Source organism: Cyprinus carpio, chromosome B3, assembly GCF_018340385.1.
Source record: "Cyprinus carpio isolate SPL01 chromosome B3, ASM1834038v1, whole genome shotgun sequence".
Lineage (NCBI taxonomy): Eukaryota > Metazoa > Chordata > Actinopteri > Cypriniformes > Cyprinidae > Cyprinus > Cyprinus carpio.
In genome coordinates, this window is record NC_056599.1 from 25,594,662 (window position 1) to 25,666,750 (window position 72,089).

At 36.4% G+C, this 72,089-nt stretch overlaps 2 protein-coding genes, 1 long non-coding RNA gene and 1 pseudogene across 6 annotated transcripts; 3 read left to right on the top strand and 1 right to left on the bottom strand.

Annotated features, from left to right (window-relative positions):
* Window positions 1-458: 458 nt before the first annotated feature.
* Window positions 459-10,568, top strand: LOC109056506 (RAB40c, member RAS oncogene family). Of its 4 annotated transcripts, none has more exons than XM_042720413.1 (11): window positions 459-551; window positions 1,740-2,449; window positions 2,538-2,669; window positions 4,672-4,792; window positions 5,469-5,595; window positions 7,377-7,530; window positions 8,074-8,185; window positions 8,264-8,344; window positions 9,121-9,235; window positions 9,453-9,514; window positions 9,741-10,568. In XM_042720413.1, exons 2-11 carry the CDS (start codon window positions 1,773-1,775, stop codon window positions 9,891-9,893), a joined length of 1,734 nt encoding a protein of 577 aa, XP_042576347.1. In that variant the 5' UTR covers window positions 459-551; window positions 1,740-1,772; the 3' UTR covers window positions 9,894-10,568. The 4 variants fall into 4 exon arrangements, with proteins under 4 accessions (XP_042576347.1, XP_042576345.1, XP_042576346.1 ...); XM_042720411.1 differs by lacking the exon at window positions 459-551 and adding an exon at window positions 1,147-1,661; XM_042720412.1 differs by lacking the exon at window positions 459-551 and adding an exon at window positions 1,147-1,617.
* Window positions 10,569-13,285: 2,717 nt separating this feature from the next.
* On the top strand, window positions 13,286-29,268 carry LOC122133848 (ras-related protein Rab-40C-like). Its single transcript, XM_019073704.2, has 6 exons — window positions 13,286-14,492; window positions 21,055-21,115; window positions 24,365-24,425; window positions 24,743-24,820; window positions 26,968-27,190; window positions 28,388-29,268. Exons 1-6 carry the CDS (start codon window positions 14,351-14,353, stop codon window positions 28,660-28,662), a joined length of 840 nt encoding a protein of 279 aa, XP_018929249.1. The 5' UTR covers window positions 13,286-14,350; the 3' UTR covers window positions 28,663-29,268.
* A 3,294-nt stretch (window positions 29,269-32,562) lies between these two features.
* Window positions 32,563-37,058, bottom strand: LOC109053693 (annotated as a pseudogene).
* Window positions 37,059-40,009: 2,951 nt separating this feature from the next.
* LOC122136882 lies at window positions 40,010-43,524 on the top strand. The gene is made up of 3 exons (XR_006154375.1): window positions 40,010-40,262; window positions 42,516-42,584; window positions 43,319-43,524. It is a non-coding gene; the product is annotated as an uncharacterized LOC122136882 (long non-coding RNA).
* Window positions 43,525-72,089: the final 28,565 nt, after the last annotated feature.

Sequence of the window (72,089 nt, forward strand, 5' to 3'; positions counted from 1 at the left end):
TATTACAAAAATCGTATTAGTAATTAGTTACACTAGTAACTGTAAAAAGTAATATTATTAGTTGCTAGAAACTAGTTACTGCCCAACACTGGTTAACACATAATTTGAGATTGAGAAAAGGCTAGTAATGTTGCTAATAATATCTAGTGACCAGTGTAGATGGATTTGGGCTGTTTTATTGTATTTATTTTTTTCCAACATACTTTTCTCATTTGTCAAGGATCATTAAACGTTTTAGTGCAGATGGTATTATATGAAGTTTAATAAGCTCTGCACAGCTTTGAAAAAGAGGTGAAAAAAAGACAATTTAGATTTGCAGAGTGACTTAAATAAATGTTCTTCCACAGCTCATGTTCACATCTGCTTGAGTTCCCTCTTGAAATTCAAGTCTTATCATGTGTGAAGCTGTTATCAGGAAAGAAAGGCTGATTGTTTAGAGGACCCTTTTTTGTCTTGAATGTTAAGATAGCTAACGTTTCATTTAGGTTAAGTCCCATTCAGACGCGTTCACTGGTCGGCAGTTACTGTGACTCTTCTGGCTTTTAAACAAGGCAAGTTTGTTTAGCACATTTCTTAATGGTAATAAGTGCTTTAAATGAAATCTTTTAAAAAATCATAACAGATATCTAAGAAAAAATGGATGAAAAGAGGGGGGAGTAGATAGGTATGGATAGATGAGTTGGTTGATAGAGGTCAGTAGGAATGAGTTATCTTTCATTAAGTAGATATGTTTTAGTCTGGATTTATGTGCTGTTGAGTCTGTTGTAGTGCATCTGATCTCTTCTGGAAGCTGACTTGTTTTGAGTAAAACCTTTGTTTTTCTTACTGACTTGCTCCTAATGATCCTAATGGTCTGTTAGGTTTAGGCCTGTAAAACAAAGCCGATAGCATGCAAAGGAAAACTTGTGTTTAAGTACGAGATCAACACAAAATTATAATGCTTTGCAGAAAGAAAAATAACTCACCAAAATGCCATGATTATGAATGATTAATCGCCTTTGCTACAAAATTCATATGAGCATTGAGCAATATTGATCTCTTCATATAATGTATGGATATATTTTTTGTTTACTTCTGGGTTAAACCTGCTGTTGTGAAATAAAGTCGAAGAACTGTACTAGGTTATTATTTATGTCGGAACTGAAAAAGTCCCTTGAGTTGACCCGACGGAATTTCAGTGACGGACTAATATCAACAATACTGTTTACTTCTCTGGTAAACCGGTTTTTAGTTCGTTTAGCAGCAGTCACAACCGGACTGTTATCTCGGCTGCTGTTTTCTCATGATTTAGTGTAACGTTGAACATTGTTAATTTGTTGGGAGCATGCCAGCGTTGGTTATCGCACATAGTAGAGTTGACTTGCACGATGTCGGTTACAAGATAAGAGCAACTTCTCAGAAGTCCTCGCCCTTTAAATCACACAAGGTAACTTTGCGAGTACTTAACTACTAATTACAACATAGAGTAGCATGTCGCTGCATTTGGTCACGGCAGAAGTGCGAATTAAATCGATATGAGTTTTGCCCGGAGCGCGTGGTTTCATAGAAACGACCCAAATTCGTGTTCAGTTCATTTGAAGGGCACGAGTACTACAGATCTGTCCTCGCTAGCAAACTGTATGTTTATTTTTGACTTGACAACTCAGAACTTTCCATTATAGGTACTATATATATATATGCATATTAAAATGCATGTGTTATTGTTCCCATCCCTTCAATAGTGCTTTTTGCCTATACAGGAGTGTATCTTTTGGACTTTATAACACACCACCATGGTGCTGAAGATCTTCTTTCCCCAGTGCTGTAACACTGCCGACAGCGGCCTGCTGGTGGGGCGCTGGATCCCAGGTCACAATTCTGCTGTGGTGCTGGCCGTCATTCACTACCCCTTCATACCGGGTCAGGTGAAGAAGTACTTGAGCGAGCTGCAGAGCCAGACTCAGGTGGATCTGACCGTCCTGGGCTCCTGGAGTATGCCCAAAGAAGGCCAAGAAGGAATGGACAGCTTCCTAAAAGACCTGAGTACCATTTTTCCTCAGGAATGTTGGCTGCAGTTGAGCCGTGAGATTGGCAAAAGAGGCTTTACTTGTCAGGTGGTCCAAAACAATGGGAGACTTCTACAGGAGCAGAAGAACGGCGATGATAAGATCGTCCTCATTCATTACGACCAGAGGAAGGTTATGCTGTCCCAGCTTCACCCGGTGCAGGATGTCGGCCAGAAGTCTGATGTTGAGGCCTCGGAGCTGGGTTTGGTCTTCCAGACAGTTGCTCAAAGTCAGCCTCTCTTTCTCCTGGACAAATATGACGACGGGCCTCTCAAACTCTCCCACTGGCAGTCTGAAGGCAGGGAGGCTAGTATTATTGCAGAGCTTCTAAAACAAGCATCTGTTCCGGTCTGCATCTTCCTGACATGGCTGCTGTCTCTGTGGCACTGGTTGTGCAGCTTCAGGTGAGTTGATGTGTCTCAGCTTGAACCTGTTGTCGAGACTGAAGAGTGATGATGAAAATTCATACTCGGATCTTTTGGTATTTTACAGGATTTTACATTTGCGTCCAGTGCTGTTCATCTCAAGCAAGCTGTCCACCTGTGTTCAGTCGGGATACAGAGCAGTTCATTTCAAGACTGTTTTCTCTCCCAAAAAAGCTGCTACACACATGGAATTCATGAGGTACAGTACTTGGGTCACTGATATACAAGAGCATCATTGATAACAAAAATCGGGTTTAAAATACATGTGCCAACTTCTTAGAAATGTACTCTTTGAATTCATGTTGGTTTCATATGGTTTTGAAAAATACTTAAAGACAAAATTGTTCTGTTTGCTGTGGAGTCAAGAAATCTGTAAATATGATTAAAAGATGAATATGAGACAAAACTACAGAATGTCTCATTTTATTATTGGGTGATTCAACACATAGATGTTTTACCAGCTAAGAAGATCAGCACTTTTAGAGTTTCATCTCCCTGTTTGTTTTGGTTTTAAGTATTGGAACAGTTGCCTCACAGGTCTTTCTAAGTGTTCAGGCTGTGTCCTGTTGCATTAATTCTTCAGATATTGAAAGCAGGGAATGTGTCGTATCAGTTATATCCATTGCTTCTGCATTCTAAGTCTTGCATTCGATGATGACACACACAAACCAGGATGAAGACGAGGAAGCCGACTCTGAAAGAAAAGCAAGCAATTTGAGTGAGTGAAAGTGAAGTGAAGGCTAAAAGAAGAGAGGAAGTCAATTAGAACTATAGGAAACACAAAGGGCATGGAGAAATCAAGAGTTTGGAAACTACCGGCGACATCAGCAACCAACGACGACCTGATCGACTGAGAAAAACAACAGTAGTTGATGGCAGACAAATCATAAAAGCTGTGAAAATGAACCCTAAAATACATGTCTGTAAAATCTCCAACAACCTTCAGAAAGCTGGAGTGATGCTCTGACAATCTACAGTCCACAGGAGAATTTGACACAGAATTACAGAAGCTACAGCAAGATGCAAACCTCTGATCAGCACCAAAAATAGAAAGATTCTTCACAAATTTGAGCCAGTAGAGTTTTGGAAGTTGATGGACAGATGAGACAAAGATTAATCTTTATCTAAGTGATTGGAAAGCAAAAGTGTGGAGGAAAAAGGGAACTGCAAATGATCCTAAGCATACAACCTCATCTGTAAAGCTTGGTGGAGGTGGTGTCATGGCATGGGCATGCATGGCTGTCTCTAGAACAGCACCCTCTTAATTTTAATGATGACTTAATGTATGATGACAGTAGCAGAATGAATTTGGAAGGGTACAAAATCATCTTGGCTACCAATATTCAAGAAAAAATGCCACCAAACTCATTAGAAAGCACTTCATATTGGATCAGGACAATGACCCAAAACACCCTCTCCGTTCAGTCAAGGACTTTATCAGGGCAAAGAAATGTAAAGTCTTAGATTGCCCAAATCAATCTCCAGATTTAAATCTGATTGAACATGAATTTCATCAGCTGAAGAGGAGACTAAAGACAGAAACGCCCCAAAACAAGCAACAGTTGGAATTGGCTGCATTAAAGGCTGGGAAAAGCATTTCAAAGCATAAGACCAAGAGTCTGGTGATGTCTGTGGGTTGCAGACTCACTGCTCTGATTGCATGCAAAGGATCTGCAACTAAATATTAGCTTTTAATCTTTTACATCTGCCTTAAATTCTGCTGTTCCAATACTTATGCTCACATCAAATAGTGGGATGAACTCTAAAAGTGCTGTCCTTTTTATTTGGTAAAACATGTATGTGTCGAAAGACCTAATAATAAAATGTGACATTCTGTAGTTTTGTCGCATATTCATCTTTTAATCATATTTGCAAATGTCTTGAATCCACAGCAGAGAAAGCAATTTTGTCTTTACTGTTCCAATACTTATGGAGGGCACTGTACATATATATATTTAGAACAATTATCATGTGTTATTAATTGCTAAATATCATTACACTAGCCTTGACTTGTCAAAAAAAAAGGGTAAAAAAAATCTGATATTAATTTTTTCTTATTAGTTTACAGTTTACATTTACACAGTAAATATGTAACCTATTATTTAAAAAAAACTGAGCATTGTGTCATTGATCCATCATGTTGCTCCTGTGTTATTTAATAAATCATATTCTTACACCCTTCTTTTTTTGATCCTCTGCAGAAAAGCAAACATTTTTGTGTCTTTCCTTGTGGACATAGCCCTTGGTTTGCTGCTTATCTCATGGCTTTATAGGGAGAATCGTATCAGCAAATTAGCAGATACTTTGGTACCTGTGGCTGATGTAAGTATGACACATATTACATCACATTTATGGAAAAGTTTGGAATCAGTAAGATTTTTTTAAATGTTGATATTTTTGAAAGTCTTGTATGCTTGATAAAGCTGCATTTATTTGATGAAATGTCTGCATTTATTAACTGTCATTTGTAATAATTTTACTTGCTGAATAAAAATATTAATTTCTTTCAAAATAGAAAAGTCTTTCTAATCCCAAAGATTTAAAGGGTAGTTTCAAGATTATTTTTTTTTATTTCAAGATTTTTATTCGTCACATACACGATTATATAGAGCATATATAACCAGCAGTGAAATGTGAGTCAGGTCCGCTCCATGGACAGTGCTATTATTAAACTCAACACAGATGAAAAATATACATAAATATAGGTATGAAAGAATGAAATAAAAGTAAACAATAAAAATATAAGAATAAAATATAAAAAAAGATGTATACTGTAGAATTAAATATAGAATAGAACATAATGTGCATGAAAGTATACTGTAGTCTTAAATATTAGGATACACAGGAATGTGCAAGATGCGAATGTGCAAACAGGTAGTGACACTGTCAGTGTGAGGTAGAGAATGATGAATATCTTACTAATTAAGTAAATATTGGTAGTGTGTGTATATAAATGTGTAGACAGATGTCTTTCTGAAAATCTTGGGTTATCTCGCAGCGTGTGGCTAAAGAGCTGCAGGAGCTGTTAGAATGGCTGATGGGAGCTCCTGCTGGACTGAAGATGAACAGAGCTCTCGACCAGGTGCTGGGGAGATTCTTTCTCTACCACATTCATCTGTGGATCAGTAAGTAGATGTTCAGTTCAAGCATTCTCATAGTGTTACATTTACATTTATCATTATCCAAAGCGACTTACAAATGAGGACAACAGAAGCAATCAAAAACAACAAAAGAGCAATGAAACGCAAGTACTATAACAAGTCTCAGTAAGCTTACCGTAGTACGCGAAGCAACTTTTTTTTTTAAATTATATCATAAATAGAAAAGGATAGAATAGAAAAAGAATAGAGCAAGCTAGTGTTAGAGGCCTTTTTTTCTTTTGTTAATTGTATAATAAATAAAAAGAAAAGAAATGGATAGAATGAAAAAAGAATAGAGAAGTTAGTGTTAGTTTTTTTTTAAGAAAGCAGGCAGTTAGTTAAATGAATAGAGTGCAAGTCTAAAAGGGGCAAGTTTTTTTTAAATAATAGAATTAGAATAGAGAATGCTATATAGTTAGAGGGTCAAATAAAGATAGAAGAGATGTGATTTTAGCAGATTCTTGAAGATGGCTAAGGACTCAGCTGCTCGGATAGAGTTGGGCAGGTCATTCCACCAGGAGGGAACATTTAATTTAAGAGTCTGTGAGAGTGACCTTTCTGCCGTGTTCTTGATTAATTGTAAAGGGTTTATTTTCTGGCAGGTGGGAATTGTGATGGTCCAGCCTGAACAGAACAAGAGCTTGAACAAGGAGTTGTGCAGCATGTTCCGAAAGAAAGGGCCTGATCTTCTTTATGTTGAATTGAGAAGATATGATTGAAATGGTCGTTTTTGAAGTGTGGTCTGAGAAAGTCAGCTGATCATCAACCATAACTAGGGCCTGATCTTCTTTATGTTGAATAAAGCAAATCTGCATGCCTAGCTGGATGGTGAAATTGTGATGAAGCGATGGGTTTCACAAGCAGTTCTCTCTTGGCAAGGTTGAGTTGAAGGTGATGGTTCTTCATCCAGCAAGAAATATCTGTTAGAAAAGCTGAGATGTGAGCAGCTATCGTCAGATCATCAGGATGGAATGAGAGTAGAGTTGAGTGTCATCAGCATAGCAGTGATTTGAAAAGGGATTTTTGTAGCATGTTCCGAATGGTGGTGCCTTGTATTCTTGGTGTTGGTCCAAGAATTGAGCCCTGAGGCACCCCAGTAGTTAGATGTTGCGACTTGGACACCTCACCTCTCCAAGATACTTTGAAGGACCTATCTGATAGGTAAGACTCAAACCACTGGAGTGCGGTTCCTGAGATGCCCTTTGCCAGTAGGGCAAGATAAGTATTGAAAATTTGGAATCCGCTCTTGCCAGTCTTAGGGCTTCAACAACTGAGAGCAAGGCAGTCTTGGTTGAATATCCACTTCTGAAGCCAGACTGGTTGCTGTCCAGGAGGTTGTTCTGCGTGAGAGAGGCAGAGACTTGGTTGAACACAGCACGTTCAAGTGTTTTGTAATGAAAGGAAGAAGGGAAACCGGTCTGTAGTTCTCTGAAAGAGATGGGTTAAGGGTGGGTTTTTTAAGTAGTGGGGTTATACGAGCCTGTTTTATTTGTAAAGGGATAAACTTTATGTAGGTGTGTTGTGTTGTTGGTTTGAGTGAGTGCAGATGAAAACTGTTGGAGAAATGGCTTGAAGGAGATGAGATGGAATAGGATCAAGTGGACAAGTAGTAGGATGATTAAAAAGGATGAGTTTGGAGACTTTTGCCTCAGAGAGTGAAGAGAAGGATGTGAACGAGTGTATGTTTGCTGGTAAGATGTGCTTAATGCTTAGTGTTCCATGCTTAATGAATGAATCACATCTGTGTTTTGTGATTGCGTCCGCAGGTTACATCCACCTGATGTCTCCTTTCATTGAGAGGATCCTGTGGTATGTTGGACTCTCAGGCTGCTTGGGATTGACCTTTGCTCTCTCCATATTGTCCGACATTGTGGCCCTCCTCACTTTCCACATCTACTGTTTTTATGTGTATGGGGCAAGGTGAGGTTTGGTTTTGTTGTAACTTACTGTCATATTTCTGCACTTCCAGTAGAGGGCAGTGTCAACCTTATATTTGCACCTCTTAAAGGGACAGTTCACGCAGAAATAAATATTCTGTACTCACTCACTTTACTTTGTCATTCCAAACCTGTATGACATTTTCTGTTTTTTTCAAAATGACCAATGTCCAGGCTGCTGTTTAACATATTATACAAGTGGATAGGAACCAAGGACCACCAAGGTCACCATTCCCTTTCATTGTATGAAATAAAAGTCAATTTTATGTTCCATTCTAGAAAGAACGTTACACAGGTTGGGAAAGACATGAGTGAACATAAACCATGACAGAATTTCAGGTGTACTATCTCTTTAAGGTTCTATCTTAGATCTTTCTGGGCAGTTACTTGTCATTTATATTTACAGTCCTGCATCTTTTATTTACACATTAATCTTGAAACAAAATTCCAGGGCTTTTAATCTTTTCTGAGAACTGCAGTACAGTTTCTTTGTTTGTGAAGTGTACTTTCCTATCTCTGCTGTCAGACTCTACTGTCTGAAGATCTATGGTCTCTCCTCCCTGTGGCGGCTCTTCAGGGGGAAGAAATGGAATGTATTGAGGCAGAGGGTTGACTCGTGCTCATACGACCTGGACCAGGTACATTTGCTGCACAACTGCCAGCTATTTAGCACATCCCAACAGAACACATCTGACACTGCTCTGTTTCCTTTGCAGCTGTTCATTGGCACTTTGCTCTTTACGATTCTGCTGTTCCTGCTTCCCACCACTGCCCTGTATTACCTCGTCTTTACCCTGGTGAGTCTATTTTCATACATTTTCCGTCTCACATTTTTTTAAATGTTACGTCAGTCCAGAAGTCAGCTGCATTTCTCTGTGTCTATATGTGACCCTGGACCTCAAAACCAGTCACAAGGGTCAATTTAAAATGGGAAAGCTGAGTAAAAGAAAGCTGGAAGCTGAATAAATAAGCTTTCCATTGATGTATGGTTAGTTAGGATAGGACAATATTTGAAAATCTGGAATCAGAGGGTCCAAAAATGAATTTGGTCATTATGAAAATTATTAAATCGTTATCTGTTAATTATCTGTTTTAGCTCTTAACTCTTGATGATTTTATTGCTTGCAATGGCCTATATAGTACTGTTCAAAGGTTTAGGGTCCATGTGAATGTTTTTTGTTGTTGTTGTTTTTTTAATAGTTAAGTATATAAAAGTCTTTTATACTTACCATCACTGCATATATTGGATCAAAAATGCAATAAAAACTGGAATATTGCAAAATATTATTACAATTAAAAATAACTGTTTTCTAATGTAATATATTTTAACATGTAATATATTAATGTGATGGCAAAGCTGAATTTTCAGCAGTCATTACAGTGTCACATGATCGTTTAGAAATCGTTCTAATATGCTGATTTGCAAGAAACGTTTCTTATTATAAAGAGTTGTGCTGCATGATACTATTGTGGAAAACATAATGCTGTTTTTTAAAGATTAAAGATTCATAAAAATCATAAATATTTGAATTTATATATTGATAACATAAGTATCTTTTTTCTGTGTTTCTAGCTGCGGCTGGTGATGGTGCTGTTTCAGGGAGTGATTCATCTTAGTGTGGACTTCATCAACTCCTTACCCCTGTTTGCCATCGGCCTACGTATCTGCAGACCATACAGACTGGCAGGTGAGCCATAATCTATCACATTGAAGAAATCAATAAAAAATACATAATTAGTTTTGTAACTTTCTCTTCTTATGTAACATTTGATGATAGAGATGAAACTATGAATGTACTTCTAGGCCATGTACTGCAGTCATATACTGACCTTCTGGGAAAACCGCTTGCTTTATTATGTGTTTATACAACTGATAAGCACTTTATAACTCTCTTTGTATTCCAGAGGGCGTTAAATTCAAGGTGCTTTGTCAGGAGCCAGGAACTCCTCTTCACCTGATGATGGAGGTAGGTTGATTGTTGCTAAAACAGCCTGTCGTCCCATAGTTTATTTATGCTTGGGTTTCATTTGTGGTTTGGGTTTGACCTGTTGATTTTGTGGGATGGATATGAAGGTTATTGAATAGCTTTGTTTGGCTCACTGTGCAGTGCAAACACTGGACATTCTTTACTTGTCTCTGTACCAGATGAGCAAACATGAATGAAAAATGTATTTTCTTTTCTCCAACTTCAGATCAACCCACTGAAATGTAGCTCTGTACTTCAGTGTTACCGGACGCCCACTTATAGCTGTTACCCTAAGGATTCCTGGGCCGCATTGTGCAAGAAGCTGTTTGTAGGAGAACTCATTTACCCCTGGAAGCAGAAGACTGCCAAGACCGACTAACTGTGGGACCTGCAGCCAGACACATGAACACTGGGAGAAAGTTGCTCTATTGGTCAGACTCCAGTGACGCTCAAAATAGTCTTACTTAGGTTTTTAACAGAAGTAGATATTCCTTCACTGTAGATTAAAATCATGATCTTTCCTTTTCCAAACACACTGTGATTATTTTTTGTATTTATTTTAAAGCTTCTACTTTTTATAACACTGAAGATGTACCATTTAAAAAAAAAAAAAAAAAAAAAAAGAGTATTACTTACAGTATATTATAACTTTGATATTTAAAACTCATTCTCATTCACAACCATAATTTAATGATATTATTTCAACTGGAAGTGACACTGTTGACGTCTCCTCAGTTTTTTTGCTGCCTCTCACGATGGGCAGATAGAAAGGGAATGACTGGTAAAAGTGATATACAGTTATGAGTGTAATCTATCTGACTAATGTGTACTGGCTCTGCATGTTGAATTTAATACAGATTAGTGTAAATTATTTGACCATGAACCACTTGTTATGTCAGTGTTGCCAAATTGTTGTTTTGTAGCTTTTAATATAAATGATTTAATAAAATCAAGATCTTCATAAAAGCAGTTGATCATGATATAAATATGCATTTGTGCTGTTCATTTTCAAACTCTAAATGTACCTCAATAAAGTTCATTTAATACCTTTTTGTAGATTGCAGTATAATTGTGCATCTTAGATCATATGATTGATGTTTGGACTATAAACAGTTGCTATTTTCTGAGACGTGCTAGTGTATAACTAGTCTTGCATCTTTTGTTTTGGAGAACAGCCTGTGAAGAATGTGCTCCAACTGGACTGAGAGCATAACACAGCAACGACAGGCTTCTGACTATTCAACCAAAATACAAAACACATGAAAAACATCTGAGCTGGGGATTCACCTTCATGTTTTTTAAGGCCAAGATACTCTTGTGTATATCTGACACAAAGATGGGTAGTTGAAAACGCAAATATATATGTTATTCCTAGCATAGCTATAACTCCAACTCTCTTTCTGTCTCTATATTATTTTTTTTTTTTTACAATACATTTTATTAAACTGATCAAAAGTAAAGACTTCCATAGTGTTACAAAAATTTATATTTCAAGTAAATGCTGTTTTTTTTATTAATCAAAGAATCATGAAAACGTGCATCATTCTTTCCACATAAATATTAAGATATGAAATGTTTCTTGAGCAGCAAATCAGCATATTAGTATGAATTCTGAAGGATCATGTGACACTGAAGACTGGAGTAATGATGCTGAAAATTCAGCTTTGATCACAGGAATAAAATACATTTTAAAATATATTCAAATGAAAAAAAATATTTATTTAAAATTGTAATAATATTTTACATTCTACTGTACTTGAGTGTTTTTACTGAGACTTCTTCCAAAAACATAAAAAAAACTGTTTAATAAGTATTGCATAACATATAATTTATTAGTAGTGTGTCTGTGTTTTACAGTGTATATAGTCAGTTTATAGTAATTTATTGGAAGTTCTCTATATATGACTGTAAAAATGGAAATTGACAGAATTCTATTCAAAACAGATGTCTCGTATCTCATCCTAGGAGAACAAGCGCTATTATGTATGTGTTGAGGGAGAGCGTTTATGTTTTTTAATGGCTGGGATAGAAGATGAAGCAGGGTCCAGATGTCCCCTTGTCTCCCCTGAGACCCTTGTGTAGCTGTAATCTCGATGGGCAGACACAAAGACTTCATACAGCAATTTGCATTTTAATCTATTCAGGGGGAGGGGAATTATCTTCTTTTGATCCCTGAAAGTGCAGAGACCTCTGGCTTGTCCCCAACACACGAACCCTCCTGCATCTGCCACAAAACCAGCAACCTGTAATATAAGTACTGGAAACAGAAGGTGAAAACAAGACATTTTTTAAAGATATATTTAAAGGCATAGTTCACCCAAAAATCATTATTTTCTCACATTATGTATGCAAGATATTGGGTACTGACAGCCTCAGTCACCATTCACTTTCACAGCATGCAAAAAAAAAATAGAATTAGTACCAACTGTCCCTCAGCTTACATAATTATAAAAAAGATTTGTTGGTTGGACATATACATAACCTGTCTTTATATACACACAAATGAATTCAGACAGACAGTAGCAGGTGGGTTGTGCTGTGTGTACTGAATGGCTGTGTCTCAAAACGTAGCATGCTACCTACCTAGGCAAGCCATATTCAAAGGTTTGAAACATTTATACAAAACACAACTAAAGATTTTTCTTAATGCTCATTAATGTCTGGTTAAATGTTTATATCATTTATTTATTTTATGTATTATTTATGTAAGTATTATCTAACTTTATTAGATAATATTACATAATTTTCTCAGAACAATTTATCCTTAGAAGGGTTGTGGGTATTTTGTCAAAATATTTAAATTATACTTTATATTAAATTATTTACATTGTTGTTTTTTTACTTATTTATTTATTGTTAATTTACTGTATATCACAATATTTTAATTATACTTTATAGATTATATAAACATTTTAATTATTCTTTATATTAAATTATTAACATTGTTTATATCACAATATTTGCATTGTGTATATCACAATATTTTAATTATACTTATATACTGTATTTATTTATTATAATTTAATTATATTAGTTTATATTACTTTTATATAAATATTTTAATTATTCTTTCAAAATAGTTTAAATAAAAATATTTTAATTATTTTTTTTCAAAATAGTTTAAATAAAAATATTTTACTTATGTTTTATGTTTTATATGTTTTATATTAAATACTTTATTTGCTTTATTAGCTTGATTAGTGTCACCCTGTTTTATTTATTTGTTTGTTTTTGTCCCTGTTTGTGATTTTTTTTATTGTGTGTATCGATATTGATTTAAGCAAAAATAACTACAGTAGGCTACTATGATGTTCAAAACTGTTGTCTAGGTAGGCACCTCTCTGGGTTTGTACAGCCTGTGTGTGTGTGTGTGTGTGTGTGTGTGTGTGTGTGTACTTGTTTATGCTACATTGTGGGGACCAAATGTCCCCACCCCACAAGGATAGTAAAACCTGAAAAAAAAAAAAATACATTTTGGGGCCTGCTGTCCCCACAAGGGGGAAAAAAAATATAAAAAATAGTAAATGATGCTTATCTGAAAGTGTAACGATGCAAACAGGTTTTCTGTAAGGGATATGGTTTGGGTTGGGTTGGGGATAGAAAATACCGATTTGTCAGTATGAAAACAATAGAAGTCAATAGAACAATATGGAAAGTCCCCACAATTTACAGAAACAAACGTGTGTGTTTGTGTGTGTGTGTGAGTTTGTGTGTGTGTGTGTGTGTGTGTGTGTTTGTGTGTGTGTGTGAGTTTGTGTGTGTGTGTGTGTGTAGGGGAGGTACAGTCAGTCAGAGCGCAGAGGTGAAAGCTCAGCGGGACAGTGTGTATGTGTGTGATCTCTCCTCTGTGAGAGAACATGGGACAAATTTGGATATCCGAGAGCATTTACAGCACAAGCAATAATATCCAGCGGCTCGGATTATCGTTTAATAATCCCTCACCTTCCGCCTGATAACGCGCACAGATCCCGAGACGAGATGCGTGAACCTTCATCAATCTTTGTTACTCAGAGGAAAACAGAAAAGGAGCCATGACGCGGACGCGCTAGCATCGGCTGCTCGAGCTAAATCAAGCGCGACTGTGCGTATCCTTCTTAACTTCGTCAGCCTAACGTTTCTTTCTCACATTTCAACAGGGATATCTTGTAATCGTGAGGAGTTTATGCTGGACTGGGGAATTATGGTGTAAAATCAATGTTATGCGCCTGTTGTTGACTCGCTAGGCTCACAGCTAGTAGCGTTAGCCGATGCTGTGTTACTACATCTCAACAACGGATCTTCTTAATTGGGGTTTAATTAGTTTTACGATAACAAATATACATTCTTACTAGTAATTTTGTCTTAACCGCGCAGGTGGTTACTAGATAAAATTGTAATGAGATTATTTCTTTGTGTTGACAGCTTGGCAGGCGCATGCTAACAATGCACTAGCTCGATAGCTCAATAGCTTTTCTGTCAAAGCAATAACTTGCCATGATGAGGTAAATGTTTTTTTACGCATCTTCTTTTCATTTTGTATAATTAACGATGATTTGAGCTCGTGTGAAGAAATGTAAACAACCTAGCTGTTCAGTTAGCCCGCCATTGAAGCAGCTGTACACTGATATTATTATAAGACTGGAAGAGTGAATACGACTGGACATTTTAAAGACTAAACACTTCTGGGTCTGGACTGGAAGGGAGGGGAATGGTTTGATTTGGCCTCGCACCCTTTGAAAGATAGACCTGACACAAGAGCCTCGTAGACCCCCAGAGCTCTGGAGGAATCGGAGAGGGACACACAGTTGTCTCCAGTTCTTTGCTCTGACTCTGGCTCTGGCTCTCATGTGAGCAGTCATGGGCACCCAGGGCAGCCCTGTGAAGAGCTACGACTACCTGCTCAAGTTCCTCCTGGTGGGAGATAGCGATGTGGGGAAAGGAGAGATCCTGGACAGCCTTCAAGATGGATCTGCTGAGTCTCCATATGCCTACAGCAGCGGTGAGTTTAGTCAACACTTCCCACACATCTTCACACAGACTGCGAGTAACACATCCTTCAGCCAGAGGAATTTTTCACTCTGTGAGCCATTCATATAACTGTGATTTAAACAGGTTTACCAACTAACATGGTCCATATTGTTCTTTTGAATATGGCGGGTCATTCTGCAGGTGCCATATTGTTGCTGACAGTGACGTACAGGAGGTGGAAACACAGTTTATTATCATCTTAATCTTTTGCAGGATTGTGTAATGTTCACTTTTGCCCGTTTAGATTGTTATACAAAAGCTGCACGTTTTTCTGCTCAGTGGTTGTATGACATACACTTCATGTTAATTAAAAGAGATCCGATAATTGGTTTGAACAATATATATTTTTTTATTTTTAAACATTATTAACCAATTTTAGTTTAATTGGTTATTAGTCCACAAATAAGTGGCACGGTGAAGTTTTTTAATTACTAGCCATTCATTTTCATGCTATGATTTATGCAAATCAACTTTGCATAAATATATCACAAATAAATCCGATATTATTAGTAATAAAATATTTATGTATATGATTGTTGTAATACAACGCTCAGTAAGTTATTATTGTGTAAAACGTATTAAATCATTAAAATCAGTTCCACATTTTGCATATTGGACACTTAAACATATAATAGTTGGATAACCCATATTGTTTTTTAATGACTGATAAATGCCCAATAACCGATACAGTGTCCTGCTTGAGAAAAAATGACTGTTATTTAAAGAGTTGAGTAATTATCCAGTTATGATTATTATAATACATACAGTTGCTGCACAGCTGAATGCTGTTATTAGGTGCTCCCTTATTCAAATGGTACCTTTTTTTTCTTTAGGTAACTTCTTAACTTAAAAAGTGTGAGATGAATATTGGTCAAACCCGTTATTATCAGTAGCTGTCTGTAGTTCTAAGACACTATCAAAAATCATATATGTATTAGTATTGGTCATAAAGTCAATATTGATTGACTTAAGTATTACTCAATCTTTTCTGTATTAGTCAAGATTGTACGAGATGTTTTTGGTGAGTGTTCCAGTGCAGTGCAGTAATCCCCCTCAGGGTACAAGACACACAAGTAAATATAACTAAGAGAAGTGTGTTTGTTTGTCTGTTTTCTTTGAACATGTCAGTACAACACACTGTCAAGACCGGTTAAGCACAAGCTTCTTTTGATTTGATTTACTTCACAGCTTTCTGTTTACTGTAATGAGATCATCCACACTCTGTCATTAGGCTGAAGCCAGTGAGGTGATAGACCAATTAAAGACCGATATGCTTTTCATATCCAAATGAGCCTCGTGTGTGCAGGCAAACAGGAGCTGGGTTGCTCTTGTTCTGTCCCTTTTCATACATATAGGCTGCTGTTTATCTTGTCGGTTGAAGCTATTAGGGAACAGTGTGTGTTTTTTGGGTGTGAGAGATCTCAGTGATGGCTCTTCTCTGAGATCTCCTCGGGGAGCTTGCTGGTCCAGCTTCAAACGAGTTGCCTTGTACCATCACTCAGAATCAACACAGATGGCTCCACGATCTGTCCGTGGTTTCGGCGATGGTGAATTACCCTGCAGGCATATATATTTCCCTGAGGGAGATGCCATCCTGACGTGCTCAGATTGCTTAAATGTTGAAAGGCTTTTTTAAAAATGAATTATACATGGGGTGTGTAGAGGAATTGGCAGTGTGCAAGGTGGAATATTAAAGCTTGATGAATAGAAAAGCTTCCTTTTTTGGTTAAAATTTAAAAATTTTCATACTGATTTTAGATTTTTTTTAAGGGAGGACATGTGGTTGGTGTTAAGGATCTAGAATGGCAACCCCAAAGGTCATGGGCATTTAACCCCGGTTTGCCTCAAGGGGACTGTCTCTATAATAAGTGTACTGTAGCTTACTTTAGATAAACGCATCTGCTAGATTACACATTTCATTTTTAATTTCTTGGGTTCAGAGAAGCCTTATGCAGTAGATTTAGATTGTGCAGTTTGTATTCATATAAATTGGGTCTTTGGTTGTTTGCGCTGGCTTTGAGTGGACATCTGTAAATATTTAGAGTCTAAAGTTGCAGATGCAGACATCTCGTTTGGCTGCTAGTGATCGGCAGACGGATTTGGCACAGACAAGCACAGCGGTAACAACATGACCAGAGAGTGTTTTCCCTTTAGACAGTACTTTTCCTTTCCTTATTTATCTGTTCTGTTCTGATTGAGTCACTGACTGTGAGGAAACAGCATTGCAAGTGAAATAAATGTAAAATGCAACAAACTATATAATTGTGTATTGTTAGGACAGCATAATAAATGAGCGCGTTGACCTTTAAAAAGGAGGAGATGTATATACATTCCCATATCCTCTTTGCTTTGTTTGGTTAATTATTGCTGGCAGGACCATGAAACATTTTAGTCATCAAAGAGACAATTAGAAACTGGAATTTACATTTTTCCATTTCAGCTTATGTCATGTTGATCATTTAGTATATTAATGGCATTTTGCTCACCTGGTTAAATAAAGGTTAAAAAAAAAGAAAATGTATATATATTAAAATGTAATTTATTTCTATTATAATATTAACATATATTGATTAGGAGTTTAAGTAAAATTTTTATTATTAATGTTGAAAACATTAAAGATCAAAAGAACAATTCTTATTTGAAATCTAAATATTTTGTAACAAACCTTGCAGCTAAACCTTATTCTGATTGTGTTATTTTGAGCAAAACCTTCAAACCCTCAAAAAGACTTCATGACTCTGCTCTCATTGTGTGTAATTTTTAGTGAAAAGCGAGCATCCACAGTTCTTCTCCTTCTGATGACTGATAAAGTGCTGATCAGATATGGAAGTCAGAGTCATGTTGTATGCTGTTTAAACACACACACATGCTCATGTTGAAATGCATGGTCTTAGTGAAACCAGCTTTTCTACCTTTCTCCGCCTCAGGCATGTTTGTTTCATTGCTATCATGTGCTTGAAGTCTTTGAAATTTCCCTCAAAATCAGACGCACCCTGTTCTAGCTCACCAGCGTAGCTCGGCACATTGCAATTTACAGCATCTAAATATGTCATAAATAAACCCAACAATGAGACACAAACACATGCTCTGAAAGCAAAGGCCTCCTGCTATGAATAGAATCCAACGTCGCTACATTCTCCAGTTGAAAGCATTTTTTGTTTCCTCTGTCCGTTGATGATAGGCTATTTAAATCAAATTTAACATGCCCACACATGTCCCTGTCCACTTGGTCCCTCTCAGGTGTCCTCAGGTCCTGCTGGATCTTCCTTAAAGCTAGTCTCCTCAGGATGTCTTTGCTCAACATAGCTGGAAAGTCTTGGCCTGCGGCCCGAGCTGGAACCTGAGATGATAATTACACCGTACTGCCCTTGTCGGGCTGCGTAGCCAAGCCATCTGCCCATACAATTACCCAGAACGAAGGAGGAGGGATGCTCCTTTGGCCTGATGTGTTGCCATGCTTAAGAGCAAAGCATTTGCAGAATGGAGAGCAGCAGGAAATCAGCCCCAGTGGTTCTTTTTAAGTGCGAGCCATTTTCCCTCTTGTTACATTCTCTTGTAGATGTTTAATAATGGAGGACTGCAGAAGTCTATGGGCTCAGAAGCAGCTGACATTCGTTTGTCGGGAGATCTTATGCTGCATGTGTAGCTTAGCTTGAGAGGAGACCCTCCTTCAGACATGTTCTGTTTCAGAGTCATCAAAGCTTTATGAAGTACCTTAAAAAATATAGCGCCCCATCCTTTCCATTCCTTTTCTCTATTTAAAGTTTTTGCTGTAAGGCTGCATGATTAATCAAAATAGTGAACGACTGTAAAACCACATCTTGACTTCTGTTGCCAAAATAAAAACCGTTGTACATTTGAAAAATTAAGAAATTAAGATTTTACTGTAATTTACTGTTGTAATGTAACAGGAAATTATTTATTGTTGTTATGGCAGTGTCGCATATTGTAATTTTATTTTACAGTACTATTGTTATTATTTTATTTCATGCTGTAAAGCTGCACAGTTAATGGAAATAAAGTTGAAATTCTGTTAAGAAAAGAGAAGCTTTAAGGGCTCCTTGCTAGGCTTGCTGCGATAGTCGTTGTTGACGGTGATAACGTTGTTAAGCCGAAACACTGGTTACGTCACTTGCCCACTGCGGCACGGCCCCCCACCATCATTTAGATTTTTTTATAGTAATACAATTTTTTTAGTTCAGTTAGAGAACAGACACTACAATTAAAACTGAACGCAGCTGCTCAATGCAGCATGCTGAACGACAGTTTCACAGCACAGATCAGATTTCATTTATCACGTGAGTCGAGCTGACTGACAAGAATGGTGGAAGATTTAGTTTCGAAACAAAATGCAAAAGTGCCTGTTTGGCAATATTTTGGATTTTGAAAAGCCTGTTGACTTTTGCCATTTATCTAGGGTAATTTTAGAAGGTTATTTTTAAACAATTGTTTCTTATTTGTTTGGTTCCACAATGTTTGCTGATTTTTACTTTATTGTGTAATTTATTGTTTTTTATTTGTTTTGTATGCCGTGCCTCCTAGCTTTCTTATTCGTTTTGCTAATAAACATTCTACATTTCTTTTTTATTTGGTTCCACAGTGAGAAATTGCAATAGTAATACATTGCTTTAATTTTAATTTAGTAACAACATTCTAAGCACACTGATTTTCAATCGTTATTTTTATGATAACTTTTGTGATTAGTTTTCTTCCCTAATTCATGCAGCCCTACTGTTTCCCCTCTTTTATGACTTTGCAGGAAGCAAACAGCAGATATCAAAATGGAATAGACAACAGAAGAGTGCGACTTTGGTTTTGCCTCTAATCAGAGAGGAACAAAGTTGATTTCCTTTTTAGAACCGATGTACCAGAGGAAGCAATGGCCAAATAAACTTTCCACACTATTACTTGCTCAGTAACATTTTTAAGAATTTTTACAAGGCATGTGACAATGTGATACGTGCATCTTCCCAAATTAGTAATGATAATAATTTATAAATCTGCTGCTGTCAACAAAAAGCACTGAGGACTTCCTGTGGGTTTCCGTCAAAATAAAAGCTCCATCAACATTTATAAATGTTAGTATTGTAATTTTACTGTTGTTCTGTTAAATAAAATTAAAAAGTAAGACAATAATAATGATAATAAGTACAACAGCTCTATTAATAAATTTATTATAACATTCACACATGGTGTTCAAATTGGGATCGTAATATTTTCTAATGTTTTAAAAGAATTCCCTTCTGCTCAGCAAGGCTGCATTTATTTGCATGCCTGATTCAAGAAGGGGGTCTCAAAAATGGCCACAAAATATTATTTTACTAACTCATTCATTTTAAATTAAATTGTGCTTTGCTGGTATAATGTCTGCTAGAATGTTAAAAAATGTTCAGTGTTAAATAAGTATTTTTAAATGGCTGTTTTGTATTAGTGTACAATGTTTAAAAATAATAATTTATTCCATGTAGTGTCCCTTTTATTCATTTAACAATTATATATAATATTGAAGGCATCCAAGTTATTTGACATATTTTGATTTTTTTTTTTTTTTTTTAAAGTAACGCAATAGTTACTTTCCCTGGTAATTTGTTTATTTTATAATGATGTAACTCAGTTACTATTTGTGAGAAGTAACTAGTAACTATAACAAAACTTTTTTTTTTTTAAAGTAACTGGCCCAACACTACTATTGCACTACAATGCTGCCTCTGCCACCTTATGACAATAGATTTACACTTCGAATTAGGCAGTCTGTCATCAATGACAGTAGCTCAATGGAAAAGGATGGAAAATGCCCTTCATTGTGTTTGCACTAATAAATGCTGCTGCCTGCCAGTTGCAATCACCAGTAAAACGTTGTTCCATATTTTTTTCTATATCGTCATGAATATAATTATCACAAATGTTCTTGAAATATTGTGATATAATTTAGAGGTTATATCGGCCACCCTCAGTGCAAAAAGATGATTGACTGAGACAAGTGCTTTTGGCATGGTGAATATTACAGGCACTGGCCTGTATGAAAAGAGACGCAGTGAGCCTTTGTTAGAGACAGAGCCGTCTATTAAAATGCAAAAGAGGCTTGAATGCTGACCTGCTGCGAAGCGCCCGAAAATGCAGATATTGCCATTCAGTTGATGGAGCCCGTACTGTGTTCATTTTTTGGTTTTATGAATGATAAATGTAGATAAGCAGTCAAGGTAATCGCCTTATGGGAAGCGTTCTGGACACATTTCAGCTATGATAGCATTAGGAAACAGCAGATTGGTTGCAGCTGTCAAGCTTTCTACTGAATGTGCACAGTCACTATCAAGATGGTCATTTCAGCTTTAGTGCTTTCTAATGAAAGGAAGAGTTGGCTGAGAATTAAATTAGGTAGTACACCAAATGCAATCATGCTGACAGCCGAAGCTTTTCGAGTTCCCGATCCTGTCTAGAGTATTTTCTTTTCAGTAGACAACCTTGTGTGATGTCTGATGGCAGACAGACAGGTACTTGTTTTATCTAAGTGTTCTCTGTCTCTCATTCTGCAGGAATCGACTACAAGACTACCACGATCCTGTTGGATGGGCGGAGGGTGAAACTAGAGCTTTGGTAAGTGGATCACAACTGCCGTTTTGTTGTTCCCCTCAAGACAGAACAGTGCCTTTCTTCTTTCAGACGAATCCAGTTGGAGTTATTTTAAAAATGGGCTTTGATCTTTCAAGCTGTTTACTGGCACTCAGCAGGTGTTGCAGTGCATCAGTCCAAAAGATTTTAAATAAAAACTGCCCAACCATAAAAAAAAAGTGAGAATCGATGCGCCAACAGATGTACGAGGAAGCAGCTCCGGGAGGAATTACCAAGCAGTGCTTCATTTTGTTGAGTCTTTGCTGTAAAAAGGTCGCATTAGCAATTAAAGAAAAACACTTAAGCAAAGCATGGTCAGGCCAAAGTGTCTAAATAATTTTTTGACTCCAAAATTTTTATTAGGTTTACTCATAGTCCACTGTATGAATAATTTTTGTGTATAATACGGTACAGTTTACTTTATTTTGCAATCCTCACTTACCAAGTTGTGTGTGTGTGTATGTATGTATAAATGTACATTAAACACATAATTGCAAGAGCTCATAAATCATCAAGTAAATATTCCATTAAGGACGCTAAGAAATCTCGAGCATCGAGCCCACTTTCTGTTATACATCCATAAAAGCATTTAGCCACTTCCCCAGAGAGAAAGAAAAGTTTCCTAATCAGGGAGGCATCGGAGTGTAAGACAGCAGAATTACACATTATGAAGACAAACAACAAGCTCATTAGCGTTAACACGCAGTGTGGTAAGAGCCTGAGGAGCAATTCTCCAAACCCTTGAGGAAATTCCCAGGTCTGCTGTAATGTGCTGGGCTATATAATGTAATGCTTTATAGTAATTGGGCTTCTTACTGCATAGTCTCTCCACAGGGCTTTAATCTCAACCTACATCTATCTTTGCTAATGCACGTTTCAGAGATCCCAGGTATTTCTGATGAGTGATGTGATGTGACTGTGGAAGTGCAGCACTAAACAGCTTTTCCAAGAGTGGGTTCAGCCCCACTAGTGTTGCTTTCGTCAACGAAAATTATGACTAAATATCGTCGTCAACGAACCTTTATCATGTGACCCAAACGAGACGAAACGAAATGTTATAACATTTTTTCTCCTCGTTTAGTCGTATTATTATTATTTTGCAGTATTTCTGTTTCCTGTGTCTCACTGCGCAGACGCGACCGACGTCACTTCCTCAAGTCCCACTCGCGGCATTATATAGAAGATGACAACAAACAAAGTTAAGCGGGATTTATACTTTCGCCTGACTCCGCTGACTACGAGCACACCTTCCCAAACAGACAAGGCTTTTATACTTGTCACGTTCACCATTGTACTATTCTTTGAAACGACAGGGGAGCGACGAGGAGTAATTGTCCTCTAAAACCGTCGGGAATCACCGGTGAGAAGAAGTCATTTGCCAGTATGGCCAGTACAAGTCTTGTGATGAATGAGTTGATGAATTAATCATTTCTTTATGTTCAAACTTAAAACAATCTTAAACTATTGGCTGTATTACGCATCAAACACAAGACAACTTTAAGCACATAGTGTATAATTAATATCTAAATGAATTCTAATTCTATTTTATACAATAAAAATAAAACGTACTTCAAATAAGAAGCCTTGGACAATTTATGCAATAAAAAAGCATTTTCCGTCAAAAAAGCACCTGATGTTTGAACACATTAAACTGCTTCTGTTTCACACAAACACCGACACAGATGTGCATGTTAGGCTAGAATCGCCCTGAACTCGTGCATGTTCTGATGCGGAGCTATGCGGAAAGTTACAAAAAATGCTGTGCACTCCGCCACGCGAATAGTTCGCGCACACTCAAAGCGAACTTCCAGCAACACTGCGATGATGTCATATTTTCCATGCTCACTCAAACGAAATTGCGGACGCGTCGAGTATAAATCAGCCTTGACACAGAGAAAGGGACCGATGGCCGGCCAGCCGGGGTTCGTCTTTGGGAGAAAAATAAACAGATTATTATTATTTTTTTTTTTTTATTTTATTTTTTTATTTAAGTTTATGTGTGTGTACTTCTAACATGTTTGGTTGGTAAAATAAATGTTGATAATTCAAATCAGAGCATCTTCCGTGTCTGGAATGGATGTATTCTTGAGTCTATAAGGTAACAATAATATAATAAGATAACCTTGTTTGAAATGGGTTTGGCTAAAAGAAAATTTTGGTTTCGTCTATACTTCTAGGTACTTGTACTATATTGACTTGGTTAAATAGAATTGCATTACTAAAAAGAGACTAAAATACCATTTTCATTGACTAAAACTAGACTAAATGTCATCAGTTTTTGTCGACTAAAACAGACTAGATCAGTTTTTAGTCGACTAAAAAATAGACTAAAAAAAAGAGTATGAACGTGACTAAAACTAATAAAAACTAAAATGACAGCTTCACACAAAGACTAGACTAAGACTAAAATTAAAACAGGCCGCCAAAAACAACACTAAGCCCCACAACTTCAAAAATGCAGCTCCCATTTGGACTTTTTTTATGCAGATTTATTTAACACTTTCCAGCCCATTACAGCCAGATTAACTGTGTGAGAAACTTCTCACTGATAGAGAGTGTAGGCAGCTGGAAAGGTTATTTGGGTGCGGATGTGCCACAGTGGAAAACTCGTTTTTCTAGCCTGTGACGCCAACACAAGTGCCTGAGTCATCTTGTATTTGGGTTAACTCTAAACTCAGCGTCCATTGTCGATTTCAAACACATAGCTTTGTTCCAAAATATAGTGAGCTGCCTATCCATTTACTGCCTACATGGGCTGCTGCCTTTTAAGGGAGGATTGTAACAGAAATAGAACCTCTTAAGCGACTGATTTGGAACGCTTTTCATAGGCAGCAACTCTCAGTGCTACATATTTAGTGCTGAAGCATGGAGCATTTGTTTGATGTTAGCTTGTTAAGTTTATGCAATGCTCCTAAAAGCATAGGAAATGTATAGCACACAAATAATGTATTTTTATTTAAGATTTTCTCATATTAAGTTTGTCACAGTGCATTCAGGTATTCCCTTCTTTGCTAAGGAATGAATTGTGGCTTATTCTTAAAAGGCAGCATAATTCTGATGCCCACCTTTTGGAACAGCTTTCACATTATAAATTCACTTATGGTGCCTTAAAATGCTATGAAAGATGCTCACAGTGTTTTGAAACAAAGCTCATGTGTCAAGCTGAACTGATGTAGTATTTACCGGCTGTTTGCTCTGTGATTTTTGTCCTGACATGTCTCTGTTTGCTTCCAGGGACACTTCGGGACAAGGCAGGTTCTGCACCATTTTCCGGTCGTACTCCAGGGGAGCACAGGTAAAAGCACTTTTAGTGTTCGAGTTTCACCATTTGTTCTCACTCTGAGGATTGACGTTGTACTAAGTGCTTTGCTGAAGGCAAAAATGGAGATACATGACATACTGTTTTCATAACCTGCTTGGATATACCAATATATTTATATAGTTTGGTTCAAAAGTCTGAGTACAAAAAGAAAAAAAAATCACTAGTGGGCTTGGAGTGTATTGAAATGGTTTTGTGTAGTGCAGTTCATGTCCTGTAAGTGCTGGTAACTTCCCTCTTCACTGCATGAACAGGATACCGGCTAACAATACATGTTTGTTTGTCCTCTACAGGGGATCCTGTTGGTGTATGATATCACCAACCGCTGGTCGTTTGATGGGATAGACCGCTGGATCAGGGAGATTGACGAGGTAACACTAAGCTGATCCTTATGATAACAGGAAGTGAGATCACTAATATACATATAGTCCTGTGGGCTATAAGTTTGAGACGGTTAGATAGATCTCCCTGGTTTACTGCATGTATGTGTATTTTTAAAAGAATATTGTTCAGTATTACAGCTAGTTGAACCCAGACTCATAGCATACAGTGTCACTGTTACTCTCCTCTCCTTTCCTTTCCTCCCCCGTTCCTGTTGATATCCAGAGAGGATGTCCTCTCTTACTACAGCCCCATTGCTTTTAGGCTACTCTGTTACGGTCTCTTCCTTCCTTCCGTGTTTGAGAATTGTGTGTTCTTGTGTATATTTAAGTGGATATGTGTGGCTATCTGTGCTTAGAGAGTGTGTGTTTGTTGCATGGCTGAAGATTTCTTCACACAAAGAGCTGCAGAAAGCACAAACCGCACATATGAAGGAAAGAGGGAGTGTGTTGTATTAGTTGGCAGCAGAGACTTAAACTTGAGGACTTTTGACCTGCTTTGGTAAATATTAGAATACTTGAGGCTCTGCTTTGACTTTGCTGCATTTACTCGAGTCAGACTTAAGCTGATGATTCACAGTGAGTCATTTCATTACAGAATGAGCTTTGACCTTGCTGAGTTTCAGAAAGGTGCATGGTGCAGTGCTTTGCTCAGTGAGCTTCCAATTAGTGTAAGGAGGAACCTTTTAAGGTCTCCTGCAGTCAGTTAATAAACATTTTGTTATCTAAGGTTGAGACATTTTAGGTTTATAGTAGTGCTGTCAAACGATTAATCGCATCCAAAATAAAAGTTTTTGTTTGCATAATATATGTGTGTACTGTGTATATTTATTATGTATTTATAAATACACACACATACAGTACATATTTTTGTGTGTGTTTTGTTTTTTTTTATTGTGTATGTTTATTTATATTCATATAATTTATATTATATATAAATATTTTTAATATATAAATAAAAAAACTTTTTTCTTAAATATATAAATGCATGTGTGTGCATTTATATATACATAATAAATATAAACAGTACACTCATATATGTTATTTTGGATGCGGTTAATCATTTGACAGCACTAGTTTATAGTTTATAGTGAAATTATTACTTTTTAAAATAGTCATTTCCTATTTTAATTTATTTTTAACATGTCATTTATTCCTGTGATGGTAAAGCTACTCAAAAAAAAAAGAAGCTCTTCAGTGTCACATGATCTGTCAGAAGTCATTCTAATACACTGATTTACTGCTCAAGAAAGATTTCATATTATTATCAATGTTGAAAATAGCTGTGCTGCTTCATATTTTTGTGGAAACTTTGAGGATTCTTAGAAAGTTCAGATGATAGAACGTTCAAATGAACAGCATTGAAATGAAATGGAAATCCTTTGTAACATTATACACTGACATCTTTGATCATTTTAATGCATCCTTGCTGAATAAAAGTATCAAAGGGATAGTTCACCCAAAAATGAAAATTTTATGTTTATCCGCTTACCCCCAGGGCATCCAAGATGTAGGTGACTTTGTTTCTTCAGTAGAACACAAATAAAGATTTTTTACTCAAACCGTTGTAGTCTATTAGTCTTATAATGGCAGTCAATGGGCTCCACGGATTTGAGAGTAAAAAAAAAACATACACAGACAAAACCAAATTAAGCCCTGCGGCTCATGAAGATACATTGAGGTCTTAAGACACGAAACCATCGGTTTGTGCAAGAAACTTACACAGATTACATTGAACTGTGTTATTAAATTATTAGTGTTTTTAATGATTAAAGGAATGAGCTTAATTATTGTATATCTGATATCAACTAATAACTGATATGATCTGTCTTTCAGAGCATTATTTCACATTCAAGATTTGAAGAATAAGATTTGAGACCTGACTGTGATTTTATTTGAACCCACTTGCGGCTGCTCAGCAGAGCTCCTAGAGATTGCTGAGTGCTCTTTTCTCTGTGGACTGGAGAAAGGCACAGATATGACAGGCCTCATTGAATAAATAAATGAGACAGGCCAGCTGTGACACTGTTTGAGATTCAGTCAGCCTGACAGGACTGTGTATCTCCCTCTTTCTCATCTCTCCGGTCCTCCCATCCCCCTTTTGTAACCCACTTTCTTGTCTCTTTGTCTTTCCTCAGCACGCACCTGGTGTACCCCGTATTCTTGTGGGTAACCGGCTACACCTGGCGTTCAAGCGACAGGTCCCCACAGAACAGGCACGGGCGTATGCAGAAAAGAACGGCATGACGTTTTTCGAAGTGAGCCCTCTCTGCAACTTCAACGTCATCGAGTCGTTTACAGAGCTGTCGCGCATCGTGCTGATGAGGCATGGCATGGAGAAGTTCTGGAGGCCCAACAGAGGTGAGTCTTCCTCAAGCGTGTGTTCTTTAATACACCAACATCTCTTTAAAAAAAGGTCCATTCTTTCTGCTATTTTAGATGGTAATCCCACAAACACAGTGGAAATCTTTGGTTTCAGGCTTCTGGGTGATGTAGGAAGACTGGCATGATCAGCATAACTTTCCATTAGCATAGAAAACCACACTGTATGTCGTCCAGAGCCGCGTAATTAGAGGCAGAAGGCTTTCAGTGAAGCACTTCTTTCTCTGTCTGTTTCCACTATTATGTGGGATTTTCCCATGAGACCTCGCAGTGCCTCAGACGAGCTGTTTAGCAGAAGCAGCGTCCTGCAGTTCTGAGAACGGGAAGAGCTTTTAACATGCCTTTCAAAATGGCAGTGATTTACACTCTGTATTGCTCTCCTAGGCTGTTCATGCAGGAGCAGAAAAGATTCTGTTCTGTTCAAAGGTTTGGGGTCTGTAAGAGTTTGTTTTTTGAAAGAAATGTATACTTGTATTCAGCAATGGCAATTTAAATTGATCAGACGTTTCAGATATTTATAACAGAAGTTACAGAATATCAGTTACAGAAGATTTCTATTGCAAATAAATGTTGTTTTTTTTTTTAGCTTTCTGTTCAAAGAACCCACAAGTTATTAAGCAACACAACTTTTTATAATTGATAATAATATGAGTGTAAGATATTTCTTTCAAAAACAACAAACAGTATTGACCCCAAACTTTTGATTTATATTATATTTTATTATATTATATCATATTATATTATCATTTCATTATATTGTTGAAGGCTTGCTAACAGCACCATGTGGTTTTTTTGCTAAACATACCAAATGTCCTTCCCAGAGGTATTTCCTTGTAGATCACATTCTAACACAGTTAACTAATATATCCCATGTCAGGCTTCCCATGTGAATCTCATTTGCATTCAACTCCATCTGAATAGAAATACAGGCAGCGTGTTAACATCTGCTGAGGGAGTGTTGAATAATTTAAAACATTCTCATTACGTTTGTAAAGAGAATAAATAATGATCTCAGCATGCAGATGCATGGAGGCAGCTACTGTTGAATCCCTGGAGCATCACATGCTTATTTCTTTAGTTTTTATGGTTCGATTATATAACCATTCAGTTTGGTTCTGATCGCCTTTGCCTTGTAACTCAAGTGTGTGTGTGTGTTCTGTTTTTGTTTCATTGCAGTTTTCAGTCTGCAGGACTTGTGCTGCCGTGCCATTGTGTCCTGCACCCCTGTGCACCTAATCGATAAGCTGCCGCTTCCTGTGGCCATCAAGAGCCATCTGAAGTCATTCTCCATGGCGAACGGCATGAACGCAGTCATGATGCATGGACGGTCCTACTCACTAGCCAACGCCGCCGGAGGCAGCAAAAGCAACAGCCTCAAACGCTCAAAATCCATCCGGCCGCCTCAGAGTCCGCCTCAGAACTGCACCAGGAACAACTGTAAGATCTCCTAGCCTCCTGGCACAGGGGTGGGGCCGCCCCCCTCCCTTCCCTTACATAACACTCAGGTGCACATGGACAAACACACAAGGAAACCGACACAGGGCTGGGCCAATGAGGCGACAGAGGTGTGGCACCTCCTGGGGTGGGGAGAGCAGGATGTGAACACTTCCTGCCGCCACAGACGGCTACATTTCTCCCCTCACATTGCTGCAGTACAGTTGATTCCTCACTCACAGGTCGTGAATAAAAACAAACCCTTCGTCAGACTCTGATTTTGTTGCAGTGACCACCGACAGCATGTTTCTTACCGCGCTAGCGCCCTCTGCTGGAGAGTTCATGCTGCTCTAACCCTGCGCTGGCTGAGAGGCCTCGTTTTGAAGTTGTTTTATGGGCTTATAATACGCTTTGGTTGTTGCTCATACTCATTATTCTCAGTGCTCTGCATATGGTGTTCCTCTTTTTTTGCTCTTTTTAGGGACTTGTTCTCCCTGCAAAAACTGAAGTACCTCGGTCACATGGTCTTGCATACTTACCAACAATGAGAGAGGGCTGATGCGGAATGACATGTAGTGCTTACGTATGAACTGATGTATTAAAAATGTGATTTGCACTGCAAATTGGTGGTCTGTGAATTTGCTGGTGGTTTGCACAATGACTGTGTTGTTGAATGTGGACTGTTGGGACCACTAGGCTGAGAGCGACGGCACAAGCATTTCCAGGCCCCTTCTGTTCACAATCTTTCCTCGCTGAAGATCCAGAAAATGGTGTTGTTGGGTCAGAACTGTCTTCTCCTTAAACACGGATTACAGGAAATTTCTCCTCAGGGGAAGGGGACAGTGCTGGCAAAGGGTTTTTTAGTCTTTGTTTGCTCTCGGCTTCTCCTCGCTTTCTCTGTTTTGCTCTTTCCTGCATGCCTTGTGGGATTATTTGTCATATATACAATAGTTCTTAGATTATACTGTAATTATCTCTCTTCTCATGTGGAGAATTCAATACCACAACTGCCTTGCAGCCCGATTTTCTCACCCAGACCCTCACATTTCAGTTCTTTCGGTGCAGTTACAAGTTCCCACCCTCTTTTCTGGCTAAAATGCGCAATGATTTCAAAGTCCACGTGTTCTACCAGTTTTCAGTGTTGTAGCATTCAAAAGTCAGGTTTTTGCTTGAAGCCCTTTTAATCTGCATATACAGCATGGTTTCTCTGTAGATGTATGTCAGAATGAAGGATAAAAAAAACCCATTCAAGCTTGCTTCTAAATATCAAGCACAAACAAAACAAGTGACGTCACAAGAGGAATCTACAGCACTTCCTTTTGCTTCTCCCAATGTATTTCTTCCAGGTTGAATAGTGGATGCAGTCTCCTCCACCCCTTCATCTCAGGGATGAGCCCTGGCCTCCAGCGGCAGACCTGCCCAATGAAGCCTGTTTAAACCAGGCTGAGCGACGGGATGCCAGCAGGGGGCCTCTAAACTTCCCCAGAGGGCTGTGAGCTCTCAGTGTTTGACCTATAAGCTATTTGCTACAGGCCTTTTGCAGTCACTATAGCTGACAGAATGATCCTGGCACATGTTGGCTATGTGTTTAGAGCAGTTGTGCGTATTGGTGTCCATCTGTTGGGTGACGTAAATACTAAAGGGTCCACAGAAGGTGTTATTGCCCCCCACCCCTTAATCTTTGAATCCCAAAAGGTTGTGGTAATAGAAATACTACAAAAGAAGTGTTGTTTTATTCCCTTTTGGGCACCTGTAGTTATTAGTTTAACCCTCTCGCCTGAGAGCAATGTTGTTCTTCTGTTATATGCACATCATATGGTGCAAAGCAATTCTGTGACTTAGTTAGAAGGTTCCATTTCAACTTTTTTGTATTGTAAAGTGTTTTTTCCTCTTTGTAACTGAAGCCTCTGATGATATTTTAAAAAGCACGCTCATGGTTTTTAAGTCGGGCAGTGTGATGGGACCCTCCTGGTGTTGCCAAAGGGGTGGTTTCTTTAGTTCTGTGTGAACGGGATAAAGGGAAATGTGATTTGGTGGAGCAGTAGGAACACATTTGTAAACACTATTTTCCTTTGGTTGAAGCTAAAAGCTGCTGAATAACTTGCGTAATTATCAGAAGTTCTTGTAACAACAACGAAAAAGATTTTTTTTAAATTATTGATTGTACAGTTCTTAGTGTATGAAAAGCGACGACTTTTTTCACAATAAAATTGATAATGTTATCAGTAAAACAAAGCTTTGAGGTTCTTTGCATCTAACATGCTCTTCACAGATGACACTTATTTACATATTCAAATATTTAATTGTTGATATTTACACAGATATCACTTTAATCAGAATAAATTATTAGGATGTATCAGAATATATGTTGAGGGAAAAAAACAATCACATTACTATGGGTAAAATATAAATTTTTCACATTGTAAATTTTGTAAGTTTTGGTGATTTGGATGTGTAAGAATGATTTATATTTGTTCTCTTGTTTTACAGCAGTGCTACATGGCCATGATTTATCTCAAATAAGGGAACAAATGAATACAGTGTGATATTGATTTAATTAAAACAAGGAAATAAATTAATAAAACATGGCCACAAATAAAGCTTGGGAACACGTTCTTAATTTGTGATCACACTATCTAATTTATTTCACACATACCATGTGTGAGAGTCCATAAGACCTTTGTTCATCTTCAGAACACAAATGAAGATATTTTTGATGAAATCGGAGAGCTGTCTGACCCTCCATAGACAGCAATGCAACTGAAATGTTCCCAGGTCCAGAGATGTAGTAAATACACTGGTAAAACAGTCCATGTGACATCAGTGGCTCAACTTCAGTTTTGCGATGCTATGAGAATACATTTTTTTGCGCAAAGAAAAATAATTTACTCTTCATTCTTCTCCCCCGGGTTATGTCTTCCTCCATTTTAGAGAGTATTACAATGCATGCACATCTTTTCTCCTTAGCGTAAACAACTCTTATTACGCAGATTACGTTCATGCGCACACCATACACTGACATGTAAAATGGGAACATGAAAGGAACATTCTAAAAGCAACTCATGTAAACACTTAATATGCACAAAATGCAATGCCTATGCCATTCCTGCTAATATTTCCAAATCATTCCTCTTCCCATTCAATAGAGAGATGATAGTTGGAATTTTTTTAATAAGTTACAGATTAATGCAATATTTAAAAAAAAGGCATGTACAGTATAAATATAATTAAAGAATATATTTCACATATCCAAGGGCAGCGTATTCATCCAGTTTGGGTTGGTGTCTGGTCAAAGTCCAACATAACAGAAATTAAGATCAGAATGTTTAAAAATGCTTTCAAATGAGCAAAATGACTTTACAATAGCAACTTAAGCAGAACTAATCAAATCCATAAGCTCCATTTCAGCTTTACTCAATTTATGATGTATAAACAAATGCTGTAGGTACTTTTTTTTCTGCTTTTACAGGCCATCATAACAGGTGAGATACATTAATCTAGCTTGCTGTCTGTTAAGTGGTTGTGGTGTTTGAAGGCACAGCCCCTGGCAGTAATCTTCACTAGGTAGGTGCCCTATTCTGGTGTTTGTTGGGCTAAAATCTCCACAGTTGCAATATGTTTCTCTTTCTGTTGAGTACAGCATTTTACTAATGACAACTAGATGCAAGGAGGAAGCAGAACAGACAGAACACATGAGAACAAGCACCTGAGGTATGTAGGATGCCATTTCCCTTCTCTCCTTCTGTAGATTTTGCAGTTTATTCAAGAGAAATGCTTTGTCCTTTCTTTCCTGACAGGCAGACGGAAGAAGAATGGAGTCAGTGAGGTTAAAACTATTATCCATATATAGTAGTTTTTGATGACACTGAAGTGCGCTGGATTCTAGAGTGAGGTTCGTATGATCTCAGCACTCACATTCACAATCCCTGAGTGATTTGCCAGAGAAAATAAGTGATGACTCTGAAAGAAGAGAGACAGGAATAAGAAAAGATCAGAAAGTCTCAGATCTACCCAGGAAAAAAAAAGGTTTCCTTAAATATATTTGGGTGTAAAAAAAAATGGACTTACAGGACGATGAGGCTAATCAGGTAGCAGAAGAGTTCACTTCTCAGTATGTTTTCAAAGATCCACCTGACCCAGTGATTTTCAGGCAAAGAATGAGTCCCAACAGAAAATGGTGCGGAAGGGGGTGTCGAGACCCTGGAAGGGCCCACACAGAACTGAGGGCTTCAGACTGCAAGACAACCAGAAAAAACTATGACCCACTGCTTTTGATTGTTTTTTCTATGTAAACAATGCACTAGACCAGTGCTTATCAACGCTTTAATGGCAGGGTCCCCCATTGTCCATAATACTATTCAAAGGCCCCATGACCAAATGCTCATGATTGACTGCATAGGCATTTAAAAACTTTTTTGGACTCCCATTATATACTTGGTAATTTGGCATAACTGCAAAAATGATTATTATTTAAATTTTAATTTGTTACATCATTTTCCAAATAAATTTGATTTAATGAACTTCAAATAAATTTGATTTAATGAATTTACATATCTTTTCTACTTCTTGATTATTAGTTGTTTTGTTTTAATGCTTGGTTTGTCTTATTTCAAATCGTTTTAAATAGTCTTGAAGTGCCCTTGGAAGTTGAAGTGCTGAGGCCCCCTGGTTAAGAAGCAATTCATCTAAACGGATGTCTTTAACCGTTACGCACCTCTTACTGCTTTTTTGTGTATGTGTGTGTGTGTGTGTCTCACGCACAAGTGTCTTTCCTAAAGTGCAGTAACCAGTTTAAAAGATGTTCAGCTTTTTAAAAAAAAGCTGTTTTTTTTTTCAATCCTCTATGCTCACATTTTTTAAAAGCAAGAATGCAGATGGCCTTGTTTAAGCATTTGATTTTAAAAAGATGTTTTTTTTTTGAATCCTATGTTTTAAAATTTTAGGTGCAGTGGTGGAGTATTGTTGAGTTTTTTTTTTTTTATGTGAATATAAGAAAAACAAATGGTTTTTATAAATTATATGTGGATTAGTGTTGAGAGTGTCCATCGAGCTCATGTTTACATGGTATTTGGATATGATAGTGTGTTTGGGAGGCTGACAGTTCATACTTAGACTGATCTGAAACAAGAACCATAAAAATAACAGCATGCAATATAATCTTGACTGCAAGGACAAAGTGATTCTTTAATGGTGCTTACCTTTTTCAAGTAAAAGATGATAAACTATTTTAGGACTTGCATTACAGGAAGTATGGGGGAAGAAGTAAATTCTAATCCTCTGCAGACAGGAAGAGAGATAAAAGAGTCAGTGCAATCAGCTGGAAGGAATATCAAAGTGTAGAGCTGAAGAGATGCAGATATTGACTTACCTAGCCAGAGTCTGGGCATAGATCAGATCAAGTACATTCCTAGCAATGTCAAACTCTGGGACGCCGAGACTCTGGATGCACATGGTTCCGATTACACTGTAGCAATTTTGAAAAAGTGAAATGAAAGTGAATCTATTGATTCTGTGTCATGTGTAATCGGTAATTACTCTTCATATGGAAGAAACAGAATTTATATTAAATCAATACTGTTTGTTTGAACTTTGTATTTAGAATCCTGAAAAAAGGATGTCTGTGTCCACTTATAATAATAAATATTTCTTGAGAGTCTATTATGGTTTTAAGAATGATTTTTAGCAGCAAAATATTAACATTGTAAATAATTAACAATGCTGAAAATTCAGCTTTGCCATCACAGAAATTCTATATTTATTTGCAAAATAAAATAACTCAAAGATTATGTTTTTTCATTGTGCATTCCAGTTAATCTCAATCAAACTGCAGTTGGATTATTTTGATTAAGTTAACAAATAACTTAAAAATACAGCTAACTAACACAATGAAACAATAAAAACATAACATAATAAAAAAAACATGATTTTTGAACATTTTAAAAAACTGAGTTATCTGTTTTTGCAAATAAACTCTTCATAAAAAACTTGATTTTTTGGTTTTTTATATAAATTATTTATCTGTTTTTGTGTGTATGTATGTGTATATATACATACATACATGCAAATTCTACATAAAGCTGTCAAATACCATACTTTGGAACAGGTAGGTTATTTATTATTGATTTAAACTGTAATATGGTAATATGATAATATGGAAACTGCGAAACAACACTAAAGCTGCAAAATATTTTTCACTGTTGCTGCAGATGTGTTTATACTATAGGTTTAATGTGGACGTTGTCTACTAAATGGTTACGTGTTTTTCTGAAGACCTACTTCAACAGCCAAAATGTACTTGACATGCTGTGTTTGACTCCCTTGCGTAAGAATTCCCCAAAGAAAATGGCAAGTAGACAGAATATGAAGTCAATTATCAGCAGTCGTTACACACTCTGCCCCACAAAGGACTCCCAACACTTAAAATAAAAAGATTACAATTGATTAAAGAGACACATAAACATTCTTTACTAATAATCCATAATAAAATGAACTCTTAGTGCACCTACTGATATATTGTTGGGAACAAAATTCAGCCAGTAAAAGCAAAGGATTCCAAGAATGGACATCTTCAAAATAACATTTCTAGGAACAAAATAGACAATAAAGGCGAGGTCACCTGACATTGTTAGCAACTGAAATCTGATGCTTCTGGTAACTGTAACTAAACAATGATCACACCTCAAAATGCTGATGTAGATCTTTCCACGTGGGTTGGAGTAGCTCTCTATTTTGCTGATGAGAGAGTTGAGAAGAGGCACTATCAGGTTGATGAGTGACACGGCCACAGGCAGAAGCAGAGTAGATGCCTCAGCCCCTAAATCACTTGGATCCTGATTGAACTGAAGACCTGCAGCATAACATAACCACGGGAGTATGAAATGCAAGCAAAATACATATTTTTGTGCTATTATTACACTCTGAATGAACTTACCAATTCTCGATTTTTCCCCAGGAAGTAGATGCCTGCACCAGATCCTTTCAGAAGAACTTTGTGCTCGAGACAGGACCTGTCTCTGGAGGAGCATGGTGTCTCCTGTGCAGCTGGGATTTCAGTGTTGTTCCTTAAAGATAAACAAATGCATTAATTAACATGTTCTTAACAATATTTTTACAGCATTTAATACAGATTAAGGAGAATCTCTACATACATACGTGCTAATATATTTTTAACTTTTAAAGCTGTATAAATTAAGATTAAACTATTATGGGCAAGCATACATTAAAAATGAATATTCATACAATCATTCACCTTAATCAATGCTGTAAATGCTTCTTGTTAGTGCATGCTAATGCACTTGCTGATGTGAATAAATTAAACCTTTTGTAAAGTGTTAATTAGTATATTTGGACTCACCACCCCAGTGAGGAGCTCGAGTCCTCTGAACTCTGTGATGCTGCTGATATTGGGCGCATGCACAATTTGTGGGATTGTGATGAAGCAGAAGTTGAAGATGAGGGAGAAGAGGTTGAACTTCAGCAGCCACTTGAGGAACAAGAAGTAGGAGAGGACAGAAGTGCCAAACATGCCGCCGATCTCCTTCAGAGTGTCCTGCCATATAATCAAATGCTGCCTAGCTGATGCTAAGCTGGCACGAAATCTGCGGAAAGACTGGAAGAGGGGGCTTATTAGACCTGAAATATCATGCAGCACTTTTAGGAATGTAAAACTTGATAATGACAAATCTGTATTTAAAAATTGCATTTAACTTTGTACCCGAGACACCTGTTGACGAAAGTCTGCAGCGAGGATGGTTTTGGAGACTTTGACAGAGTTCACTCTGTTCCTGGTGAGACAAGTACAAGTTCACGTTTAGAAAAAAAGTTAGCATTGTGGGAAATATTGCATAAATGTATAATCATAAAAGACGTTAACCTGATTGTTTTATCTCATTAAATGGCACATGTAATGATCGTATGGCTTGAAATCTAGCTCCGGCTGTCAGGTTAACCATTGATGATAATTAGAAATCTTTTTATGAACACCAAATCTGTCTATCAGAATGATTTCTGAAGGATTGTGACACAGAAGACGAGTAATAGCTGCTAAAAATCTTATCACAGGAGTAAATTACATTTTAAAGTATATTGTAATAATATTTTAGTTTACTGTTTTTTTCTTTTACAAAATACTTTTTGCTTTGTTTTTTTAACAAATAAATGCAGTCTTGGTGAGCATTTATAGACCCAATGTTTTAGACTTTCAGAAACGTAAAACCTTATTACACCAAAATTGAGTGTGTGTAAATAGGCTATATTTACATTTATGTATTTAGCAACTTACATTGCATTAAAGCTATACAGATTCTGTAAAACATGACTTACTGTTTTCAGTTTCCTGTCGTATTTCATTCGCAGTAAGTCCCAGGATTTCCAGAGCAGTGTCATGCTGTGGGAAGACACTCATCCTCCTCATCCTGCTGTTTTGATCATAGATTTGTCTTGACAGAGAAGAAATAAATTCCTTTTAAATGTAACGTGTGTATATATATTCCAGGAATAACAGACTGCTGGGTTTGCTGACCTCACTGAGGAACAAGTATGTTGTGGTTTAATTGTAGGATACAAGGTACAAGTGGGCTGTATATCATTTGTAGAAACCTCACGCAAGTCTGAAAGGTACTTAAAACTTAAAGTTTTATTTGCACTCTTGAAGATTAAATTTCAGTCTGGCAGAATTTCCTGCACATTTCACCTCCAAAATGAACTGTAGAGGCCAAAATTTACATTTATAACAATCATTGTTAATGTTTGAATTGTATTTCAGGGCAGTTTGTGAAGACAGATTCTGTTTTTTGTTTTTGTTTTCCAAAGCACCTAAAAGCCAATTCACACTGCCATACTCCAACAGGGTGAACACACTGTCCAAACAAAACAAAATAAGCATGTGATATCTTTGTCATAGTATTCTTTCAGTGGCTAACTAACTGATTAAGGCATTCTCTGGCTGCCACCTACTGGCATAACAATGTAACCTGTAATGAAAGAAGCATAGGCATATTGCTTTTTTATGGTGAATTGCCAAAAAAAAAAAAAAAGATTTTGCATATGATTTTCAATTAATTATTTGAAGTGAGTGAAGTTAGTTGAATTGTGTGCATGGTTAATGATGGCTCTTAAGTGTTGAATGCCTACTAAGACTTGCATATTTGTACACTTGCGTATTTACATACATATAATGTTTTGACCCTGGATGCTTACAGAAAGATAATCTTTTATTTATGTGCCAGAAACATAATGAGCATTCATAATTTTTGTTGGTTCATGCTGAACTGGTGTTGATAAATGTACTCTTTATATTAATAAGTCAATTCAGTTGATATTGTCACTGTTGCTAAGATGCATTTTCTGGTGATTTTCATTTTTTTTTCAGTGTCCAATTTCTTTACACACAGTTTGAGTAAACGGAAATATATTCTGTGAAAACATGTTTAAGTTTATTTACTTGTATGCGATGTAAAAAGGAGCATTAACATAATATTTCAATGTTTAAAATATATTTATATTTATAGAAATCTAATATATTTACATATACATAAATATAATGTTAACAAATATTAGAAATTAATATATGGATATTTATTGCAAATTAATATATTTACATAATCTGATATCTAAATGTATTTACATATAAAGGAAATAAATATATGTAAATATTTCCGATAAAAATATATTTACATATGTTTAATATATGTGAAAAATATTTAAAAGTGGCCAAAATCAAATATATAAAATATTTCAAAATATATTTACATATATTGTATACAATTTATTTTCTTCTATTTAAATTTAAGATATTTAAATGTATGAAAATGTACTTAATAATATATTTCAATCTATGTGACTTCTGTCTTGTTTTCTTGTAAATGGAAAACACTTATGAATGCTTAAACTGGTTTCTCCTGGTAGATATGCTTACCTACATTTTTTAACATTAATGATTAAATGACTAACAAAACACAAAAAGTCTGTCCCACATACTAAAGGCGCGATGTGGCCTGCACAAAAGCCTCACTGAACGATGCCTTTTAGAAAAAGCATCTTTTTTTTCTCGAGTCACTGGATGAACTAAAATCCCCACCATTTCGGGTTTCTTTGTCGTGAAGTCTTATTTGAACTATACTTTTGTCTATTTACCTATTATGGATATTCTCGGGTAAGTAAGCTAAACGCTATCCTGATACTTTTATTGCACTTTGGCGTTCAGTTGTTTGGGTTGCTGCTGTCGAACACAGAAAAAGGCCACAATTAAATTATGTGTTAGTTTCATTCATTAATACATAATTAATTGTCTAAAACTATTAACACCATAAAAATAAAACATTTACATTTCTCTCAACGGTTTTTACCCGAGTTACTGTTACTGCATTAGACACCGTTGTCATTATGAATAATTATAAAAGCTTCATACATTCGTTTGAATGATATTACATATGTAGATTATTTTGAAGTTGTTAAAATAAACGTAGTAGGCCTATAATAAAACATAGGAAACGCCACGAAACCGTCACAAAAGCATCACCTATTTTATGTCTTATGTCTTGTAGACGTCTTCAGGAAAGCTGATTGTACAATCACACTTCTGCAGCTACAGCACACATCAGGCAGTAGATGGCAGTATTGGAACATTCATCTTTTTTCTTTCTTTCACCCAAAAGTTATTTGTCAGTCCTCTGCTGCTGCGAAAGATATAGCAGACATGTATAAAAGTGAAATAGTATTTTTTTGTTATTGCTTTAATAAGTTTAAATGTAGGCACAAGAGCGGAATGTAGAAAAACTCAATGTGTATGAATGCTTTTAGTTGGGGTCACTCCTAATGGCAGTTTTTGACACAGGCAGAGCAATTATACTGTTGAAAATTATTATGGGGTCAAAATTAAAATGTTCACTCTAGATTTCATGAAGATAGCCTGGATAATCTATGCCTTTTCTTCCTTTCAGCATGGCTAAAAAATTGGAGAAAAAAAGAGGAGTACTGATATTCGTGGTTAACAGTATGCCTTGCATAATTCATGAAAATATATGAAGGCTTCATTGAGATTGTTTTAAGAAATACTTGGGATATTGTATGTTTAATGATGTATTATTATCATAGCTCTTTTCTGAATTGTCTTTAAAGTACAATGTGCATTCATTGATTTTGCAATGAGGACATCAGGCAGAGAGATTGGATAGTGTTCATTACTTTTAATGCTTTTTGTTCAAATTAAACATACACTGAAATCCTATAATGTAATATCAGATCTAGCTTATGATTCTGAGAATCATGTTATTGTAATTGTATCATTACTTTTGCCCAGAAAACACTAATATATTCATTCCAAACCCATCTGACCCTCCGTGTCTCTTTTAGGGTGGCTGTGTATTCTTGCAGCTGACAGTATTAGTCCGACATGTGATTCGCAGGCTTGAGCAAGGGCCAATTAACTAGTGTGAACCTTTCAGCGGCAAATCCAGGCCCTGCCAGAATCCGGACCGCAGCTGTGTGATGTGTCTGACCTGAGTAACGTGTCTGTCCAAGGGCAAGCCATTCACACCAACACATGACGGCTTTTCACACTAATCAGGGTGCCCTGAAGGATGTGCCATTCGACGTGCCTCACAGCATCAAGTCCAAGGTATACAGTATATCCAGGCTTGTAGATCCATGGCACAGGCCAGGGCAAAGCAACAAATCCTGCCGATCCAGAGATTCCCCTCAGCTAAATGTCATGCGAGTTAGTTTAGTATCGCTAGGAATGATTCACGCTGACCCTGCTGCACACAGACGTATTTGTAGAAATAGCTGCATGGGTTTGAGCCAATACCACTGTGCTCCTTGAACACGCTTTCAGTCGATCGTTGCAGCAAGGGGTCACGGCCATGACAAATGTCATTTGCTTCTGGGAGGCGGCTGAAATGTGCCAGCACAGTGACCGTTCGGAGCAGGGGTGACGCTGGGGGCAGACGAGGCCACGGGCCATGTGCCACTTAGCAACCAGTCACATTTTGTTGATGAAGATGTAAACAATCTTAGACAGTGGCAGGGACTGATAAGAATGGGGGGTCTGTATGGTGACAGGATTTGAGGATGAAAACCAAAAAAAAAAAAAACATCATCGGATTAATATGAGGCCTCAGTGACTCCTTTATTCTGTCAAAATGATTCATGAAATATTTATGGCAATAATGGGGAGGATTATTCTAGTGCAGTGAAACCCGATCAGAATGGGTAATTGTATCCACTGCCTCTGTGCTGGCTTGCAGAGGGTGCAGCGAGAGAGGAGGGTCGTGCCTCTAAATCTGAACCAAATAGTATTCTGTGTCAGCCAGAATGAAGGTGAGGGAACAAACTCTGTCACCGCAATGAGATACGAGTCAAGGATTAATATCTTGACATAATTAAATGATGTCGTGGCCTCTTCCATTGCCTGGGCACTCCACTGATTTGTAGTTTATTGTCCGTCAGCTCTCTTATTGGGCACATGCAGGGAATCTTACATGACCCCTGGTTAAAAATATGCATGTAAATACATAGCGTTGTTTTTATTGTTGACTTCAACTAAAATGAAATTCTGTAATTATTAAAATATAATTATAAATATAAATATTAGATAATTTTATATTTAATTATTAATAAAAAATATAAATATTAGATGAGAAATTATAAATATTGTCTATAATGGAAATTAAAACAAATTAAAGCTAAATAGAAATGTTAAAACAAAAAAGATAAACATGACAAAAGTATATAACAAAATTACTGAAACTTACAAAAATACAAAATATAATGCAAATGTTTAATAAATACAATAGTAGTATATAAATAATAGTAAATTACTGATAGGTATATATATTTTTTAAAGATGTATCTTATGCTCATCAATGCTGCATTTATTTGATAAAAAATACAGAAAAAATGTAATATTGTGAAATATTATTACAATTCAAAACAATTATTAACTATTTTAATATACTTTAAAATATAATTTATTTATGAAAATCTGAATTTTTGTCATTATTACTCCATTCTTCAGTGTCACATCATCCTTCAGAACTCATTTTAATATGCTGATTTATTATTAATTTTGGAAACACTTGTGCTGCTCAACATTTTTTTGGAACCTGTGATACTTTTTTCTGGATTGTTTGATGAATAAAATGTAAAAATAAACATTTTAAATAAACATTTATTCACAAAAGAAACCTTAACAATGTAAGTATTTCCTATCACTTTTTATCAATTTATCACATCCTTGTTGAATAAATGTATTGCATTCTTTCAATAAATAAATAAATAAATAAACAAAAATAAAAATAAAAATACTGACCCCAAACCTTTGAATGATAAGATTTATGTTTTAAATAAATACTGTTCTTTTTAACTTATCAAAGAATCCTGAAAAAAAGTTTTGCAGGTTCCAAAGAAAAAAAAATTAAGGGGCACAACTGTTTCCAACACTGATAATAAATCAGTATATCAGAATGATTTCTGAAGGATCATGTGACACTGAAGACTGGAGTAATGATGTGTATATATATATATATATATATATATATATATATATATATATATATATATATATATATATATATATATAAACATCATTTTAAATTGTAATAATATTTCACATATTATTGATTTTTTCTATATTTTTGATCAAATAAACTCAGCCTTGATGATCATAAGAGAGTTCTTTTAAAAACATTAAAAAATTTACTGATCCCAAACTTTTAAACAGCAGTTTTTAGAAATTATGGGGTCTGTAGTATACTTCTGTCATGGTTTGACTAAATAGTAAGATTATCACACTTTAGTTTTTCTTTCTTTATTGCAGTATAGTGTGTGTACTCTTTTTCTTTGTTTATTTTTATTTTCCTTGATTTTTTAGGACTGTGTGGAGTAGATAGGGTGAATGGGATCTGGACATGACGGAGGTCAAATTTGAACCTGTAACCTCGTAAGTCAACAGCTTTTATGTCACAAATGTGTACTAGCCATTGGGCCATTCCTCATGACACAAAATGATTAGATCTTTGTGGTTAGAGTAACAGAGAAGCAGAATCAGCACTAATGTAGCAAGCCATATTTTGAGTTTATGTAGATGTAGATATATTTATTTTAAGTTTTAATTGTATTTTAATTTTAGTTTATGTAAATACAGTAAAAGTAATATTTATGTTTATGTTGGTCTTGGCATACTGTAGCTCAAGAAGATACTGAAACAGGACATTTCATAATGTTCAACACTACAAATATGTGAAGGAGTCAAACCACTTGTCTTTTCTGCAACTCAAGCCAAAGCAGCTTTCCTTTGAATTTCCTGAGTACACTATAGATCTGTCCATGTTAGATCTGTCCAGTTTACTTTCCAACTCGCCCCAAATTTGCTCGATGGGGTGGAGGTCTGGACTTTGAGGGGCCAGTCCAATGACCAATTCAACAAAAACAACTGAAACCTCTTAAATATGCCAAGTGTTTTAACAATTTTGGCCTCCACTGTGCATTTTCACAGCGATCACAAGTATTTCATTATATTATTGTAGATCTTTTACCAGTGACAGGTTATTTTTGAAGGACTCTTAAAAGTGTGAAATGTTCTTATTCTTCCCTGTCTGCTGCCTTTAATATCACATCTCATGATGCTACTGAAGTGTGCGTTCTTCAGCCTTTTCATTTGTCATTTTCATCCAGAGAGATTACTCACATGACATATACAGCAGGGGGTCCAGCTGAGCAGCTGCCATTAGGAGAAATGGAAATGCTCTCTTCAGGTAATGTAGACCTCCTTGGCATGAACAAAGTGCCAAAGTCACCTCTGGATATCTGATTATTCTTAACTTCCAGACCATGTAACACTAGTCCAACCTTGAGACCCCAATAGCAGCATTACGTCTATCACAGTGCTTTAAAGACAGTCGGAAGCAGAGCAGTGGTGATGCTGGGGGACCAAATCTTTCCTTTTAAAACTTTCAGGTAAGTGTGATACAGCGGGTTAAACTAGTATCAGTTAAAAAGGAGGGAATCCAAAATAAGTTCAGTATAGCTTTGTATTTCCCTACAGCCCATCACCATGAAGGAAGAGTAGATAGCATGCCTGCCAGAATGTCCCATAGCTTCTGCTGGCCTGTGCTTTAAAAAAAAATGCTTTCCTGCCTCTGCCTTTAAAGGATGAATATTTTACATTTATCAGTGCCTACAAGATTGCAGTGACATAATTTATTTGCTCCTCCAACTGAATTTTGAATGCTCGATGTTTCAAGTTATAAACCCTCTGTCTGAACATGTGGCGAGGTGAGGTACTTATATCTGTGTTCACATGAGTTTGCATTTGTTCTGCATTGCAAAACATTAAGTCCATGCCTCGGAACAGGGAGTTTCGGACCGCCTTCCAGCTGCACATTGTCACAATAAATATGTGTTTTCCAGGAAAGCTCATAAGCGTCAAATACATCAAGATGTGCCTGTTTTCTTACCCATGAGTCTGTTTTGTCTCAGAGTGGAGGAACCTCTCTGGCTCCCCTGATCCTCCACATTGCATAATCGAAGTGGCCACGGTTTCAAAAGCTAATGACATGGTTCAAGAGAGGGGGGTGTTTCTCGCTCAGCCAACGTCTGTCCCAGAAACGGCATTGAAAATGCATAATTTGAAATTCTCAGGCTGGGTGCTCTGTCATTACTCACTGTGTCAGGTCAGGCAAATATTTATTGGGTGCCTTCAATAAAAAATGGAACATTGGAGCATCTGACACTTTGGGTTTGGGAGATGAGTAATAAGTCCATGTTCAAGGGGCCGTACGGAAGATGTCCTCTGCACTCGGTAAAGCTCCACTGATATGAGCCCCCCCACAGTCCATCAGCTAACCGCCGCCATGGGGCATTAGTCATGAATGAGCTCCAAAATAATATCAAAGCTCGTAATGAGGTGAATTAATAAGGTTACGGTATAAGGAATGTGCCTCGGTATTTAAAATGCATCAGTGTTCAATGTACCCTGAATTCCCTCATCCCATCTTTGCACATTTATATTTGCCTGCTTTTTCACTCTAAGAGGGGAACTAATGGCTGCAAATGTGTGGAATGTAAAGTGATTTGCTTTAAGGAAATCTTTTCTGCTCTTGAACGTCTAATGTGGCAGGATGGGTCGTTATGATAATATTTCTGCCAGCAGTACAACAGTCGGATTTGCTTTAAGGCCCGCCTGTCTCACGAGCCCCGCAAGTGCTTATTTCCCTGCACAGGCCGCTGAGTAAAATCCTACAGAATATATGTGCCACCTTCTCCACAATATTAAAATTCAGCATTTTTCCAGCACCGCTAAAACGCCAAATGTTCAGATGCATGCACACTGTGAATAAGTGCATAAATGTTAAATAGATTGTAAACAGCCTCCTGTATTATTGTACAGTGGGAGTTCAACCTAGATATGGTTCATTTAATTCTGACCAGGTGGTACCTGACTCTACAGGGCTTCAAAACAAACATTCATCATTTGAGCGAGAGTGCTCAGTCACTCAGCCGCTGGTTTAATATCTGTCCCGCCGTGCACACGTGACCACACGCGAAGCCCAGGCTGCTCTCCAGTCCACAGGCCAAACGCGTTCAAGCTTCATCATATTTATCTTCTTTTTTTTTTTTCAGAGCGCCTTTGAAAACTGTCCCCGCTGGTACAGTAGGTTCGTCGCGGTTTAATTCTGCCGATGCCCCATTTGTCACACACGTCAGGAAATATTTCCTCTCCACTAACACAAATACCAGCATTATGCATATGCAAGTTGATTCATGTTCATCCATTATACCATCATTACTGTGATTAATTCTCATAACAAGCACTATTGCCTGCAGAAAGCAATGCCTTGCCCCGCAGTTTCGTGCCATTGGTGAGAATTTCTCAGATGCTGTGGAATGGATGCATGTTTTTTCAAGCAGGCACCTCATTATCATCTGTGCAGGGCGTGTAATGCTCACAGCGAGCAGGTTGAGTACAAAGTAGCAGATGGAGGGATAGTTAGGGCCGCTTGATTAGATCAGTGTCTAAGATCATTTCAGGATCTTGAGGGGGGTTGGGTTGTTGAAGTCAGAGTCTGTTGAGGATTGGATTGGTGACATTGAGGTCTGTGATCTCACACCAGTGAAAAACAAAACAGGTTCCTGTGTTGTGTTGACTTCAGCACTTTCTAATGGGTGGAATGTGCCTTAATTGAATCCAGCTAATTTATACCATGCAGATGGTGCCTCGTGACGGCATAACCTAAACTGCGCTGGCAATTTTATGGCTAATTTGTATTTATATTCTTCTCCTGAAACAAATAGAGGTGGTGTAGATGTTCCATGGGATGGCAAGCTCATTTAGCAGGCAGAATTGATCTTCTCAGTGGCGGGGACGCGGAAGGGGTGAAGAGGAGCCAGAGACTTTTCACTTAATTGAGGCTTAAACTTGGCTGCCTCTTTTGCCCTGCTCGTACAATAAAGGCACCTCTGAGCATTGCTGGGAAAATGTAGGCTATTTGTTTGGGGGTGGGGGGTGGGGTATTCAGATTCTTCCAGGCCATTAATCTAATTTCTTTTCCAATCCAGATCCCTATTAATGATAACCTTCTTGGCACATGGCTGAATCAAATTTGCACATCATTTGCAAAATTTGAAGATTAAATAAAGCAGAAGTCACTCTCTTGATACACTGTGCTTTTGCATGTTATAGCTCTTGGTCAGCTGTGTGTGATATTGGTCTATGCATTATTCATTCACCTAATTATAGAGATATGCATATCTGATTCTGTCTGTTTTATGTCTTGTGGCACCAAGACAAACCTAAGCTATGTAGACTAATATATTAAGACCCTCTTGCCTTTTCTCAACTGCTATCATGCCTTTTGACAGATAACAGGCTGCTAAGGTTGGTGATAGGAGGGGCTCCTTGCTTTTGGAGTAAAAGGTTGACAACTTTTATTTACATGAATATCGCCTGTTAGAAGTGTCAGCCAGTATGTTAAGGATGTTTCTTTATGATAGATAGATAGATAGATAGATAGATAGATAGATAGATAGATAGATAGATAGATAGATAGATAATAGATAGATAGAGAATGAGAATGCAAATCAGTCTCTGACAGTAGATGGCGCTTACGGAACAGCAGCAACACAGCAGATAGATAGATAGATAGATAGATAGATAGATAGATAGCTTATAAACACTAATACACGTTATACAGAGGCAAGATGAAAAGAAAATAGCATCTAAATTTTTCTGAAGACACTCATTTCCCCTCATTAATGTAAACCTTTCCCCCAAATGTATCCCGAATCGTTTAACATCTCAACCGACTTGAACGGTCATACATTTATTTTATCGATTTACAATGGCATCGTTACATCCCTAATGAATAGATATAAAGACTGATATATGCATAGACTGATAGAAGGATACATAAGTTGATTAATAGGTATATAGGTAGGCAGATAGGTGATGCATTTATGTATAATCAGAGGTGGGTAGAGAACCCAAAAACTGTACTCAAGTAAACGTAAAAGTACTCATAGAAATATTTATTCAAGTAAAACTAAAAGTATAGTCTGAATAGTTACTTGAGTAAGAGTAAAAAGGTATCAAAAAAAAAAAAGTATTGTAGTAGTTAGTTACTAGTTACTTTGGATCATATACTGTATATCTATAGTCTATTTTTATTTAGATATATAGATACAATTTATGTTATGTATGTGTGTGTGTGTGTGTGTATATTTTTTCATCAGCCTTTACACCAGTGTTCAGTGTCACATAATCCTTCAGAAATCATTCCAATATGTTGATTTACTATCAATGTTGTGAAAGTACCCATCTTTAAATATACTCCAAAAGTATTAGTTACACAAAAATTGTACTCAAGTAAATGTAACGAAGTAATTGTAACTTGTTACTACCCACCTGTGTGTAAAATGCTGTTTTCATTGCATGTCCTCTAACAAAAAAGCACATTCTGTTTTCCTCTTAGCCAATCAGATAAGAAGTAACGATCAGCAGTGGAAGCCTGCGTTGACCTGACCTTTTGGCTTATCTTCACTTAAATTTCCTTTATAATCGTGTGTTTTGGTTTCCTCCGGGAACGTTTGATATCTTATTTCTTTCCTCTTACAGGAAACAAAAGCTCTTGCTAAAGCTCCTGCTGTGCTCTTATATTTGTGAGTGAGCATGCAGGTTGTAATGGATGATAAACTTTATACTAGCTGTTGCTAATGTGGGCTCAGCTCCCATTGTTCAGCATTATGTGAATATCAGTGTAGGAGTTTGTTCAGAGCTTCTCAACACGCCACATCGTGCATGCATCAAATTAAGCCAGCCTGATCCCCAGCAGCACTGAACTCAGTTAATATGAGCTGCAAAAATGGGGAAATTTGTCAATACTCACATGCTCGATCTGTCTCCATTTCCCATTTGTGGGAAATGTTTGCCTCAATGAGCGTAATGGCTGTTGATTTATCCACATCAGACGGGTAATGGAAGGTTTTCCTTTTAGCTAATGGGAACGTAAACATCATCCATTTGAGTTTATATAAATACACAAAGTTAAACTGTAAGAAACTCAAATTGAATTTTCCGCTATTAATAGTAGTTATTTATTTACAGGTACACAAAAATCTCATTTCCTGTGTATATGTGTGTGTGGGGCAGATTTTGCATTCATTTTTGGAACCAAATATCCCCACAAGAATGGTAAAAACTAGAATCATTTAAACTGTAAGAGGAAAAAGTCTCTCCAAAACAATATTAAAGTCAGTTGACTTGTCTGGAGTTAAATGTTAAAAGTTCATGTTGGTGCTCCACTGTCCTTGTATTATGATCATGGCACCATATATTTTTAAATAATAATAATTTTTACTTTCAAAGTGTCTTTCCAAACCCCAAGGTTGCTTAATTAGCACTAGATTAAACTTTTAGCAGTTGCAGCTCTTTCATGGATGCTGGCTTTATGAAGTTCTCTGTTGCCAGATTTTGTGGAAACGGGGTCTTCAAGGTGAATACTGGGGTTAGTTGTCACTTGTAGTAGTTCTGTGTTGTTTGAACACAGTCAGTCTTACAGTGGCATGCAAAAATTTGGGAACCCCTTACAGAATCTGTGAAAATGTGAATAATTTAAAAAAAATAAGAGAGCCCTTACCAAAAAGTAGTATACTTCATGTTTATTTTATTAAGTATACTTAAGTAAAGTTCAAGTATATTTTTAAGTATACTTTATGTAGTAAGTATACAAATATCAGTGTTCTACTAGTATACTTGTAAGTGTACTCTTTCAATACTCCTTGGGACTAAATTGGCCCACTTTCTAGTAAATAAAAGTATACTTTTAAGTATACTTTAAATATAACAGTAGCAAACTTTGAGTACACAACTAGTTTACCTCTATGTTTGTACTGCAATTATACTAAAAGTGAACTTATAGGTATACTGATAGTTTTACTAATGTACACTTTGAAGTATAGTCTCAGTAAACTACTAGTTTAGTAGTTTTATACTGCAAGTATACTCATAAGTTTAACTTTACATCATACTTTAAGTATACTACTATGTTCCTATTTAGGTTTTAATTTGTATATAGTTTGTTATATGAATATCTGAACTTACAAAACATCCAAAGAAAGAACAGGGCATCTGCTTGTAAACAAAAACATTTTATTCTAGCTTCATGGATTCTTTTTTTAAACACTTTAATGTGGGTAAGTTTCATAAAAAAATAAAGAAATAACATTTTGAACAAAAAGCTGAAAAAAGATTATGAATTGGATTCAGAATGATAATCAAAACGTAGATGGAGTCCGTCGATCAAAGCTTGACTGTAATTATAACCTCTTCATCGGTCAACGTTTTATTCCATAACGTTACAGTTTTGATGCTGTTTCATGTCAGATGATAGTGTTAGATTACAAGTGTTAGTATCACTTTTTTCTTTTTTTCTTCTTCACTTGTGTTTTTTTTGGAAATTCTGTGCAGAAGATGTGTGATAGCGCTCTCTACCGTATAACAATGAAAACACGGATTCTAGGAGTATAGCTGAAATATATTTAGACTTTTTGTAAGTATAAGTCAAGTTTACTTAAATGTCATTTTAAGTATATTTATGAGAAGTACATAAAAACTAAACTAAAAGCATACTTTCCTTTTTTTTGTTTAAAAGAAGTATACTAATAGCACACTTGAATAATTTTTTTTTTTTTTTTTTTTTTTATTTGTTTAAAAGAAGTATACTAATAGCACACTAGTACTGTCCTGAGTAAGATATATATTTTTAAGAAGTTTACATATAGTCCACTAGACAATTTTTTTTTTTTATTTTTTTTGCTGAAATTATTAAAATATCCCCTTCAAATGTTTGGGAACTATTGGTTGTTAATACTGTGTGTGGTTACCTGGATGATCCACAACTGTTTTTTTGAAAAATCCTTCAGGTCCTGCAGATTCTTCAGTTTTCCAGCATCTTTTGCATATTTGAATCCTTTCCAGCAGTGACTGTATGATTTTGAGATCAATCTTTTCACACTGAGGACAACTGAGGGACTCAAACACAACTATTAAAAAAGGTTCAAACATTCACTGATGCTCCTGAAGGAAGTATCACAATGCATTAAGAGCTTTTTGAATTTGAAGATCAAGGTAAATTGTACTTAATTTGTCTTCCGGGAAACAAAAAGTATCTTCTGTTGCTTACAGTACAAAATGGAAAAAATATTTCAATGTTTTTAACAAAATAAGATAAATTTGGACATCTTTATACTGTTCAAAAGTGTTCACCCCCGGCTCTTAATGCATCATGTTTCCTTCAGGAGCATCAGTGAATGTTTGAACCTTTTTTTAATAGTTGTGTTTGAATCCCTAATTTAGGGAAATAGTAATTTCAGCTATTTTTTTGTCTTGTGGACTATATGTAAACTTCTTTTATGTAAAATATCTTACTTAGGACGGTAAAAATAACATGCATTTTGTATGATCTCTCTTATTTTGTTAAAATTATTCTGTGCAGGTGGCACCACAGGACTTCCTGTCAGGGCTATCTGACAGCTGTTCAATAAGGCCTGATGCTGGGCTGCCAGTGCCACATTTATCTTCTGCCCGCATCTTATCTGCAGTGTCTCAGCACTGAGAAAGTGTCAGCCATTAATCAGTTTCATCAGTAGTTAATGCTGCCCTCTGCACCCCCTCCAAACACACACACACATTCAACACTGCTCACCTGGCCTTGCGTTGCTCCTATGTCTGGCAGTCTGCAAAGAGGTGGGAGTTTTCATTAGCTCCTTGTCAAGGTTTAGTCTAATCCAGGCAGTGGGTTTGAAGCTGCACTGCGGTCCTGTCTGTCAATCAAAGCAGCTTCACATTTTTGTGGGGAATATTAATGTTTAAGTCTTAGAGTCGTAAATAAAGCATCTCTTTTAATTGATTATGCAGTCTTATTCTGCCCTAGAGAACTAGTCAATAAATATACCGGTAAATTTCCGCTAAAAATAATTTTAATAATGCAGCGATGTATCATTTCTTCTGCTTGTACTCAAGAAGTAAATAATGAATTAATTGAGTAGTTTTGTCAGTATCAGTGCTTTTTAAAGTTAGAAATGTTTAGAATGCTTATTTTAGTTCATCTGTCAAATGCCTCTTACAAAGTTCAGATGTAACTCAAAGGTCTAAGTTTGCATACTAAGGCTGCAGATGCTTCTAGTTATACAAGTTCAATTTCGTGCGTCACTGAATTCTGAAATATGTCCGATCGTAATTCATAATGCAGTGCAAGTACAGATTGCATTCTTCCAAGTGTTATTCTTGGTGTCATGGTGAAGCAACAGTTTAAAGAGAATCTTGCCACAGAAGGAAGCTAAAGTCAATATGTTTTGAGCAGTTTACCTGAATAACAACACGTTTGCTTTAGTGGTCTTCAGTGCCACACAATCCTTCAGAAATCCATTCTAATATGCTTTTTTAGGCTTAAGAAACATTTTTATTATTATCAATGAAGAAAACAGTCGTGCAGGTTAATATTTTTGTGGAAATAATGCATAACAATAATGCAGTATTTTTTCCAGTATTCTTTGCTGAGTAGAAAGCTCAAAAGAACAGAATTTATTTGAAATTATTATTATTATTATTATTATTTGTTTACCAATGTAAATGTCACTACTGTCACTTTTGATCAATTTAATGCATCCTTGTTCAAAAAATAAGATCTTACTAACTTCAAACCTTTGAAAAGTAGTGGCATCTTTAAAGCTGTTATATATAATACTTTAATGGAACCTATAGATTGGGAAATCGAACAGTTATCATTATTTGTTTTTTTTTTTAACCACGTAGCCAATTAGCCTATACCCAGATGTACAGTAATATGTTTTTATTTGATCATGCATCACGAACAGCTTCCCCCTGGGGTCCTAGGACAACTGTGTTTGAATTCTTGTGTGAGTATGTTTCTGGCCTAAAGCACTGAAATACTCTTGGGATTTTACAGATCCATGTAAATTCTCTTCAGGGACAGCAGCACCTACCTTTCACCTACCTTTGGTTGTTGTTGAGTTAATCTTTTAATTTCGTTCCTCTCTTGATTTTAATCACAGATACAATTTTAGAATTTTACTGCGCCAATTTTATCTCAGCTGCAGCATATTGTGACAGTGATTGAAAGCTTAAAATGTTTTAAACAGGGTGGAAGGCCTCCAGTGCAGTTTAGATTAATGTCGCCACCCGGCTATGAAAAATATTTGCCTGAATAATTCATCGCACTTCCTTCCTTTCTCCTCATCATTCATTTATTCCTTCATTTTATTCTGGAGCAATTACTGTAGCCCATGTCCTGTTCATCAGTCCAGGGACTATTATTAAATCCTCTCCTCTTGTTTTCCCCCTTTTGTAGCACAGGTACAGAGCGGACCAGGGGGTGCGCCCCCCTGTTTGATTTAAGACTCCTCTGAACAATTAATGACCATGCCACATTATCACAAACAGGGAGAACAGAAGCCAGAGGATTTGTTGAGTGTTTTTTCAGCATTTGAGAATGGGCACCACAGAATAAATTAGCTCAGTATTGACTTGGATCACACTATTTCCTGCCAAATGCTAGAAAACATAAAACCCTCCCTGCAGTTAAACAGGCCCAGATCCAGGGAAAAAAAGCCGCCCTGGAGGAACTGGCTTCCTAATGCTTCACATGCTTACAGGGTTCATGTTTGAAAAGACAGTCAGTGCCACAGGTAGCATGTTAAACATGGAAGCAAATATGAGCATTTTTGCTATTTTTGATGTACATCAAAGATGTGGGATCTGAGCTTGATGACTTAAAGAAGAGGTTTGTGCCTTGTGACAAACCACAGTGGATGATTTAGGACAAATATACAGTTGGGATTTGCATTGGCAGGCTTGTACAGCATATGTGTCTTTGCTTTATAATCTTTGATTTGCCCCGGTTGGATATTTCTGCCTCTTTCATGTTTGTGAATTCATTTGAAGTGCTAGGCAACTGAAGCATTTCAGAGAAACAGTGTTAATCCTCAATGACTTTAAAGCAGCATGCTGTTCCATCTTTATATATTGAGCCACTCACCTATGCTTTCTTTTAAAATGCTGTTGCTACACTTTGTGTAGTCTTGTCTCAGTTTTCATAAAGGTAACATTTATCTTGAGCTCAGTGCAACAGCAACAATAATTGGTAAGAAAGCACAGCTGGTACTGAGTTTTTATTTAGATTAATTTTCTCTTTAGAGAGACGTTATTTGTTATTATGTGCTTTAAGGATAAGGATAAAAATACTAAGGGACTAGGAACTTTCTGTCAAAATTCTGTCACGGCACGTGAAGCTATCATCTCTTCCTCTTTACTAGTTATAGCATGAAATAAACATGAATAAACATCAGAAGGTATCTTCTTTCAACCGCTGAAAGATATCAATACACACCATTTTTCAAGTTCAAGTCCACCAACTTTTATCTACTCTCCTGTCTGGTTTGTTTGTCAGACTTGTGTCTGGACTTATGTTGTTTATTTGGTTCGGTGTCCTTATGGTTTAGGTTATGTTGGAAAAACATCACGTCAACTAAAACAAAGAATTAGTGAACACAAGAGTTCTATTAGGAGAAAAGATGTGAATTATCAAGTTGCAGCCCATTTTCTTGCCTTTAACCATGGTGTTTCTGCCTTACGTTTTCGTGGCATCGAAAGGGTTAATGAGCCACCTAGAGGGGGCGATATTGAACTGCTCTTACAGAGACATGAGCTGTGTTGGATTTTTACTCTTCAGACTTTATAACCTATGGGCATGAATGACGAAGCACTATTTAATGTGATGGTATAATGTGTGTAGCATTTGGACCAATCAGACACACAACTATTTGTTATATTTAACAAATAATATCTAACACCCCCTCATCTAACCAAAGGGCTGACCATGAGGGTCTATGGACCCTTCCCCCGAAATGCAACTAACACCTCAAAAGGGCAGAACGGGCCTCTGGTTAACTTGGTAACAAAGACACACATCAAGATAAGATTGTTTTACAACTCAAAGGAATGTAGAGTTTTCACTTTGAAACAGACAAATGTAACCTTGTACTATACAGTCCATCCTAATTCTGTCTCCCTCTAGATATAACCACTTGAGAAATGTAGGGAAATTTTCCCCCCTCATTATTTTTCCTCTTATAGTGTGTATTGATACAAACTCCTTTAAATGAACATTTTGATTGCATACTATTGTTAACAGAGGTCACAGGTATGCCATGTTTGGTATATTTTGGCTGCATTTTTAATGGTCTAAATGTTCATTTATATTATATGTTGATACCTATGGAAGGTATTAGTGTTACCAGAATATTTAATAGTTTCCTTCAGGCTGTAGATCTGCTGAATGTCAAATTGTATCATAGCATCATGTCTTTATTTCTCTTCTCTTAACTGCTTAAGCTTTAATCCTTTTTCCTTTGCCAACCTGTATGCGTGTGTGTGTGTGTGTGTGTGTGTGTGTGTATGTTAGACTAGTTTAAGTGTGTATGTTTTTTGATGTGACTTTTTTTATTTACAAATGAAGTGGCATTAATGATGTACCTGCTGAGTGTTGTTAGTAATCAATGGTCCTTCACAGAGATTGGTCATGATTTATGTATTTTTTTAATGTGATTTAGTTTGCAATTACATGTTTGAATATACCTGATAAAGTTCACGAGAACGAAAAATTTATAAAACTTTTTGTTTGGTTTGGTTTGGTAGTGTGCAGGATTTGCTTTGTTTTCAGTTCTGACCTTTTTGGTCTTTTTTTCCTACGCACCTATCTATTGCCGTGCGCGGTGTGCGGGAATTGATTGTTAATTGTTTGTCGGACAAAAATGGCAGATTATGATTGGTCAGATCGCCTGTCACTCAAACTCCCTGCAACGGGTCTATTGGTGTTTGACTAGTTATAAGTGTGTACTCAAAAGTGTGTACTTTTTCTTCACCAAAAGAGTACATACTTTAAGGGCGTAGTATAAGTAGGCACACTGAGACGCAGGAATAGTGTTGTCATTTGCTTTATATAGGCTATAGAACATCAGTGTATTATGGCGAGATAAATGGAAGCTTATCATCCAAATAATACTGTTATGAGCATAATGATTGCATGCGTTCCATTTATTGGGATGATGCACATAAGTACTTGAAATGCGGAAGTGACACATTCAAATCGCTAATGAAATGTAAGGATGGCAGAATAAGAGTGGGTGTTTTGACAAGTGTTAACAATCACATTATGTTTGGTGTATATAATGGAAAACTAAAAATATCAACCCAGGCTCATTAAAAAAATGTGCCTGTGCTGACTTTTCTGATGATATTGTGTTTCGTCTTGCACATTTTGCAACATTTTCTTGGTGAAATGTCCAATGAGTGCACTAAAAGCATGTTTAATTTTATTCTAAACAGATGAACGTGAATCTGGCAACATTTTATTACACTGGTACTGGTTGTTGTACTGTATGTACTGTGTCAGAAAAGCCATGCATATTTTTGCCATGCATTTTTTTTTAAATACTTGATAATCTGCCCCTTTTATTATCATTGTGTGAAAACGAATAAAAGTTCTTTGTGCTTTACTGCTACTAGTGTACATTTCAACATGGAGACACATTTTTCAAATGAGCATAGATTGTGCAAAATATTGCTCTGAAGTATAAGTAATCCTGTCATGAATAGCACCTCCCATGATTTATATTTTTGTTGTGAATACTTTAATATACTAATTACTGCATTAAGCACTAAAAATATGATATTATGGTGTCTGTCATTTCTTTTTCCACCTGCTAAAAGCTGATATGCGTTTCAAAGGTATGAGTAATATAATTACTGTTCAGAGAGAATAATTAGTAAAGTAACACCCATCACAATTCAGAGAAAGTAACTGAAGCAACGTCTGACTCTAAAATGTAGATATTTTAAATAAAATTTAAATATGTATTTCAATTGCTTACATAGTTGTGAAATGGCATGAACTGAAGCTTTCTAGGCAGAAACGGTTTTGTCACCTCTTCACTTAGATCAACAACAAAAAGACTCAAAAGACATAAACACTTCACTTCTTACTGACGTCTGACACATCTTCTCACCTTCCAGTGTGAGAAAGTGTGTCGGGCCGGCGATCCTTCTGGTGCTGTGCTTCTCTCTCTCCGGTTCTCTTAAAGAGCAGCAGGCCCATTATCCTCTTATTTGTCTGACATTGTTGTTCATGTTGGCTTAATGATTGGAAACAGCACGGATCTTCATTGGAAGGCTTGTCATTGTGTCACAATTGATGAGGTTCTGTAATTAACTCCGTGGAATTAGACAAGCTCTGTGGAACATGGTCCCCAGAGGTTAAAGCCGCAACTCTCACCTCGCAAAAAGCCGGCCAATCCTTGAGTTTAGGGTGGGCCCGTCTTGACTCGCTGGCTCCAATATATGTTATGATTCAGGATGCCAGTATTTTTAATGAAGTCTGTGCAGATGATGTCCTTGTTCTGTTTTTGTTTGATGTCGTAATGCGACTGTTGTAAAGTGATCAAGGAGGGCAGATGTCACGATCAGTTAACAGTTTATATTTTTCATCTCCCATGATATTATCCAGCCTGGGTGTAAACTAAGCCAAAGCGCTGATGATATTGAACCCGAAACCAGACAACAAGGACAGGAAGTGTTTAGGCTATTCTTAGCCAATGAAGCGAGGCGGCGTTTGGGTCATATTTGGGTTGACGCTAAGAAGTGTGCTTTTGTGTAGGGCATATTGTCCTGTCTAGATGAGGCATGGTTTGTTCATTTTCTTGTTTAGGAACGTTGCCCGTGGCTGGCTAGAGGCTCCCGTCTCTGACAATCCGTAGTGAGGTCATTTCCTCTGGCCCCTGGCTGGACTCGCTGTGCTCTGTTCTGATGGGCGCTGAATCTAAACAGCTCTGCCTGTTAGCCAAACTGTTTATCTCTCTGTTTCTCTCTCTCTTTCACCACCGTCGATTTGTCATTTGTCTCCCCAGCCATTCAGTCTGTGTTTGCAGCTACAAAACCAAACCTTTTTGTTCCCCTCTGGTTAGAATTCACGTCACTCTGTTAATTGGCTATATTAACTGTGTCTGATTGAAGCACATTTGCGGAGGCAAAGAGAGAAAAACGCACAAATAGCCAACTCGGGGGACAATTATCTTTTAAAATGGAAGGGACGTCTCCATTACCAGTCAGATCCTTTGTAGTTTAAATGATTTGCAGTAACACAGGGCTCTGTGGTGTTTTTTTTTTTTTTTTCATTTTATTTTAGCATATTTAAATAACACACTGAATTCTGCTACTGTGTTTTTAGCCTTCCCTCATTCGAAATACGGCTTATTTTAATTAGAAGCTCATTCAAACAGTAATGAGAATATTGTTTGAACTCTGGGACTCTAGACTAGGACTCTATACAGTATGTTGACTATTTGTTTTTGAATGGACACTTAAGTTCAAACTTTTTTTTTTTTTAGAAATTAATACTTATTCATCAAGGATTCATTAAATAAATCAAAATGGACAGTAAAGACATTTACATTTTTACAGAAAAAGTTATTTTTAAACTAAATGCTGTTCTTCTGAATTTTCTATTCATCAAAGAATCCTGAATAACAGTGTTTTGGAGTTTCAAGACTAAACTGAAATATGAAACTAAGACAAATTAGTAAAATCACAGCTAAACAAGAAATTATTCCTACACTATTTTCATCATTGATAACAATAAGAAATGCTTCTTGAGCAGCAAATCAGCATATTAGAATAATTTTTGAAGGATCATGTTATACTGAAGACTGGAGTAATGCCTGTTGGGCTTTCCGTCACAGCAATGAATTGAATTTTAAAATATATTCACATAGAAAACCACTATTTTAAATTATAATATTTCACAGTTTTTGTGTTTTTACTGTATTTTTGATCAATGAATGCAGCCTTAGTGGGACTTCTTTCAAAAACATAAAAAAACATCAACCCCAAACTTCTGAACAGCAGTATAAAACAAAAACTTCTGCAGTGCAGTCATTAAATTTCATGTACTGCTGGTTGCTGAAGCACCTGCTGTCAAAGTGTGACAGTGTGAAATACAGAAGCATAACACAACTGATTTAATATTAAAGTAAAGAATAATATATATATATATATATATATATATATATATATATATATATATATATAGTAGAAAAGAGTAGCCAAGAAGATATCCTTTATAATCTGACCTTCTGTGTTGAGAAAAAAAATGTATATAGATTTGGAATGAGATTGGTGTATACATACCAACATATTTTATTATATGCATAGAATTTTCAACAAATTGGACTAAATTGATGAAAACCATTGTTTCACAAGAAAGATACACTTGGTTTTTGAATTGTTTTTTTTGCTTTATTTTGTGTGTTGGATTGTGTGTTTGTGTATGCGTGTGTGTCTCAGTCAGGTGTGATGAAGGGCGTGGTGTGCCGTCAAGGTTTTCCATGTCTCGCTGCATGACGGAAGAGGTGTTGGAGCGTCAGGAGCTTTCAGGCCTGCTGCTATAGCTATGGGGGTTATGACACTTGTCGTTGTTTAATTGCCTGAAGCTCTGTGGTGCCAAACTCCTGCAAACTTTTCTTAATTAGGAACACTGCCAGCTCTGATGAGCACACAGGAGCTAGAGACGCAGGAGAGGAAGAGCAAAGATATTTTGGCAATTAAGAAGCACGATGGATGATCTTCTTCAGGGGGGAAAGGAAACTCTTTAAACTATCTCTGCATGAGCCTCGTTTTTAAGATCATGGATGTCTTGTAAAGATGAAAAACACGGCGGTGACAGCTGATGCATGAAGGATCAGTAGATAATGACAAGTATTTGATAACGACGATTAATGAATTTAATTAACTGCTTATATGGTGAAGTACAGGAAATGGAAAGATAAATGACATATGTCTCATCAGCACAAGAGCAAAGCCGAGAGTGTAAAACATTAGGGAGGAATTCAGTTAGAATGATTTGTGCCTGCTGGTAGCATTGATGATGTTCAAATGTTGTCTGTGTTTCAGTACCCAGTTCACTGAAGGAATTATGCAAAAACAGTTCATTCTCACAGTAAATTATTGTTCTTATGGAAAATCATTTGATTTTGTTCTAAACAGATTAAAATAGGACATGTTCTTCTGCAAAACGCTGCATTCAGTGGATATATGGAATCGTTGGAATATAGTTTGAAAGAAACTTCTGATGTTTTCAAAGCCTAGATAAGCATGCAACATGACAGTTTTGCATAGAAAATCCATATGGCCATGATTTATTCTTTTCTCTCTTATTGCTCCAAGACCATTGTGATAGCACTTAGTCATGAGCAGAACACATTAACAGCCTATGCAATTGCATATCAACAATAATTTACTATGTGTAATTTTTGTGGGATGTTATTGGAGAGACAGTCAAAAGTACAAAATGTTTATTAAAATGAATCATGGAAGACGTGAGTGTGGTAGTAAATGTTTATTAAAATGAATCATGGAAGACGTGAGTTAAAAAAATCTAAAGGTTGGTAATCAGTGTTATTTTAGTATCATTTGTATACAATTAAATTTATTAATCTTTTTTTTTTTTTCATTTTAGTTTGAGTTCACATGTGTTTTTGTCTTTTTTATATATTTTTTTAAGTTTAAGTTTTCATCTAACTTATGTTTTATTTATATACAGTATATAAATATTTTATTTATATATAAATATATTTTATTTTATATTTCAACTATTTTTAACATTATTTCAGCTTTATTTCAATTAATGAAAATGAATTGTAATAGTTTTAGTTAACAAAAACATGATTGTTGATGATACTGCACTTAGACACCCTGGATTTGATCCAGAACAGCACTTCTTACCACTAAAACAGAAGGAAATCTTGTTCATCGTGGTGCAAAACACAAATCATCTGACACTGATAATTCCTGTCACAGAACGGAGTGACTTAGTAATTCAGCAGCAGACAAATTATTTTGTAGTTTCTTGCTGTAGCTAATGCATTCCGAGAAAAACCTGAAATATAAAGACACAGAGGGTGAAGTTCTTTCATTAACAGCCTCGCCGTAGTGTGATGAGCTGTAAACATAATACATGGTGGTTGTCATGACAACTTATTTAGTAAAAAGCACTTTAAGCAAATTTAAGAAGTTATGTTAAGGCATCGCAGGAACTGAATCACACTTGGATGTTCATTCATGCATTTATCCACTGACCTTAAAATCCCAGGACCAACAGTGGCAGATGTAGGGGATGAAAACAAGCATGTCTAAAATAAGTTCATTTGAGTACTTTATGGAAGCTTGTTTCTGCCACAGAATTAAAATGTTTGAAAGATAATTGTGATTTTCCTAGTAAAAAATTTATATATTTAAAATACTGTTATTTCTGAGTATAGTTCAAATCTATCTAACGTATTTACTAGCATATCGCTTGAGACTTGCTGATATAAAAAGTATAATTAAACTTTGTTATCTAACGTATTTAGTATAATTAAACTTTGTTGGGAGTACTACTTGTGCACAATGCACATGAGGATCTTCGAATGATCTTTGAATAATATCGGTCTTTAAATGCAAGATATTTAAAGTGTACCTGAAGTATACTTGCGATAGTTCCACTTTAGCACAATCAAATATTCTTCAGTGTATCTTTAGTTGGACCTCAGCACTACTTTCGCACAATTAAAGTGCATTAAGTACAAAATTAGTTGTTTCAGTTTAGCAGACTTTAAGTATTCAATTTAAATATACAAAAAGTACAATTGCAGGGTTTTTTTAGTAAGTACTTTAATATGTAAATTTATTTTAGTTGTGAAATTAGTTGTTTCATTTTAGTGGTGTTGAGATTCAAATCACTTTATACTTTGTTTTATGTCAAAAACACTAAGGTAATTATTATTTCAAACCTTAATATTGTCATTTACATTTCAGATTTGACTTGGAAATGAGCAAAGATTCATCTACCGGCCCGATCTCTGGATCAACAGTAATAGAAAAAGCTAAATTATTTGAGCACATCACAGCCATCTCCTAAACACTTTATAAAATGAAATGATCCCCATGTTTGGTGTCGATATGATCTTAGATGAGTAAAATGGGAATTTTGAATTCCACAATTGGCGCGAGAGCCGTCACCATCTGTGATGCATTCATTTCCCGTTCACACACTTTTCCCAGCCCTCAGCAGCTCATCAGACCTGCGGTGTTCCTTCACGTCACCTCTCTGTCTGTATGCAGAAGGTTGGAGCGAGGAGAAGGAGAGTCTGATGTGTTTTGACTAAATCCCAGGAGGCAAAAGGGGTGATTGGGGGGCTGTGAGCAGATGCCCAGCATTCTGAGAGTGGGTGGGTGTAATTGGATTTGTCAGACATGAGCCGTGTGGTGTGGAAAGAGACAGAATGAAATTTTTGATTAAGCTTGTCGCCTTCTTTTCCCTATAATGCTTATGGACAGAGCAGATATCCCAAATGCCATCACACAGAGCCAGTGCCCCTGCTCATTTTCAACAGGGTAATTTTATACACTCATTCTCCTGAGGTTAAAACACACAGACACACGCTGCTCTAGAAAACACAAATATATAAAGAGATTCTGTGTGGGGCGAACAGTTTAAATAAGGATAATAATAGAATCTGAGCCATTGTATGTATATATTATAAATTCAATTATATATTGCTTCAAAAAATATTATTTAATAATAAATGTACTAATGTAGCAATCCATATTCACGCTTTTTATTATACTGTAAAAATATATAAATACTTGTGTGTTTGTGTTAATGTAGTTGTTTCTACATTTTTAATAACCCAATGAAATTATGCCTTTTTGGAAGTGACAGTACTTGTAAACACACAAGGAGTGAAAACCACTTTATCTTTTAGCAGCTTGATTAAAGCCAAGTTAGATATTAGCCCAGACCTTTATGTCTCATTAAAATTGCATTATTAGTGCCAATATTCTGACAAATGCTGACTAATTAATGTCCTGTGCCCACAGAATGACAGTTGATTCGGCTTCAGAGATTGTCAAGCTGTAACAAAGCAGCGCAACAGACAGAAAGCCAGGTGGGGAACTGTCCCACACAATTAAACCGCATTGGCCCGGTAATGTTTTAGTCTCAAAATTGCCCTTGATCTCATGACCTTTTTAAAATGATGTTATGGACAGTGACTGCCAGCCATGCAGGGTTAATGCGGCCCATCTGTTCGAATCTGCAGAAAGCAGGCTATTCTAATGGCAGGGGACACATACAATTGGCCAGTGACCTGCCTTAATTGCCTTCAATAAAGCGCTCACCGCTGCACCTTGATGAGGGTATTTCACAGAAACGACATCTCTCTTGTGCGTTAGGGCTGTTCTACTTCTCTACATTACCCTTGATTGTCAAAGTTAAATGCCTTTGTGTGTGTACATTGAGAGACTCATCCGTAGACGTAAACTGCATCGGATGCACCGGAGGAGGTTGGCGCCTGTTTGACAAACAGCACAGGAACATTTATAAGGGCCAGGAGGCATTTGCATAAAGATGGAAATCAATACAGCTATGTGTAATGCTCAGTCTAGACTATGGGGTGCACAATTCAATGTAGCTCTGCTCGTGTATAAATCAGACTGTCTGTAGCTCCTCTGGTAAATTAGAGACAGAGGAATAATGAAGGGAAAACCTGAGCTGTGCATAGCGCTGACTCTAGGAGACAACAGAGAAAAGAGAGATACAATTGCACACAGTGGCCTGTGGATGGAGGGGATTTGTGGTGGAGGTAATTTGTGGGATGTGAGGTGAAGCCGGTGCCAAAAATCCCAACCTGATTAAATTGCATTTCTGTAAGAAGTTCAGCCGTGCATGATGTCTTAATGCATAAAAAGCAAACCGGGGCTGCTTAAGTTTTCCTTTTTCTCACACTGCACTTTATGAACAATATGTTTGTTTTGGAAACTGGGCAGGAAGTTGGGGCGTGCATGATGTCTTAATGCTTAATAATATCAATACAAAATTGTACGTGTTTTTTTTTGTTTTTGTTTTTTTTCCCTGCGGGACGGGGGAGAAGACACCAAATCAATTTTTGGAAACTGGGCCCCGGGCCTTAACCACCACAGACACCTCCAATAATCAGCAAACTGTCCAATTAATTGATATTTTTGATGATGCTCTGCTCCGCTCCATTATAAACCATAGTCAGGTTTGATGCCATATTTAATTTTAACATGGAAGAAAACGAGGCTGTGAGGGATAGGCTTACATTCTTCACAATGATAGACGCTGTATAAAGGTCCTCGATCTTGTATATATATATATAATATGTGTGTGTGTGTGTGTGTGTGTGTGTGTGTGTGTTCTTTACTAGTTTTCTTTCTTTCCTTTTTCCTTTAAGTCCCTTAAAATTGAAATCCTTTAATTATTTTATGCATAATATGTATGAACTGTTTGAATCATCTTTTCTGCAATTTTGCAAAAAAGCCCATTTGGCATGATACCCCCCAGCTGCATGATTATGACCTTCTGCTAGTGTTCAGGTGTCTGATCACAAACAGGATTTATTGCCTGTAAAAATAAGATGTCAGTCTACATTGACAAGGAATCAGTTTTCTTGCCACTAAAAACTAACAAGTTTCTGGAGCAGAAAGTTTTTGTGTATAAATAGCTGCAGTGCATGATACATCATATGCGATGAACGATTATCAGCGCATGAGTCAAACTTGGAATGCTGACGATTTCTGACACCCTTCATTTTTTGAAATCAGTGTTGACTTCCAGTGTTGTGCAAGATCTTTTTCTTCACAATCTAAAATCTCTTGCATATTTAGTCTGAATATGTTATAAAAAAAATGCTAGGTTTTAATTGAAAATTTTTTTTGTTGAGGTATAAAAATGTTGTAATATAAAAGTTTTGTTTTTTTTTTTTTTTTTTTAGTTTTGAAAATCGGTCAAGATAAGCTTTTTGATTAACTAGAACAAAATTAAACTCTACACTTTTGATCTTTTAGGATTCTGAATCACACTAGTAGCTTTGTCACTGCAGAACACTGTGAACGTCCCTCAAGATGGTCTATTTATCAGTGCAGCGTGATTGCGTTTGTGCGTTAGAGCCTAAAACAGTCACAGTTCTTCTCTAAAAGTGCAGTTTTCCTCAAATCAGTTCTGGTGTATGCTGTTATAAATTTGTGGCGGGAGCACATTACTATTCACGCTTGTATTTCTCCTCAGCGCTGAACTCACCTCAGGAACCCGTCATTGATATTGATGCCTGCTTTGTGTGCTTCCCTCCCTGAGCTGTTTGTTTCTAAAGCCTCTTTATCTTCATCTGGCTCATCCACACGCACACATGCTGTCTGCTCGTCTGACTGTCCTTTATATACACACTACCCAACACAGCGTTTATCAGGGGCTGTAATGTTTGCTGCAGTGTGTGAGATATAGGTATACGTGACTGTTATACGTGGGAGTTATAAATGCTATGAGACTAAATGTTGATTTGATTACATTAGCATTTGAGAGAAAATATGTAAAGGGCATATTTGAAGCTCTATAGTGGTTTACTAGCAGCTTCTATGCACATTTCAGTGTTGAACTTGTGTGTTTAATGTATACAAAAGGACTTAACTACTTATTTCAACCAGCACATTAGGCATCGCCAGTTAATTAACAGTGTTCAGATCAGTGCTTTAACAGCAACCTTGCGGTCAGCACCTCAATCTGATCTTGTTATTCTGTCAGACAAGTAGCCTAGATGTCAGTGGCAAAGCAAATAGGCTGAAGCAAAGATATAATTGGATAAAACAAGTCTCCCGCTGTTGTCCGTGGCAACTCTTCGTAAAGGTGAGCTGCATGTTGAAGTAGGAGGTTAACCTGAGGAACCTGTGCTAATAAAGACACATTTGTGCACATATTACTATCACAAGGCTGGCCAAATATGACTGTATTCACTCATTTGTATTGTTAATGTTTGCGGATATGCTTTTTTACTTCTTAAAGGGTCAGCCACTCACCACAATGCCATTACAATCCTGTATGAGTTTCTCTCTTCTGATAAACATAAAAGAAGATATTTTGAATAATTTTTGGAACTTAACAGTTGACGGTAGCCATTGACTTCCATAGTATGGAAAAAAATATATGGAAGTCAATGGGGTCCAGCAACTGTTTGGTTACCAATATTCTTTAAAATATCTTCTTTTGTGTTCAATAGAAGAAAGAAATTCATATAAGTTTGGAACAACTTGAAGGTGAGAAAATGATGTCTGAATTTTAATTTCGGGGTGAACTATCAATTTAAGGCCTCGGATTGAATCAATGCTATACATACAGTATGGATAATTCAGTAACGTGGGGCACAAATGCAACCTTTCAACTACTGTAGATCAAACTGGGGCTGCAATGAAATTGATTGAAAAGAAATTGTAGCCATTCATCTCATTATAATATGATTACTGCCTGCGACTCACTGCCTAATCTTTCAGTGACAGGCACTTGTGAGTTTGTGAATGCTGTGCACACTTCCTCCGAATCTCTTGAGACTGATGTATAGTGCGCACAGTGGGACACTGTATTTCAGAGGCCATGGAAACTTATGTTATGATTCGCCCACAGCAAATCTATAAAATCTTTAAAAGGGAAAAGACTTCCCTTGTGTGCCGAATTGGTGTTCGATGTCGGGCTGTGTTATTTCAAGAACTGAGGTCTTCTCTGGGTGGATTTACTTGAACTTTCTTTTAAAGATTCTTCATGGTTGGGATGTGATTAAAGAAGGCTAGAAAACCAAAGCGGACAGATCATTGAGAACAAAGCCATGAGCATTAAAGATTGGGGGTGTGAAATATAAATTTGGAGTTGGGGGTGGGGAAGATGTTGAAATGTTTTCCCCACATTTTCTATGAATTTATAAACATACAGCCTGCTTTTAACTTTAAAACAACTATACAGTACTTACAAAGTCCTCTCCAAGTTTGTTGGGGTTGATGTCTGAAAGTTGTTTCCAACTCAGACTCAAAAATGTAATAAGATATAAAGTCCCAAATGTGAGACCTAAAGAATTGCCAAATGTAAAGAAACCATTAACTTAAATTAAGTGTGTGCTTGCTGGAAACATGCTTTTTCTTGCTTATAATTTAATCATTTGGGAACAGTATGTTTTGTTTTTGCTTTTACATTACATTTACATTTAGTCATTTATCCAAAGCAACTTGACGACATGACGACAATAAAAGCAATCAAAACCAACAAAAGAACAATAATATGTAAGTCATGTGACAAGCCTAACACACAGTATATATAGCAAGGTTTTTTTTTTTTATAATAATATGAAAACAAGTACTGTAGATAGAATAGAAAAAGAATAGGGAACACTAGTGTTAGAGGGTCCTTTTTTCTAATTAAAACAAAACAAATAGTTAAAATACGAAATAGATTTCATTTAATAAAAAATAGATATCTATTTTAGAGTAGATGAAATAAAATTAGAATAGAGAGTGCTAGAGTTAGAGGGTCAAATTCAGTTATACACAGTTATATTTCATATAAATGTTGTTCTTTAGAACTTCTCATCAAGGGTCCTAAAAAAATTATCATGGTTTGCAAAAAAAAAAATAATAATAAGCAGCACAACCATTTTCAAAACTGATAATAATAATAAAAAAAAATTTCTTGATCAGCAAATCAGCATATTACAATGATTTCTAAAGGAAAGAAATGGACTGGAGTAATGGCTGCAGAAAATTCAGCTTTACCATCACAAAGATAAATTACATTTGAAAATTTATTAAAAAATGAAAACAGTTATTTTCACATTACTTGTTGTTCTTTATTTTTGATCAAGTAAATACAGCCTTCATGATATTTATTTCCAAAACTTTAACAAATCAAAAATCTTTAACGATAGTCTACTTTTGTCCTACTTATGAACTTTTTGAGCCGTACCATAGAAAACAGAGTTTGACATTGATATTCACCAACACAAGTAGTTATTGTAAAGCTGTTTATTAAAATAATGTCACTTTCACTTTCCAGATATTTTCTGAATATCGCCAGTGAACTGCAAGAAGACTTATTCTTCAGTCGACTTTCAGTAGCTGCAGCCACATCATTCTCATGCTTGTATTAAGTGCTCAAAGTGTCATCAGCAACCGTTCCAGGTCTTTAGATGCATTTTGTTTGAATCAGGGCTAAACTCTGATTCTGATGACTCACTGTTATGTAGAGACACAGCAATCATTATAACTGCCCAGAACTCTCAGAAATTTTGTCCTCCCCATTTTTGGGGAAGTGATAATTATATTTAAACAACTTTGTTTTTCTGTGGTACAAAAAACACAACTTTAAGAGCAAGCAGAAGCATCTGAAAGCTGTTTGCATCAGTCAAAGACTGACACAAGCATGCAAGCAGTAAGCTCTAAGCCTAATATAGCTAGCGCCTACTTACCTGCCTCTCAGCAAATCAGATGACCAAATATTGTCACATAATTAATATTCATAAGCCAAGCATATAAAGTTATAATATGACTGCCTATTTTTCAGATCATTCCTATGCCCTCACTATCATGAACCGTGTCTGAATATTGGTGGATTAGATCACATTTAAATATAGCTGTTGTGGTTGGCACCCTAGTTCATTTAATTAACAAAAGTATTTACAAAGTGTATTTGAGTGGAAAATTCTTAATTAATTCCATACTCTTCACACTAGTTTCTTGATAGCACTATAGGTGTCACTTTATTTTTAACAAAACTTTTTCACATTCATCTATCATGTCCTTGACTGCAACACAGGCCTCTTTGTCACATCCAATGATTACTTTTCTGTTTTGCTTTTTAACAGGCATGTAGCCGTCCTTTCATCCTGTGCTGGTCTTGCAGCGAGGTATGCCTGGGAAGAAGAACACAGACGGTTGAATCTGGAGGAACATGGAGAGGGTGCTTCAAAGACTATAGTGTGTAGTCTTTTATTCTTGTTTTTTTTTCAGTGACTTTTGGAGACTATAATGGATCTTTGAGATGAAATTGGCAAATTGAAGAGGAGCAAATGTAGAGAATGCTCGCATCTATTCTCGACATCTCCACTCACTCACCTCATACATTTTAAAGCTAATTTGTTTTTCAAGATTGGACTGCGATTTTCACATTTCCTTCTTCCTCCCCTCCCCTCATCCTCTTACATTTAGCCTGTAAGCTGAGAACATTTCGCCAGCTGTCATGGAAACTGGAACACTGTGTGGTCCGCAACAAACACTTTTTGAATTACTTTTGATTTATTTTATTTCCTGTAGTATGGCATCTTAATTGCCGGCTCAAATGTCCTTCCAAGACATGTATGTCCTTGTATGCCTTTGCAATATCACTTAGATGTTCCATCTTTCTTGCTCATGAGGAATTTTTCAAAAGAAAATCAGGTTTGAGCAATAAAACATGCAGGCAGAAGGCATTTTGAAGCATGCTATTCAGACAGTTAACTGAAGTGCATCACCATGCGTAAAGACTTTGTACAGTGCATACACTTACAAGGATTAGGATTATGTACCATACAACACAATATGATAATCATTTAAATCCATATTTTCAAACCACTATTTTGCAATCTTTTCATTACTGACCCCAAACATTTAAACGATAGTGTAATTTGTAAGACTTTTTTTTAAAGAAATTACTTATTAATTACTTGCAGCAAGGACATATTAAATTTGATCAAAGACATTATAAGGTTACAAAAGATTTCTGTTTCATAAATGCTGTTCTTTAGAACTTTCTCTTCATTAAAGAATCCTGAAAAAAAAAACTGTATTGTGGTTTTGACAAAACTGTTAAACAGCTCCACTTTTTTTAACATTGATAGTAATAAGAAATGTTTCCTGAGCACCAAATCATCATATCAGAAAGATTTCTAAAGGATCATGTGACACTGAAGACTGGAGTAATGATGCTGCAAATTAAGCTTTGATCTCACTGGGGATTTTTTTTTTTTTTATATTAAAACAGGAAACAGTTACTTTAAAATGTAATAATATTTCAAAATATTACTGATTTACATTGTGATAAAACAAATGTAGGCTTGGTGAGCTTGGAAAGTTTGTCTAACCCCAAACATTTGAACAGTAGTGTATGCGATTGTTATAAGAATTTCAGTGAAAAGTTTGTTTTATTATTATTATTATTTTAATTAATTTATCTTTTACAGGGTAATATTTAATGTGTTCCCCCCTTTTCCGACAAGTAATAGCGGACCTTTTGTGCAAAGTAGGTCACAAGGTCAGTGTCACAAATTTGCTTATTTGACAAGTCACTTTAAAAGAAAGAAAATTTATTTCCAGATTTAAAATAGATATTAAATCTCAGATTTTCAACGTGATCTCAGACTTTTGTACCACAGTACAATATATATATCAAAGTACCATGGGCTTATCATCTGGTACCATCACCATACCATAGTACAGCCACAGCCGTTTGTGGCACTTACTGATGATTTAAGCCTGCCATTGAAAATCCTGTTTCTTAGGCTCAGTCAGACCACTGTATTTTTCAGCCTGGCAATCACTTTTTGATGCTGTGCCATTGATCCACTCCCATTTCTCACCCATGTCAGTGCCATGTGTCTTCGGTACGTGTGGCCTGCGGGTTCCCACCAACAACAGAAATAACATGACCCAAAAATTTTCCTAGCATGCAATTACCATAATGGCATCAACGGTCTTCTACAGCCAGTGCTGTGGGCTTCGAAAGAGCTGTGTTTTTCCTGATTGCAGACTCTTTGGAGAGCGATGGCCTCCCACACAGGCCTTTGTTTCTGCAGCAGCACAGCAGGTCGAGGGGCTGACGGATGCTGACAGGTCTCTGGGGCTCAGGTGACTGGTAAGTCTTGCGGCCCTTTTCATTGCTGGCACGGAGTGAATGATATGAGAGCCGCAAGCTACCGCTGACTCAGATGGTGAGTCTGATTGATACAGAGTTGATGGAAAGATTTTAAAAAATTTAGCTTTTACTCTTAGATTCGCAAATATTCTCATATACATGCAAAACACACTCCTCTGCTTTTTTAAGTGGACTGGCTGTCTTGGATTTCATCCGTCAGTCTGTCAGTGTAATCGAAGCAACAGCCTTCAATCATCATCTAAGAAATGACACAGCTTGTGCGGTCATTATTAAGGTGGTAGTGATTTCCAGGAATAATGTCTAATTCAGATTGCGGTTATGGAGGCTCGTCTTTACCGTGTGGTTGCAAATAGCTTCATGTTAATTATACCATGTAAGCCTAGCATAGGCAGAGAAGGAGTGTGTTTCTGCGCTTTGATTGTTGGTTGGCTTGATTGTGGATGCTTTTGCTAAATTTAGTGCCGCTTTTTATCTTTTAACCGCTACATGCAAAATTAGCATCGCCACCTACACTTCACACTGAAGCTCAAGTATTTTGTTCCAAGCGCAGACGTTTTTCTCAGTTATGTTGGCAGGTATTAGTCTCTGTGTCATAGGCACTAATTCTTGGGTTGAACTTAATTTAATTGTGGCTTTATTTAACATGAAACTTACTGTAAGTGTAAACTCAGAGACCTTGTGTAGCGGAAACAGAACCGAACCAAATTATGTAAATTGAGTAAAGTTCAAATACAAACTGAAACACTTGCAGTAAACTATAAGCTAGCAAAATCCCACACTAGCATGCTGGATGTTTATTTGGCAACCAGAAATAAAGAAACTCCACATCACAATGAATAGGACTAATTTTGTAGTGTTGCACTAATTTTGTTTTGTTGTTGTCCTGGGCCATCATAGTATAATGTTATCTGGAAGTGCAGAGAATAAGAATAAGGTACACTCAACATTACAAGTGCTTCTCTTCGTTACTGTTGCTATCTGAGATAAGATCTTCAGAATATCCTTGTAATGAACTATTTTGTTCATTCATGAACAGTTTGTTTATTGCATGTCATGTGACAAATGAACGAAGGACTCTCAGCAAACTGCTCATTAATGTTTCTCATAATTTATCTTTGGCTGCATTATATTGATTTCCCAGTTCAGAATATTATTAATGATTGCATAGGTAGATGTGTTCAGGGAGTTTGGCTGTCATTTGACATAACATATATAACATATTGGTAACATTAAGGTTTATTTGTTAACATTAATTTATGCATTTATGTTAATGTAATGTTTTTTTAATTAAAATGTTCAATTCAGTTCACGGTGCATTAACTAATATTAAAATATACAATTTCTGAACTTAAAAATGTGTTAGTAAACCCTAGTGAAAATGTAATATATTTAAAATACATTTATTTCATACTAAGTATACTGTAGTTCAAATCTATTAACATATTTACTGACATACTGTATCACTCCAGACTTGGAGTACTACTTGTGTACAATGCATATTTCTTATTATTAAGTCTAAAACGTATTTTAATGTCATTATTGATGAGGATTGTATGATCTTTGAATAATAATGGTCTTTAAATGCAAGAATTTTAAAGTATGCTTGCAATAGTTCCAGTTTGGCACAATCAAATACACTTCAGTATATCTTTGGTTGGACTTCACCACTACTTGCACACGCATTAATTACAAAATTAGTTGTTTCAATGTAGCAGACTTTAGGTATACCAGTTTAGTATAGTAAAAGTACAGCTGCAGGGTATTTTTATTAAGTACATGAATATGTAAATGTATTTGTAGTATAGGTAGTGTGAAATAAATGTATTTAAAATACATTTTATTATATTTATTTTTCACTAGGGAACACTGAGATTAACATTAACTGATTCTAATAAACTCATGACCTGTGTTCCCACTGACATGGTCCCTACACAGTGTTCATTTATTGTAAATTTTTTAGCAGAGGAAAAATGTAGAAGTTTACCTCTGTTGGGGTTTTTTTTTCTCTTGTTTGATTTATTTTTGTGACATATACCTTTGTAAATAAATACATTTAAAAATACAAATACATTTAAATTCATGTCTCGCTCACTTCAATG

Coding starts and splice junctions, on each gene's coding strand:
- LOC109056506 (XM_042720413.1), top strand. CDS start 1,773: ATGGTGCTGAAGATCTTCTTTCCCCAGTGCTGTAACACTGCCGACAGC. Junction 4,793..5,468: donor CTTTGGTACCTGTGGCTGAT/GTAAGTATGACA, acceptor GTTATCTCGCAG/CGTGTGGCTAAAGAGCTGCA. Junction 5,596..7,376: donor CCACATTCATCTGTGGATCA/GTAAGTAGATGT, acceptor TTGCGTCCGCAG/GTTACATCCACCTGATGTCT.
- LOC122133848 (XM_019073704.2), top strand. CDS start 14,351: ATGGGCACCCAGGGCAGCCCTGTGAAGAGCTACGACTACCTGCTCAAG. Junction 24,426..24,742: donor CGTACTCCAGGGGAGCACAG/GTAAAAGCACTT, acceptor TGTCCTCTACAG/GGGATCCTGTTGGTGTATGA. Junction 24,821..26,967: donor GGATCAGGGAGATTGACGAG/GTAACACTAAGC, acceptor GTCTTTCCTCAG/CACGCACCTGGTGTACCCCG.